Source organism: Larimichthys crocea, chromosome XX (assembly GCF_000972845.2).
Source record: "Larimichthys crocea isolate SSNF chromosome XX, L_crocea_2.0, whole genome shotgun sequence".
Taxonomy (NCBI): domain Eukaryota; kingdom Metazoa; phylum Chordata; class Actinopteri; family Sciaenidae; genus Larimichthys; species Larimichthys crocea.
The window spans coordinates 96,578-157,956 of NC_040030.1; the positions used below are offsets into that span (position 1 = coordinate 96,578).

Genomic DNA, 61,379 nt, shown 5'->3' on the forward strand with positions numbered 1-61,379 from the left:
TGTTTTGTTCCAGAGGGAAACTACAAATGAAGTATTTTGTCTTTAAATTTGAAGACTTCTCCCAGATCTCAGCAATTGCTTTGGTGAGTCCAATGTTATCATAAGCTATAAGAATGATGGTCAAAACAACAGAAACAACTAAGTCTATGTAAAGGAAATTTCTTAAAATACATTAAATATGTTGGTAAATAGTTGCTGAAAACATATGAAAAGACTTTGATGATATATTACTAAAATGTGGACTTACAGGTTAAAAACAGTTTTCAGTCCAGGATTTTGTGGGCGGTTCTTAAAGGGTGGCTCGATGACACGCTGAAGCCACCCGGAGCATACCGCTGCACCCCTAGCAGAGAGATAGATATTCATTCATCTCGTTTAGAGTGTTTCAAAGTTAGTCATGTCATTTTCTGACTCATCTGACACATTTTAGTCGCTTCAAAATTGCTGTCTGACGGCTCCCACAAGTGGGCGTGGCTTCAGCTCATTCAGCGGACACGCCCCCACAGTCTTGGAGCTGAGAACACTGCTCAATTTTACCTGATTTTGACACCTAATTTCATAAACTTGTAAATACTTGCAGCAATACTTGATTATTCAAATTTGGCTGGGTAACAGTTTCTTCTTTGGTCTGACAAACATATTTATTCTTACTTTACACTTCAAAGTTTGACTCAATATGACAATAAACTATTTTCTACAAAGTGGTGGGTGGTTTCCTTGCAGAGAGAAAAATAGAAAAAAGAAACATCAGCATACTAGTTATATTAGGGTCTAAATATAGTGCTTGAAAGAGACCACAGTTTTTACCAGCTTGTGTATGTGCTGTGCATGTAACATTCAGCATGTTTGCATAGGAGATTTGTGGTCTGGAAACTCTGTTTCCTAGTGTCCACGGCACTGGGTGATGTCCGCTAATGAACAATTTGCTCGGTGAGGTGTGACCACAGGCATTGTGATTGGAGCCACACAGTGGACTACTGATGCAGTGAGCGAGAGAGATAGAGACAAATAGAGAGAGAGAGGGAGAGAGAGAGAGAGAGAGAGAGAGAGAGAGAGAGTGGGAGGGGAGGGAGACTGGAAACTCAATTCCACACAGACGAACCTACACCAGCTCAGAAAGACGGTCTCTCCTGCAGCACGCACACACACTCACACACACATGCACACACAGACACAGACACATACACACCGCTGGCTGTGGATTCTCCATCTTATTTCATAGATTTGTAGGTAAGCAGCTGTTTTCATCTGCCCGTACCTCCCTCTCTCTCTCTCTCCCTCTGTGTGTCTGCATGTGTATGTGAATCAGCTGCTTTGCATCCAGGAATAGAGATGTGTGGGTCTGACTATGCTGTTACACGCTGAGACACACAAACATACACATGTAAGAGGGTTTAGGGTTTAAAAAGATTGAATCATTTAGTGGTAAATCTATAGGAAAACAAGAAATGTGTACGTTGGTAGGTGTATTTATAAGAGTGTGTGTGTCATCTGAGTAAACCTGACATGTAAAGATGTTAACATCTGTCATTTTCATGAATATCTGGCTTGGATTATGTAATCATATCCATGTTTACTCATTCATTTTTAAGTATAAGGATATACAGGAATACATGCATGCATGTGTGTGTGTGTGTGGTGTGGTGTTACAGCAAACCAGCAAATGCTCTTGCAAGCATGGATCGTTTCTGTGTGTGTGTGTGTGTGTGACTGCACATTTGCATGTGGACACTTCTACAAGCGGAACAGCGGACCCCAAAAAGGTGCTGAAATCCTGGGGATTAGCGAGACGTCTTTGCCTTCAGCTGTCACCATGGCAAAGGCAGCCGGTGGAACGCCTGTGTTTGAGAGAGCCCTTTATAGTCGGCAGGTTCATTGCATTCATCAGCTCTAGGGCTAACATAAGCATTAGAGCGGCACAATTAATGTCACTCTCAAGTATGGGGAATATGTTTCATGAGAGGTCAAAGTACAAAGAGTATAAGAGGCGTGGAAGATGTTTGGACGGTTAAACATTTGAGCGGAATCAACAAGTTCTCCCAGGGAAAATTAAAGTCCGCAAGATGTTATTACTGCTAATTTTCTGTGAGGAATTCTGCATGTGGAAATTGGATTTGTAAGATGGCCCGAAGAAACGTCAGAGATTAAAATAGCAACGCATTCATCTTTGTAAATAGCGTGACTCAGGATGTTGTTTGGCTGTAACCTGTTGGAGTCCTGTCTGTGGTGCTGCTCATTTAGACTCATGACCAGCGGTTTGGCTATTCTCTCATTATGCTCAATAACATCCAGGGACTATTGACTGTAGTTGCACCATTTCTATATGTGGAACTATCCCACACAACCCACAAGTTACTACTACTAAGACAAAATTAGTAAATGCACAGGGGGAAAAATCACTGTATTTGATATTTTGGGATACTTATTTGGTTTTTAGCTTTAAGTTGGATGAGAAGATCGATACCACTCTCATATTCTTCCAGTAAACTACAAAAATAAAAAATAAAAAAGCTTGTAACCAATCAGCTTAGCTTAGCATAAAGACTGAGAATCCTGGAACATGGAAGATAAATAAAGTCTTAAACAGTAGACAGTTATTTTTTCAGGACATTAATCATTTAAAATGTAGATTTTATCTTGGTTCTCTTTCCCAAACTATCACAAGGATTTTCCATGATAATAATAACTACATAGATTGAGAGATGGATAAACAGACCCCTTTGTTTTACTATGTTAAGCTCTCTAGCACTTTATAAAGCCTTTAAAATGTAAATCCCTGCTGGCTCAGATTGAATCTGTACAGTATTGACGTCCCCCAGTGTAGCATCAAAGTCAGGGGAGAGGCCACAAGTTGACTCTTCAGATGGGAGATGGAGGCTGTGATGTTAAAGAGCTGCAATCGAAAACACAGCACCCACGTGGGAGGAAGCACACGTAAATATACGCTGCAATGTAAGCCTTCATATGACGACCGAAATAATACTAGAGTGAGAAGAAGTGCTTGTAAATATGTACACCCACGGGGCAGAGAAAAAAAACAACTGCCACCACGACGGTATCCATTTGCAGGGAGGTAAATTACTCCATTATCCTGGACTGTGTCATTGATCCTCAAGCCTCGCCGTGCTTATAGCAGGTTTGTTAAATAGTAATGACATCGGCTGCAGTCGATTCGTCTCCATCTGTGGCTGAGCCTGGGTGTCGAGCCTCTCCATTTCAATCACTCAGGAGCTACGCACACCTTTAATTCAGTCACCTCTCCTTTTATAGCTTTCTTTATTCTTCCTCTCTTACTTCGCCGCGCTCCTCGCTTCATCTTCCTCTCTCTCGCGCTCTAGTTAGACCACAGCGGCCTTGTCATGGATGCAGTGATCACAGAGGGGCTTGTAATGCCGTAATACTGCCGTCAGATTCATTTAAAAGGGAGACATTTCCATAAAGAAATATGGCACAGCAGGTTGGAGGCTGATTGAGTGTGAGATGGCTGATGGTAGAGTAGAGTGAGAGACTAAACTGAAAGACAGGAGTCTGTTTACAGAGTTAATAAAAGAAGCTCTGGTAACAAACTAAAATGAGCATTAGATTGCCGGAGAGTTTACTCTCCTGGACTGTGAATGCCCCAGCTGAAAGTCAATATGGTGTCTTTGTCTCTCTGTCTCTCTCTCTTCTATTGCCCTTGTCTTTTGCTCTCTGCCCTTCTTTTCTGCATCTCTTTCTCCGTCTCTGCTTCATTAAGCACGCTACAGTGGCAAGCCCAATCTTTGTCAGGAGCAGCGAGACAAAACGCCAGCGAAATAATAGAGGGGGACTTGTAAATTCCCCACAGACACTTTTTATAGTTCCTTTCCACTTGCTCTGCTGCCTGTCAAACCAGACAATGCCTTCACTAACAGGCATGTATTTGATGTGGTGACAAGAAAGTTAAAGGCCCGATCTGGAGTTGTGGTGAAGCACGAGCTGTGGTGCGCTTTTCGATTCATTAGTGGTTTGTACATTAGGTAATCCATTTGTTAGCTTGAATTTCTAATTTGTTTAAAATGTTTTTAATATTGGAACTGATTGATGCAGTTAAAGTTGACAGCTAAACAGTCAATTATGTTATTTTATAAACATATATTACATGTTAAAGTTGCTATTCTTAATATTTTTAGAGTCCCATGACTATGTGTAGGGGAAAGTTGTTGCTTATCGCAGCAAACCCTCAGAGAATTATCTCCCAACTTTGTAATTCCTCTCGGCTTTATGAGTGTTTTAGTGTCTTTCAGCTTTTTGTTTTGTTTTTTTTGGTCTGCAAATTTTGATTTAATTTTATTTTTCAAGTTTAATTCGTATTTCAGCCACAGCAGACAGCTGTTTTTAGCAAATAAAGTCTGATGAACCAAGTGTACAGCGCTATCCAAGTGTTAACCAGTGTTCAGATGACAAGAAACATGACTCCAAATACCAATAATGCTAAGTATCTGCCGGATGTTTATCTGTGATACTGTTTCTTGACTTGAAGTTCAACTTATGGTTGTACAGGTTCATTACAAAGAGGTCAAAAGGTCAATGATTGCAGGTTTAACACTACCGTGTATTGTGAGATATCTTAAAGCATGTACATGTATATCTCAACTAAAGAAAAACCCTTCTACCAACCCTTCCACTACTTTCCTGGAGATGGAAGACCAAAGAATAAAAAACATCTTTGGGAAAAGTCCTCTGCATGTGTGCCATGACAAGATGACAAGATCAACAGAATACCATCTGCTATGTTACTTGAGTCAAATAAAAAAAACCTAAGAACGGAAAAGTCTCCTACTTGACTGAGTGATTGGAAAGAACAGGATAGTCCTCGGCCACTTCTGCCCAGGACTGCTCTTGCGGTGATGGTTTAGAATATAAAGAGATGTGATAACTATAAAAATCGTTCTACAGTTATAAACTTAAAAAACATGCAGGAAGTGTTTTACACTGTACACGAGTTTCCTTTTACCACCCTAGGTGATACTGAATGAAAGTGATACCGACATGAAACGTGAGAATGTCAGGCAAAATACATTATACATAGCCTAAATAATTGATCAGTCATACATTGAATCAACAAAAAGCCAATTAAGGAATGGAAGATAAATTACCTCAACAAGACATTTTTCTCTTCATATATAGGATTTAATAGTTTATTGGTTTATAAATAATGTCTCATAGAAGCCAACAAAGTGAGCACGTGTGGGTGTGTGTACCTACTATAGAACCGTACATGTGGGCGAACAAGCACGTAATAACACGCCGAGTCAAATCCAAATTCATCTACAATCACATCTCTGCACGCACGAAATGTGACCATGTGTGGGCTGGTAGAGCTAGAGCACACAGGCATCTAAAAACAACATCACTTTATTGGAGACTGATTTTCATGCTATGCGGTCAAAATGATAAAACTAGGGAGTGTGTGGGAAGCTCTACGTTTCATCCCTCCAGGCGGGGAGCGGAGGGGAAAACGGCAGGTCAAGTCCCTGCTCTCCTGATCAGTGAGAACGAGTCTCTTATGGTAGCAGCTGATTGATCTTGTGTGTGTACGTCTGCGTGTCGTGCATACGAAAGGAAATGGCGAGAACTCGAGAGAACACAGAGAACTGGCATGGATTAGACGGGGAAAAAAGTGAGTCGTCAAAGAAAACAAAAGAAGCCGACAATGAAGTGTGAAATAACACTCATAAAGAAAATGATAGAGAAGCCGGAGAGAACTTGTGATTTACTTCCACACAATCAGATCTCTTTCCTTTTGCTTTAAAGAAAGAAAGAGGACAAGGCCAAACAGGGGTTGTGTATTTGTGTGCATATGTGTGTGGGGTTAGTAGGGAGTTAAGTACAGCTAAAGCATACAGGTTGTTGTTCACGCAGGGGAAATTCCTTTGGTGCTCCAGTCTTTTCACTGAGGCAACAGGCTAGTGACTTTGAACCACTCGGCACTCCACAAAAGAAAAAAGAGGTCCCTCTTTTCTTATGTTGGCAACCCGGACCCTAATTCTTTACAAACCTCTCCCCCCACCCTACTCTCACACACATTATTTCTTGACCATTCCTCATTGAATAGTTTACATATGGATGGAAGTTCTTCCTCTAATTGGTCAGTCCGTGTAGCCGCCCAACACAGCATGCATGTGAGCAACAGCATGACATAAATACTGACCACCACATCTAACGGGATACCACTAATTGTGGGGTGTCCATAATACATAAGTTCTTGTTGTGATTTGTGGTGGGTGTCATCTTTTTTTTTTTTTTTTTTTTTTTTTTAGCCTGCTAACCTTTCAGTAGGCGCTTGTAATGGGTGGCATAGTTCTGAGAAACGGAAACTTCGAAAAATGTTCGCTGAAAAGGAAAAAAAGGAACAGATGCAAATTCTATTAAGTGTGGTCGACTTAACCTAACTATCCAGAGAATGGATGAAAAGTGTGTCACTCTGTGTCCTGTATGTTCTTGTCTTTTAGGCCAGTTTGCCGGAGAGCCAGCTAAAACCACCTCAGGGAGCGGGAGAATGGAGAACAACATGTGACCGATCCGTGCACCACTGTCGACAGCATGCTTCTCCTCCTCCGGACGTTGGTTTTCTGCTTCTGGTGTTTTCTGCTACTTCACGGGCAGGTTGTGGCTGATGAAGAGGCCCTTTGGGGAACAACGCCATCAAGGGAAAACCCACCTGAAAATAAACAAAGCTCTTCTTGGTGGCCAAAGTTCCCTCCCATTCCCTCGCTACCGTTTCGTTTCCCCTTTTACAGTAGCTCGGACAGTAATGACAAAGCTGCTACGCTGACCACAACCACCCAAGGGCCGACAGAGCCAATTGATCATTTGCAAGACCACTCAGGTTCAGGGGAAGAGAGCATTTCTGAAGCCTCTGAACCACCCACCACCTTGACTCAGGGGCTCCTAACCAGCGTGACAAAGATAGGGACAGAATCACTTCCCACAGGGACATCGGATTCTCCACACAGTAGCATAACGCAGAGCCACAATGATACTCTTGTTTCAGACTCCTACTCTCCCACAAGCAGTTCTATCAGAAACACTCTGTTCACTAACAGTCCCACCAGCACAAGCACTCCTGAACGAAATGCAACACATACCCACCCACCATGGGGCACCGCACGAGCAGCCGGTCCCAGCATGGGCGCTATTCCACAACACCTCCCAGAGGAAGTCACTGATAAAGAGGAGGCTAATGATTTTACAGAAAAGATCTCTTCGACGATAGCACCAGAAACAGTTCCCACCGCTTTGACATGGGCAGCAGCACGAACCACAACAACAATCGCAGGACTGGTGGAGACCACGTTTACCATTACTCCCCCTACATCCTCAGAAACCATGTTTGTGCGAAAAGACTCCACTGTTAGCATTACCCTCCATGCTGAAGAGGCCACAATGATGGAAACACACCCAACTCATAGTGGGGCTGACCTAGGCTTCTCCGAGGCCAGGTCAGGGTCCGTGGATGAACAGCTGGGGGTATTCACCACTGCCATGGGAATCGATCACAAACTAGTGCCGGAATCCATAACAACCACAACTCAGAGCCAAAGGGTTAACACCCCAATAGCAGGAGGTAAGCAAAGTTAAACAAATCAATAGTGTCTGGATTGACTCAATAGATGTGATCAATCATGTTCATGCAGGTCTGAAGTGTTCAATAGATGGCTGTCAAAAGGCTGCAGTCAGTCTGGCTTGATCAATGACGTTTCTGACATGGTAAGTAGTCAGAGGCCGGCATTAGCATAAATCCAGATCTCGTTGAAACCCTGTCAACAATCATTAAGTACGTGTCTAGAATCGATATTTACATGATTGCAATGTTGGTAAAGGAATAGTTAAGATGTTTTTATATAATGTGGTGTTACTCTGTGGTGGTTTTCATGGGTAGATATTAGCTTAGGCTACTGATGCTGTGGACGAATACATTTCAGCAACATTACAGACCATCTTAGAAATGATTGCTCCAGAATACAGCAATCAAAAACCATTTACGAATTATGAAACATCTAAATTGTGTTTCCAATTCTTGCATCCCACAGACTTTGAACTATTTAATAAAATACTTACATTGCACGGAGATCAAAACATTGCAATCTGTTGTGCAATCTGTTGTGGATAGTTAAAAAGCTTTATTGTGTCTGTGATGTGTTGTTGTAGACTGGTGGCATCCATATCCACATCCATAAGTTAATTTAGCATTTGCCATCAGCGAGTGATTTGCACCATCCAATTTCGAAAAAACTTAACTTATGCCTTTAGCGGTCTACAATGAGAAGTAGAAATTCCACACCACCATTGCACAAGCCATTACCTCTGCGAAAGATTTGATTGAATGCTGCCCGATGTGGGTTTTGTTCTTCACAGAGCATGAGAGAAAAGAGAAAGAGAGTGAGCTAAAACAGCCACTGGAAGCCAGTAGGTTTCAGGAGACTTTGACACGACATTGAGGGGCGCAATATCGAAGCCCATCCCCCAATATACTGGTGGCGGTCTGCTGTCTGTATGTTTAATGAGTCTTCAGAGGAACATCCTCCTCCAGGTACAGACACATTCATCATGTAGGGTCAAAGGTGGAGGCAGAAAATGATGAGTCGATTATACTCAGCCGGGGTGGTTCAGTGTCCAACTGATAAAGCCATGATTGTTTGGTGGATGTATACACACAGTGGCGTTATATTCACTCAGCATGTGTAGGACATAATGATTTTCTGCATGTGCATAGCTCTTAGCTTCTTAAGTGATATCAACAGCACCAATACTTTAATTTTTTTGGGGGGGGTATTTAAATATATATTTAAATTTTAGCTCCTCATTACACCTGTTACATAAATTCACCCTTTAAAATATATATTTTCGGTGTTAGTACTCTCCGTTTGTTACATAAAAATGCAAATTTTTCTCAGATAATCTCAACTTTTTATTGTTCGAGGTCACTTTTAGCTTATTGCTCCACAAAATCTCACGTTAAGTTTGATTTTGTAGCTCTTCTGGAGCTTTCAATCACATGACACAATTTTTAACGACATTTTAAGGACCCCATTTTCATGTGCCATCTAATCAATAGCTACTAAATGGACCTTGAGATGAGATTGTTTGCAATGTAGTGTACACAATCAAAATGTACATTAACACTTCTTTAGTGTTGCAGTGTTGGAATACACCTAACACATGGACCTCCCACACTGATTAACACCGCTTGTATTGAAAGTTGTTTTGTTATGTTGTGTCTGCAGCGACCCCAGTGTTGTGTCTGCACTTGTTTTCGGTTGTGCGACGGCATACAGAAAAGAGAGAAGGGGGGGCTAATGTGACCGTGTATCAGTATTCCAAGCGCACACTCAGCAAAACCACCGCCTCTCCTGTGGGACCATCCGCTCGCCAGTCGCTGTTCATGGATGCTGAACATGCCTTCTTGCCATTTAGTCTCCCCCCTCCCTGGCTCCCGTCCCCCTTTTGCTTTTGTACAAACACAAATCCCTGTCACTTTTTTGTCATGACATGTCTGCTATGGCTTCTTTGAAGGTCAAACAATGTCTTGACGGGGGATGAGAGGTAGCTTCTTCTTCCCCGGTAGACCGCTTGGTGTAAGTATTGCACCGGAGTCTTGCGGTGTTCAAACAATTACACCTTGCCAAAGGACACAGGAGGAGACTAATATGAAAATGAAAGCACGGCACCCCTGCATTATCATACATTATCCCAATATGAATATTCTCGCTGTGTCCTGGGATTTATTTTAAAGCTGCAGAATGTCCCTACTGGAGGTGTGGAACATCTTCACTACAAAAATGGATGGATTTCTATTGATCGAGAAAGCATTTCCTGCATGGTGTTGCCCCAAAGAGGCTGTCAGACATATATATATAGATATACTGTATATATAAAAAGGAAAAAACAGCAATGCCGTGCATCTGTGTCAAATCCTCTGCTAAGGGACACTCCAACATCCGACAGCAAGGGCAATTATGAGAGCAGAGCGGAGAAAAAGGGGGATGGAAAAAGCTTCCCTTCATCCTGCTCTTTCTTTCCCCTCTTCCCGCCTTCTCCATTACTGTATGCTGTACTATCTGGCAGAGGCGGCGAGACAAGACCCTTAACACAGTCCATTAATACCTGCAAGGATATATTGTCTCTGTGATCTGAACGCTGTACCAAACAGCTAAAGCACGGCCATTGACAGATTAATTGATTATGGAAATGGATTTTTACACACAGAGCGTGTGACGTGAATATCTGATGCCCTGGTATAGAGTTTACATGGGAAAATGGGCTTAAATGCAAATAGAGAAGACTGCGGTGACTTTAATATTATGTTAATCTTCTCATAATGGCTTCTTTAACCAGACTTCATGAGTTTTACAAAACTAGATGGATTAGTCCTGTTTGTCTTCAGGATTTGACTTGCAGCTCTCAAGCTGGATTAGCCTGACTAATGCAAATATGCAATCACAGAACAACATTTAAAGCCACATTGGAGAGTGCAATGGAGTTAGGACATCTTAAAAATGAGCCAAATTAGCAAAAAACATGATGCAATTCCATGCAAGCACATTCAAAAGAAATCCAGCATGAGGTATCTCACTGATAAAATCCCATTTATCTGCGCTGCCATCCAGCGCGTTCATTTTCTTTCTTATCACGGTAGGCTCAGGCTGTTTGTTGCAAACCCACGCATGTATTATTATTATTCTTTTTTTCACAAACTCTCTCAGGGCTTACGTTGATAAAGCAGAGTGTAATGGAGTGCAGCATCATCTTTTGTTTATTATTTCCGGAAGCTGAAGATAATGAGCGGCTTCTGAATAGCTACCACAGGAAAAATGGACATCATTGCCTCGAAACGTTTGCCTGCTGTGAGTGCTACTTTAGATTCAATTTATGCTACATCTCTCTGGAACCCCTAATATTAATTCTGCAAGCATACAAAGCGATATCCATCCACGGCCTGAGCTGAAGAAGCCACACAGAAAGACTTTTCTTCAGCTGAGAAACAACAGATAGAACATCGTACCTTAAGGACATGAAGGTCAAAAGAATAATAATTAGGGATGGTTCAATAAATGCACTCCTCTTGTCCCTTTTTGCTTTTATTTTGCCTTGTAGGCAGCTTGCTTTGTCTCTGTAAATCAGTCATTTTGCTTGTGATGCGCTTAAGAGATGAGTCTTTATATCTCATTTGTAGCAGATCTTGTTAGATGTAGTAATTTGATCTGCAGCCACATCACAGTGCCTGTGCTGCAGGGACCCTGCTGTGGTGTTCAGTGTCTCCGTCCACTTTACTTTTTCATTTAAAGGAAACATAAACAAAACATGTTTTAATGAAGTTGGGAACCGTCGGAACAAAAAGCAAATTTACTTTTGTTATTTCGGAAAAATTGTAAATTTGAGTTTTATACTTAAAAGGTTTAAAAACTCAAAATTTCAAACTAGCTATATGTTTTTAATCTCAAGTTTTAAGCATGACTATAAATACTTACTTATTACTAATTTAATATTTGCTTAAATATTTGCAAAATCTAAAATATCATCTTATAAACAATAATGTATAGTAATAATAAACGAGTGAGTTTTTAATCAAATGTATATTCCCTGTGGATTTAAACAAACATTTTCTCACTAAAACACACTCTGTGTATCCTCATCACATCCAATCTGTTTCCTCATTTTCTACACTTGCAAAGCTGTTTCAATATTTTAAAGTCCTGCATTGTTTAAATCAATGTTTATTGGCTCGAATTCTTCCTGCTTTTTTGCTGCATTGCATCACTGTCCTGTAAATATCGATGTAGAAAACAGAATCGTTGGACCAACTTAAAACAATGCTTCATCTGGTATAACACACATTAATTTAGTTTTTTTTCAAATCAATTGTGCTCATCTAACTCCTTAATTTGATTTAAAGGGAATAATAATACTTGTGTGGTATCAATTAAACATTTTTTTTAAAGTTAGTCCAACAATTCTCTTCTTCTGGCACTCACAACGTTTTCTTGCAGTGATCAAAAAGTCCACAGAGTGCCTTAAAAATGTCAAGATTCGAATGAAACTACACAGACCAACAATCCTTTGCTAACTTTTCTTCTTCAGATACTAAATAAAATCCATATTTCCAGTATTTAGTGAATTTCTTAGCTCGAAATACTGATTAAAAGTGGATCAAAAACTCTACAGGGCACTTTAATGTCACAAAAATGAGACTGTAGCCGCCTTGGAATTTCCTGAGGAAGACTTGTTGCTGGTCTTGGACTTGCTTTAAAGGACTTAGCCTTAAATCAAGACTTGCTGTGATAGATATTATTTTTTTAAGTATCCGCCTCTGTTACCCATCATTCTCCCTCTTCTTTGCCTGAGACAGATCTCCAGCTGTGTAGAGTACCACAGCGCAATAAAGCAGATTTTGCTTCGGAGAGTTTTAAAACTTACAATTAACTCAAGGCGCTGTGAGCATGACCTAGATTATGTACGATAGTAGCTTGGATTGCCTCGTAGCTGTTGTTTTTCTAGCTCATTATTCCTCCCTCTAGCCTTATGCCTTGGTATTCTTTATTAATATTCATTCAGAAGCTATAAACTAACACTGTACCTGGGATCTCTGGCTTCATCATCAGTTTTTCCCAATAGATTAACTCACTGAATATTGCCCCAAATCTCATCTGCTCCATCATTCATTTATAACTGTTGTAAAACACACAAATCCAGTGCAGGGAGTGGACTGTGACAACATATTTTGTGAGTGTACCAAAAGGGAAAAGAGAACGACTCGTCTCCGTCATGTCGTCATTGCTTTCTCGTTCTGTTTTCTCTCTCTCTCTGCTCCTCATGAAATGCTTTCCCCTTGTTTGACTCCGCTTTATCGCACAAAGACAGATGATTGAACAAGGGGGTCTGGATTTGTGATGGACCAGGATGCGCACAGCCCATGCACGCACACACATCAGGATGTCAATGTAATTAGACTACAGAGGGCCAGACTACTGAGCTATGGATGACTGGCTACAACTAAGTGGATGAGAGGGCCGATCCATTTGACAGAACTGGGTTAAGAAATACAGCCCCTCCATTTTTCTGCAGTGTGAAGTCTCAGACATGCTGTGATCACAGAATAAAAAGGGTTAAACTTCCTCTTGGCAGACTCCAGATTTACCAATCTGTTTTTCTACTACCGTGTTGCTGTTCTGTTCTTGAAATTCAAGTTGCGCAGAGGTTAAACTGCATGTGTCTTCTCAGGGAAAGGCGATAAGGCGGATGAGGAGACTGAGGAAGATGTGGCTCATTCAGCAGACGGGGATGGTTACATTTTGGCAGACATTTCCACACCATCCACTAAGCTGCTAACACCATCCCTACCGCCGAGCACAGGTGAGCAAACCAATCACTTTACCAACTCACTTCAAACCCCCAAAACATGTGTTTGCATTGCCATAATGTTAGGAAGGCAACTAAAAGGACTGCATGATGTTTCTTTCATGAGCCGTCCTGTAGCTTTTTCAATATCAGTAAATCTGTCAGAGGACTGGGGGAGAAAAAAAAACAGTTATCCTGCATCATTTGCCTGAAGCCACTAATTACTTCCAATGGGAGGAGAAAAGTGCTTATTCAAGCGGTGACTTTGGAAAACTTCTGAGAGACGTGGAACAATGGGCATCAGAAAAAAAAACTCATCCCTCTCTCTCTCGGAGTAAAACAAATATTGATCTAATGATAATAGGTCCCTTTAAATAACTGAAAAAAATATTGATTGAGTGCGTGCCAGTGACAGCAGAGTACTTCAAAATGAGTTGGTGGGACCATAAAAACAAAATGTGACAATGGAAACATGCTTTTAGAAATGATGTGGGACTACAAATACAAATTCTATATTTCCATCAAGCTTTCTCCATTGTCTTCCACTGTTTTCTTGGACTGAATAGTTTAATGGCACCTAACTGGAGGATTAGTACCACTGCATTTGTTGGGGACTATTTGAAACGGTGGATTAATTTGTGGTTGCAAAAGACTGACTCAGAATAAACTCCAGTGTTCATCCTTTGGACAACAATGGAGCTCTATGGCACAGAAGAATAATCTACATCAGGCTTTGATACAGACGATAAATGCTCAGTAGGATCAATTTACTGTTGTCTTTCAGTCTTTTCATGGGATTTATTGACAATAAGAAAAATACAGAATGTCGCTTTTCATAATCCCACTGTAAAATCTGGTATAATGTCAATGTAAAGTCTATACAGTGTTAGTCCTTCATCGTGAACTTGATTTCTGATGAAGTGTGTTAATTAATAGATTCACTTCTAGCCTAGTTCACAGGAGCAGATGTAACCCACATTAACTCTCTCAGAATAGCAGATGTTGCCAAGTGATTTTCAAAAATAGACCTGTCAAATGTGCCATTCGCTGATGATGGGATGCTAAGGGGCTCCCTACTTTGGTGTGTCACGAGTGACTGATTAAAACAATGATGTTGTTAGTCTGTCTGTCTGACGTTTGAGTGTCATCCCTAAAGCAAAAAAAAAAAATCTGTTGTTGGAAATATCAGCCGCACATAAACAAATTCAGTTATCATACAAGTTCTTCCACAGCAGGTGTTTTCACATTAAGCGCAATTGTTTTAGAAGCACATAACCTCTGAGCCTCTGGCTGCTCCTCAGTATTCATGATCCGACTTCTCTCTGTGAGCTTTTTCTGAGGTGAGCCAAATTGAAATTGAAAGCAATCAAGGCCAAATGAAAAGCTACGCAGAGCACGACGCAGAATCAACATGTTAAAGACGTGCATGTGCGGTTGTCGCCCACATAACATCAGATGAATCTTTCACCTTTATTAGCTGGTCTCCAGATTAAGCCTTAGGCGAAAACCAAGATTTACTAAACCTAAATAAATTAAGACATAAATATAAACCCCTGAGCACCTTTAGTGTTTCAACTGAGACCTAAATGAAGCTACCGAGCTCACGGGAAATGATCTGTGAAGCAAGTCGTGTAATATGGGTTTGCCGATTTTCAGAAGATTGATGTTCATTTGTCGTTCAGACTGTGTGCTTTCACTTTGTATTAATGATTAACTGAATCAAGAGCTCATTTTGATTTATACAGAACTTTACAGTAAACATTCAGAGTCACCTAAAAGCTGCAGGCGTTTAGAAAGAAGGTCTAAACAAACAGAATATTGCCTTGTTAATCAAATGAAACCTTGACGTATGATTTTTTTTTTACTCTGCTAAGGATGGCAATGTCTGTCGTCTTTGGGTCGGTTGGTTCACCAGTTTGGTCTAAACTGAAACATCTCCACAACTATTACAAGGATTGACACCGATTTCCGTACAGGTGCTCATGATTCCCAGAGGATACACCCTACTGACTCATTGCAAATGCAAGCATGCTAAAACGCTAAAGTGAAATGGTGAAAGTGGTATATATACATCAGCCTGTTGACCCTGCAGTAGTGAATATCTCAGCATGCTTGCATGGCTGTAGAACTAGGACACTCGATGTGCTTTGCCCAGGGGCCACTTGTACAAAAAAAACACACAGAAGTAAATTAACAAAGATGAATAATGTTTATCAGATAAAATAAAGAAAGATTAGTAGTCTTGATGTGGCAGAAGATGTCTTGTGGTGCAACCAGGTGGGAACGCAGCACCGTCAGCATGTTTCCACACTGATATTAGCAACCTTACAAGCAGCAATTCATCTTTAGGAAATGAAACACAGTTGTTTAGGACTGGTATGAGGTAGAACCCTTTTACTGGCCTTTTAAACCAATAACTGTTTTGTTTTAGCCTCTTGTGGGCTGTGAAAAAACCAAGCTGAGTTCCTGCAAGTCCTCTTTTAGCTCGCCTTTTGGTCTCTACCAACCACTGTCTGTCTGTTGTTTGTTGCTGAGCAGGTAGGGTGTAGTAGTCAGTAAAACTAAAATTAAATAAGTTTTTATTAGGTAAAATTACCCCTTAGTTTTTTTTGTCCACAGGCTGTGTCTGTCTACTCTTGATGTGTCTACAGTCCCTAGCATGAGAGACTTGTTCCCACAGGAATGTGTCAGATGACCGAGCACCATGCAGTGGAACGTTAATGCTCTGATCCGTCCTTGTACTGTAGCCACCACATACCAAACCCTGTCCAGGCTGCTCAGCAAGCCCGGACAGATGTGACATTTATTGGCATGAGCGAGGCGACAAAACACGGCAGTAATTCAGTACGCGTCACGTTTTCCACTCGGCCTGACTCAGTGGCATCCAAATCATCACTGTCGCCCCCAGGAAAGCAAAGAAACGGACAGACAAGTCACTGGCACAACACAGTACTGAACCCCACCTACTTTTATCAGTGGCCCACACATTCAAAAATGCCTGCAGCTGTTTGTTTTACGCTCCAGCCACACTTCCCACAGAGATACTGTCTGTTTTGACAGGATGACGCTGTCTGTGCAAGTTTATCAGAGCGCGGACAGATTTAATGCCGACACTTGACGCTGCTAATGTCATAATTTCATCAGGATTAAACACGGCTCCTCTTTCAAGATGACACCTGAGTATCAGTGCATTCGATGCCAAACTACTGCAGTGTAGAGCGACAAGTAATGAGTATTGTTTCTATTGATTAATCCATTGATTAGCCATGCAAGGTTAAGTAAGATCCTAAATACTGCCTGTTAAACATCTATAGATTATAAAACATATAGTATAAACATATATTAGCACTGACACTGTCTGCTACCATGCTGGTGCTGCAGAGCTGTGCAGCTGTAGACTTTAATATAATTCATTCAGATAGTCAATGTTTTAGTCCATAACAAGAGTGAAAAAATGTTGCAGGTTAGTTGATGTCTTCAACTTGCCTGGTCTGACCCAGCAGACTAATATTTGTTTGTTTTTTTTTACTTCACAAATTACTCAAGCAATATATTTTCTGTCATTCATCTAATTTGAAATTATTCATTTTATTTTTATTGTTTTCTATCTTTCTATTATCTACTTGATAATCTTATTGTGCAGCACTTTGGAAACCCTGTGTTTGCTAAAATCGTGCTATATAAATAAAGTGGATTGGATTGGATTGAAATTTATAAAAAAAAAAAAGTTCTGCAGACATCCCAGGTGGCCATGTACTGAGGTGTCTGTGTTTCTAAATCAATCTCTCTGTTTATAATTCAGTCACTGCCTCCTGGCAAATTAAGCATCAGCATGGAACGGGATGTTTAAACTGGCTGTACTTTCCTGGCGAGGCAGCACCGGTGTGTGTGTGTGTGTGTGTGTGTGTGTGTGTGTTTGATTGTGTGGTAGTTTTCTGCCATATATGGTCCAGTGCTACACTGAAAGGCTCATTATGAGAATGATGTGACACATACGGATGTCATCTCGAAACAGCTTTTCACTTTTTGTTGTTAAAAATGCATCAGAGTAAAGACAACACCTCCCCTAAAAAAAAAAAAAAACCTCATCCATTCTTGTCCCTGTTGTACACGTGACGAAGCTTCAAAACAGTAAAAGATGCAGCAGCTGGCAGCGAGGTCATATTTCCTCGAGTATGACGTTTTCATCACAACCTTGGCCAATGATTCAGCTCTGGGGCTCTGGGGAGATGAATGAAGAAAGAATATAAAGACGTCGTCAACAAGAGGCAGACAGCAGTGCTAAAGTGAATGCTGAAGCACTTGCGACAATCCTCTACCACTTTTGAGGCTCTGAGGCAGGAAAAGAGGAAGGCTTTGCTCACACACAACAGTATGAACACCGATAGACACTCCACCATGAATCATAAGGAAACATTAATCCGAGTGAAAGGGCTTCAGGCTGTTGGAATCTCAGCCTCATCACAGAAATGTTAAGAGTGCTAAAAGCAGATTCCAGCATAGAGCAAGAACTGCAGACCTACACATGTTAAACATAATGGAAGAACCAGCTGCCATGTACTGAATCTATGCAATTGGAGGGGGGGGGGAAAGCAGAGAGCAGCAGAAGCAGAAAACATAAAGCATGGGAAGAGACTTGTAAAAAAAATCAGGCCAGTCAAAGAGAACAAAAAAAAAAAAAAAATGTCCCAGTTTAAAAATAACAAACCCACCTATGGGAGTTTCCCCTATTTAAAAGCGGGTGTCGAAGGGAAATCATAAACAAAAGGAGCGAATTAGGGGAGCAGGACAGGGTGGGATGGGAAACACAAGAATACAACCTATAAAAGTACATTTAAAAAAGACAGATGAGAAAGACTCGAAACAAAAAAAATGTTAAACCACATGAATTCCGCTTTTAGTTTTACGTAGGAAACGAATGAGATATCCTCAATCTGTACGCAAGATTTAGGAGTTTTGCGGTGCTGATGTCTGCGCGTTTAAGTTCTTTAAAGTAGCACATAACGTTACCACGCGTTGTGATGTATCCCCCAGACGTCACTGGATGTTTTTCAAGAGCTATGGCGACGCTTCTTGGCTGTGTTTGGCGATATTTTCACAGTCTCTAATCTAACACAGAAATTACAGCAAAACTTATTTATGGGCACACACTTCGCTAAACCTGCCTGCTGTGTGATTCACTGTGGTGCCAGTTCATTCTGTTCATTTATCCACGTCTCCGTGGTGCTTTATAGCACCTGGCGCTTTATGGAGGGCTGATTGTCTCTGATAGGCTCGGAGCGAAATGACTGATGAGTTTGTGGGCGCAAATGACAGAGATGCAATTAGAAGCTGCTTCTCCACTGCTGCGTTTGATTGCCGTTTTTCTTAATAAAGCAGGATTTTTTTAAGTGGCCATTATTAAGCTGAAGGTCTCAATGTGGTCTTTTCTATGGTAGAAAGATAGCATGTGCATGGTGATGGTTATGTTTTGGGGGGAAAAGAACAAGGTCCATGATGTGAGACTAGGAGGCTGAAAAAATGTTAGTCTCTTTGCCCATCTGTGAGGCATTATGCTGTGTGAAGCAACTTGTGCTGCCTCCCATTCAAAACCATCCTCCAGTAATTGAGCGTACGTAAACATGCACGGCACAGATGAGCTTTGCAGGCGTCTCCGTAACGTTCACACACAAACACATTTAGACATGGTTACTTATTAATTTCCAAACGAAACCATTTCCTTTGCTGAAACATGCCTAACACCATCATAATTAACTGTACTCGTATGGAAACTCCAGATGGCTTATGTAATGCAAGAGAAACTAGCTCTGTGGTTCTGAGTGGGCTGATCTACAACACACACGCGCACACACACACACACCACTGCCTCTTCTTTTAGACCGAGCTCAGTTTGAAGTTTCCTTCGTACGAGCTTTTAAACTGGATTAGTACATTAGGAGGAAGGCATGCTGTCACCATCCTGGATCTGAGCCAATTTGTTTTCTGGCTGAGATGGTTTGAATGTTGATTAAATGTTTCTGCGTTTTGTCATGACCTGACAGTTGGTATGCTTTTAAGTGATATAAAAGTAGAGATTTACAGCTGTTGTCATTTCAAAGTTTGGGGATTGTATTATTCTTTAACGTTTATCCTACCAGCTATATGAAAGTCAATCAATTTCTGTTTCCTTTCCCAGGCATTCCCCCAGAAACACCTCATATTCCCCTGTACACTGAAGACTGGATGTCCAGCCTGACGGACAGCGACGTCACCTTCCTTCCAGACTGCAATAAAGAGCGCTCCGGGATCTGCAACGTATCCGACACCTGGGCCTCCACGACCTCCTCGGACGTCAAGCCCACACAAAACATCACTGCCACAAACCAAACAATCAACCCCTTCCTGGTCCCGGCTCCACTCATGTTGGTGCCACTGTACACCGACTGGAACAGTGCCATGGCGGCCTGGGGCCTGGCATGGGAGGCGCATGTTTACGGCGCCGGTTGCGCCTTTGCAATGCTGACACTAGCCTCGGCGCTCAATCTGCTCTGCTTGCCGCTACGTTGCCCATCCGGATGTGGCTATTTTGCCCTGGTCAGCCTGTTTCTACTAGCTGCTGGTTGTACCAGATCTTTCTCGCTCCTGTATGACGCCTACGGCCACCAGGACCGCTTACCCTCCACAGAGGCCTCGTTGATGCTCTACGAAGCACCGTTTCCCTGCTTGACTGCAGCTTTTGGTTTGGTTTTCCTTCTTCTCTCTATGCGCTCAAGGATGCAGCTTTCCTACTCAGCCTTCCAAAGACCTTGTTTCCTGGCCTGCCTAGTTTTCCTTCATTTCGCTGCAGCATTCGGACCGGTGACCCTACTCAAGTTTTACCAGCAAAAGCCTCCCCTTTGCCTGTTTCTTTCTCTCATCTCCCGTGGAGCCTTTGTAGCACTGGCCACATTTCTATCTGCTGCCTATTTTGTGTTCTACATCTACGTGCGTGCAGATTCGAAGCACATCTACCACCTAAACAACACGTCCCCAACGCCCGCCGAGCGCTACAACCGTTGCCCCTTTGCGGAGAGCCGAGACTGGGACCGTGCAGCTGTAACCGTTTGTCTTTCAGCATTGTTTTCTTTAGCATGTGCAGGACTGCAGTTATTTGCAATTCTCAATGCTATGGGTGTTGTAGGTGGAGAGGAGGTCTTCCACCCATGGCCTTGGTGGGCTTTCCAGTTTAGTTGCAGACTGTGTGAGCTTGGGGTTTGTCTCACCCTAGCCTTAGTGGTTGCCCAACCAGTCTACTGTTCTGACCATCTCCCAGCTGCAGGGAGCTGCTGGACTGAATTGTTGTCGTCCAAGTCACCTATCCTGCCTGGAAGCTACCAGTGGTCCCTGAGCCAGCAGGAGAAGCTCGCCATTGTCGATACCGTTGGACTTGGAGAGACAGAAAGCCTTCCTCTTTACACTCTAATGGATGAGAGGCTTGGTAGCAGTCTGAACGGTCTGGACCTTCTCTACCACAGCAACCGTGCCCTGGCATACAGAGACCTTGACTTGGATTTGGACTTAGGGGGTTCAGAAAAACCAAGGGATGGAGGAGGTGAAGAACCCTCGGGTGGATCCTCATTTACCAGTGACTCCACCACAGATCTGCGACCACCTTCGCCCATCAACCTGCGTCGTAGCATCGATGAGGCACTCTTCAGTGAGGCCCTCTTTCCCATGAGCCTCTTTAGCCCTACAAGGCCTATCCGCTGCAGTGATCTATCCTTAAACAACCACTGTCCGCTTCCTAGCAACGGCCTCTGCGATCCACTCTCAGCTGACCCTGGCCTTTATCGGACCAGTTCCTGCACGGAGATGGCTTCTCAACCGCAGCCACCCAGCGCCCAAAATCGAGGAGACACTGTTGTAAGTGCTCCCCCGTCTCCTTCGCTGTCGTCCTCCTCCAGCTGTTCATCTCCTGAACGTTGGAGGGACAGCTCTTCCTCCTGTTCCCTCTACCGAGCCTCTCTCGGAGGCTCCTCGCTGGTCCTCTGCCCGAGCCCGGAGAGACAAGCTCGTCAGTTTCTCCAGCAAGATGGCATGGGTCGTGTGCCGTCAGCTGGCCACGCTGACCCACAGAGGCAATATCATACACTGGGCGCAGCCTCACAGGAGAGCCTGGACATGTCATCTGAGGCAGACCGATCCGTGCAGGAGGAGTTCATCAGTGTTTGCAGACAAATTGATGCTTTAAGCATCTGCAGCGAGACCATTGATTTATAAAAGGACAGTCTGGTCAGATAAGGGTTGCACAGAGGACTTGTTGAGGACGATATCTGCTTTGTGTGGCAAGTCAACCGTCAAGGTTTGTTACAGCCTATTCGGTAGTGCATGGTAGCTTTTGCGTACACCATAAAATACCTATAGCTGCCAAAATAATGTTTTTGGAGGTTTGATGAGCTTTCTTATGCGGCCGTTAGTGAATGTCTACGAGGGTCTAAGTGCCAAGAATGTCAAAAGCCAAAAGGTAATTTGTAACTTTTACATGTTTGATAAAGGCTGGTGAAGTTTGATATAGTCAAAAGAATAGTAACATTTTACTGAGTGGAGTTAACAGGAATTTATTTGTACAAATGTTTTTATTGCATTCCAACATTCCAATAGATAGTACTGTGACTGAATTAAGCACTTATTAAAATACTACTGAAGTCCTACCCTGTCAAACTCAGAATATCGTCATTAAATCTCATGCTGAATAAATGGGATTAGAGTTAAATTTAAAATATAAACTCATATCAATATTCCACACATCTTACTTTGTGCAGTTATAGTGCAGCAGTGCCCTCTACTGGTAAAACGCACACTATATTACCTTTATCCTCCTCCAGTTATCAGCAATGGATTGTGCTCCTACATACACTGACAGCATCTTCTCTGACCGGCTTACTAATTTATTTATGTTCAAACATAACTGTGCTTTTAATAAAAGTTTGTTTTATAACATCTGGCTTCTTTTCCTTGTGGTTAAACGTGTCGACTCATGTTCAATAAGACAGTAGTCCATACACAGTTCGATTTATTTATTTTTTCTTTACCATATTGAACAGCAAGAGCGACTTTCCTGTTGATTGTTTTTCTGTAAACATATTCGTTAGTGATATTCCTCAAAAACCCCTAATTGGATTTATTGTATACAGAGTCTTTTTCGTCCATCTAAAAAGCCCTTTGTTTATTGATTTGGTTGCTGGCTGCAGAAGCTACCATGTGTTCTGGCAACGTATTGCAATATACTGAAGCAGAAATCATAAAAAAAAAAGAAAAAGTGTAACAATAAAAAGAAACATTTATGTAAACCTAGTTACTCACTTAACACTATATTTTGCTTTTTAGATGGACCAACAGGACTCGGTACTTCACAAATAAGACATGTTATAAACCTGAATTTTCTTTTTAGATGGGAAACTGAAAACAAGCAGCTGTCACTTCCAACTGAATATAGGTATATATTTCTCCATATATTTTCATGTACATTTTCTTGCAATTTAGTCCAATTGCAAGGCTTCTGTTAGTCAAGTGAACCCTCTGAAGGGTAAAGTACATCAGCACGTTAGAGAAAGAAACTCTTACAATCTGGGACATTTTATTAAAAAAAAAAAAAAAACAAGAAAGAAATTACATCTGGGCAAACGGACATCCAGTATGAAAAATGTTAGAAAAGCCTAGTCCTACATAAGCTGAATGATAACAAACATGGCGATACTGGAAGTAAGAATAAGGAGGCGAGAGGGTGTGTTCGCATTATGCATTTTCACTTAGCTGTGCAGCCTTCATCCATCCTGATTTCAAGGCATATCGCTGGTAAAAAACCAACAAATAAATCAGAAATAAAAATAAACCTACTGAAGAGAATCGATGCCACATTGTGAGGAACGCAGGAATGAACAAGTAACAAGGTAACAAGCGTCTTGTTGCGCCGAATTTTGTTTGTTTTGTTTTTTTACAAAAAATAAAAGTGTGTCAGAAGTGTAAATACACTTGGCAGTATGTATGCAATTACAATAAAGCAGAATATAAATATAGCCATGTTTGGCTTTGTGAAAAAACTAACATGCATATCAAAAACATCTCATGCTCAATTCATCGCTCTCAAGACTATACAGGTTTAATATAAAGTTTATGTAAAAGTATTCAAATTATGGGCAGAGAAATTCTCCTCATTAGGATGTATTTTTTGATTGATTTGATACATTTTAGGGTCTTTTTTTTGTTTTTCCATCTTTTAAATATACCTGATCATCAGCATTTGGTCCCTTCCTCAACATATGAACACTATGCACTGAGATGGGACTAAATATTTGGCTCAAGAGGTCTTTGAAGGGGGAGATTAATGTCCACAGTGGCGGGGTTTGGGATCCGTTTACCGACTTTAGGTGACGCTGGAGGACAAAAAAGTCGACAGCATAATTGCCATGGCCAATATCTCGTACCTCGGAAAGTAAACAATACAAGCAGCTACTGTTTATTTAGCAGCTTATACCTGTGAGGACTTCAAAATGCAAACAAAGAGTAAAGATTGCGACGATATACCGACACACTGCACATAAAGAGACACGTGTTCTGTCTTGTTTTCTGCACGTATGTACTAGTGTGTTTAAGAACTGGGGTGTGAGAGGCTTCCGACGGGGAGTGTGCTGGTTAAGCGAGGATCCCCCTCCCCCCAAAAAGAAAATAAGATGCTGATGGGATCCGCACCATGGCCGTTTTAGACTCACTAATATTAAACAGGACACATAAACACAGTGCACCTTCACTTAGTTTGTCCTAACACACACTTTAAACTATTTCCACACACTCGTAATTCATCAATCACGCACGCATGTTCATTCTCTCACTACTATCAACACACACAAAAAAAAAACGGGATTGGCTGCATACTCAAGATACAGGTGTGTGTATGTCATTCTGAAAACCCTGATGCGCCGCTTCTTGAGTGCAAAATCCCAGGTGTTCGAGAGTTTGGGGTGTCAGTTTGAAGGTTATCACTCACTCACTCACTCCGCTGTGTTGCCTCTTTCCTTCCCCAAAAGCAGCTGGCTTGGATCGGAGAGAGAGTGAGGAACGTGGTGGATACGATGCAGAGGGGAGGGCAGAGAGGGTGTAGTTGTTGGTGGTGCGTTTTTTTTGTTTGTTTTTTTAGCAGAAGTGGCGGTTTTAACATTTGGTCACTGTTAGATTGGGTATGTCAACGTGCACTGCTGATCCGCACCCTGTGCCCACCGCTCAGTAAAGCCGCTTCTCATAACTGTGGAGGGAGAGAAAAATCAGAGTAATCAGTGTCTAAAATTAAACGCAAAGTGCTCAGCACATTTCATCAACTGATACATACAGGTTTTTTTTATGGTTTTTGGCTGATTGCCAAATTGCATCTGCACAAGAGTAAAAACTTCTAATCTTCCTGCTCGTCGAGCCAATAATAATAACGGGAAGTATAAATCTCTTTGCTGCATTGTCTCTTTTTTGTTGCAGCTGCAAGTTCTTGCAGTGTTTTCTAACAGGAAGTACAATAATTGGAGCCAAGCTGTTTCTTGGCAACATAATGATCATCTATGAGTCAAAAAAAAAAAAAAAAAAAAAAAAAAAAAAAAAGCACAATTTTAGAGTTCCTATTCCTGCTTCAGGAAGTGGCAGATTAAATATCCTGCTCTCACTTTTGTTACAAGTCTGTCCTAATTTCTTTTAACACCGACTGTGATTTAGAACTCAACTTTTTGGAGTTGACAGTAAGTTTGTGCACGATCTTTCAGAAGACTGATATTTATGGAAGTACAACTAACAGATTACATTTTGTTCCAGAATAAAGTGTTCTCTATTAAGTGTTACGGCAAGTATCCAAAGATGATTTCATGTAGCAAAGTCGTGTGTTTGTGTTTGTTTTTACACTTACGAATGGAGACCATGAACTCCTCCCTCCACCTGTGCAGACATGGTCCTCTTCTCGAATTTCAGCTCTCCAGAATACATCATGGAACTGAGAGAGGACAGACACGTTGTGAAATATAATATAACGTCTGTGTTATGACTAGTAACTCACACACAAACTACTCACCGGAGAACAGACAGACTCTTGGCCCCGATGTCCTGGCAGCCATGTTGGATACCAGCTATCAGGTAAGGTACAAACTTGTGGATGGAGCCCTTGTCCTGGACCGAGCCTGACACGCCTTGGGCTACCTTCACCTTGTCGCCCTCACTGTGGAGACACATTAATCAATATTCCTCGGATGGACTCATTCGCATTATAAAAAGCTGCTCATGGAATTTGGCTTTTAGCTTCCCTCGTACCTGAAATAGCGTTTCTGGCTGCTGGTGCTCTTCTCCATAGCGTCCAGGGAGCCCATACCGCGGTACTTTTTCAGCCGCACGCCATCTGAGAAGAAGTACTCCCCTGGAGCCTCGGTGGTTGCCGCTAGCAACGAGCCCATCATAACTGGAGTGGGAGAGAGAGAGAGAAATATTTTTTTATTACCCAATCCAACATCCTCACTGCTGTGATAAACTGCTTTGTTGTTACGAAGACTGGATTCAAGCTGTATCAACAAGCTGCATGAAATACGACCATTACACGGATCCAGTCCACATTCCTGCGTGTTCGAATCTTTCAAATCTCACCGGTCGACGCTCCAAGAGACAGAGCCTTCACCACATGGCCCACGGTCTGAATGCCGCCGTCAGCAATGACTGGCACCCCGAAGCGCCTGGCGTACTCTGCAACCTTGTACACCGATGTCCCCTGGGGCCGCCCGCACGCCATGACTAGAGGGCGTGAAAACATATCAAACCATGATTGCCATGGAAACACGCCAAATAAAATAATCATCTTGTAAAAAATAAATATATTTGCACTTGTGACCCTTGTGAGATATTATCAGGCCTAACACGTCTGGTATGTTCTTGGATTGTTGAACGTGACCCAGTCTGAGCATGAGAGGCCGGTCCCCATGGCAACCCAGAATGGGGCCTTGGCAGATCTCCATGACAACTAGGAGTGGTCTCAGGGTATTTGTTACTGTTGGCAACTGATAGCCTTTTGTCTCAGTGTAGCAGCCAGATTACGAAGGAGTACAGCTGGCAGTTATGTGTTAACGTGTAGCACGTCGGCTTAAGAGACACATACCTTCCTGTGTGATGCAGATGGAGCCGCAGCCCATGCCGACTCTCAGAGCATCGACACCGGCATCGATCAGATTCTTGGCCTGGGCTGCTGTAACAACTGTAGGTGAGGGAGAATACAATAAAAATGTTCAGGCCAAGCCAGTATAAAGAAAGCGGTGTACAAAAATCACAGAGGCAGCAGACTCACCATTTCCTCCTGCCACTTGCAAGTCCGGATATTTCTGTTTAATATAATTTATCATGTTGATTTGATACACCGAGTTGCCCTGTGAAGAGTCCTGGAGACGCAAAAACAGTCATGATTTTAGTACAACACTGTTGGTCTACAACATTACCACATTTCCTGTTTATCAGGGGAACTGATTACAAACACATTTATGTACTTTTAAGCAACATGTGCTCGAACAAATCCCCCCAACTTTGGTTTCCAAGCGTTCTCAGACATTTATCGACCAGAATCCAAGCATTCGTCCTCCCTGGTGCCGATGGCGGCGCCACACAGCAGCTGTTTGCGCGAGTCTTTGGAGGCCAGCGGGTAGTCCCTGTTCTTCTTCAGATCTGTCCTGGCAATGATGGCCACCAGCTCGTCGTTGTTATTTACGATGGGAAGCTTGCCTGGGCACAGGAGGAAGTGGAAGTTGAGGTTATTCAAACCACACAAGAGACCCAAACCCGACTAGAAACTGCTGATGTCACGCGTGAACTTTCACCTTTTTTACTGCGCTGCAGAATATCGTTGGCTTCTTTCAGTGTAACACCGGCTGGGGCCACTACCAGCTCCTCTCTCTTCGTCATAGCCTTGGAGATAATGAGAATAATTTTAATGTGAGAATGATCAAAACGTAAAAACTGACTGACATACTGTCCATTCAGAAGAAATACACACCTCCTCCAGAGGTTTGTTGTGGTCTTTCTCAGAAAGGAAGTCGATATCTCTGGAGGTGACGATGCCCACCAGTTTGCTGCCCATTTTGCCTGTCTCTGTGACAGGAATACCAGAGAAGCCATGTCTTACTTTGGCCTCGAACACATCCCCGACTGTGTGGCGCGGACTCATCACCACCGGGTCTGTGATAAAACCCTGCTCAAACCTCTGGAAAGCAAAAGAAACCAAACATAATAATTATTACTATAGAATTTTCTCTCTTTTTATGTGTGCGAAGCAGCAGAAAACCAAACGCCACACGCAGGACATGAATAAACATGAATATACAAAAACACACTCAAAACCAAAAACACACAAACATAACATTAATATGTAAAAACACACACACACACACACAAAAACCCAAAACACACAGAAAACACCTCACACAGATGGAAGACATTTACCGAAACCTATATAGAGACAAGATGACAAGAGAGGTCAAGGCTGTGGTTCATGCGAGAGCTGGGTCAGGTGTTGGGACATGCAAGTGTGCAACGATGAGGACATCAACAAAACAGTTAACACAACAATATCTACTACTACTACTACTACTACTACTACTACTACTACTACAACAACATCAAACACAAAGAAGATTTTGACGATAGGTCTTTGTACACATGAAGGATGATCATACCTTAACCTTGCGGACCTCATTGGCTTGAAATTCTGGTGTGCAGTTATGGTGAATGATGCCAATGCCTCCCATAAGCTAAAAAAACAAAAACAAGATTATGTTAGAATTGGGCAATATATATATTTTTTTAAAGTCAATATTTCAGCACTTTTTTGGTGAAGCAGTGTCTTACCGCCATTGCAATCGCCATGGCTGACTCTGTGACCGTGTCCATGGGGGAGGAGATGAGAGGGGTCTTCAATGTGATCTTCCTGGTCAGTGCTGATGTCAGGTCCTGACAGATGACAAAAAAAAAGAAAGAAAGAAAGAAGGGGGAATGCACATTTTTAATGAGGACTTTGTTTCTGTTATTTTGCACATCAGCCACCAGGGGGCAGACTAAACCTGGCAGATGCAAGATGCTGCTGCACTACCAAGAGGTTAATACTGGCCTTCAACCTCAAACGACAGGAAGCCCACAAGGCCAATTTAAGCAGACTTGGTGTACATTTTTAAGAGCCGTTTCTTAATTTAAAATGTGCATAATTTTAGGTGTTTTTCTGTGATATGAAATGAAAAGCGCGGTTCATCAAAAGAACTCCTTTTCAGGAACAGAAAATGGAAAAAAGATCCATATTCTCTGTATCTCAAAAACAGCCACATTTCACTTCATGATTCCCACGACAGCCTAGCACCAGATTTTGTGTTATCTTCAGCCGTGTGAAAATAACAGCATTCCTCGCACTTGGGAACCGTCTTATCTGGGACAGACGTAAACCGCGGAGGCTTTTCTCAGGGGGGTTCATGGTGAAGGTAACACCACTTCTCCATTTAGAGAGCACAACTGCACCGACGTGCTAAATTCAACTGAGAGTTAAGAGAGAACATCGCGGGCCCTGAAGAATTTCCCACAACAGCTCCGCACACATGTGGCCTCCCTCTTCGTGTTTCTCACACCTTACACGTGCGCAAAAAGCTGAAAGTATCTCATGGATTTCAGTCCGATCTACTGAGCTGCTGTGTGAACATAGACGACTCCATTTTAAAGTTGCGACTCAGGCCAAACGTGGAAGCATTTGTGTTATTCAAGCCTGAATAGACCCACTATGCTGGTAAAAAAAACTAGGGCAAGGACCAAGACTCTGTGGAGACAGCTAACCCATGACAACATGGCGAGGCAGACAAGCATCTCGCACAGGAACGAGAGCTCTCTTTTTTAACTCTGGAGGCAATGGGGAGAGATTAGAGATATCAATTAAAATTAAAGCCCCCCTCAGATGGACAAAGCAGAAAGAAAGGGATTTCATCTAAAGCCTTGAGATTAACTCTCTCCGTCATCTGCCGAGAGAGGTGGATGAGCAACCGAGCAGACACAAATGTAAACACATGGGGTGAGGGAGCAGCCAGTGGGTGACCACATCGGGTAAAAATAGCAGCGTGGCGAGGAGAGAAGAAATTATGCAGACGGTTTTAAACAAGACTTGTTTTGTAAGTGCTGCGATTCTTAAAAAAATGAGGCCGAGTCTGGAGTTGAGAGGGTTTTTACTGTAATAGGGGTGATGGTCTGTGCCAAAGAATGCGCTGTCTGCTGACACTGCCACATTGTTCAACTGTCACGATGTGGAAGAAACTGAAGAAATCAATGGCTCGTTCTTTAGTATACCTGGAAATGTCTCCGCTCAGATGTGACAACAAACCCTCCACGCTTCATTCTTGAACTCTCAAATATCTTCCTCACGCGTGTGCGTACTCACCACTTCGTCTGAGGTGAAATCGATGAAGCCGGGTAAGATCAGGAAGTCACTGGAAGACAGAAACAAAATGCAAAGTAAGAGGATAATCCAACTCGGCGCGGCTGTGAGGTTTAAAAGCTTCCACACAAACATTGTGTTTAAACTTGTCATCCATTTTAAAAAAAAATATGCAAAATATCTCCACACAAGAGTAGAAATATTCAACGGATTGAAAAACAATTAAAACAGGATTACTTTTAAATAAGAACATGTAAAAACAGATGAAATCATATCAAAGAGTTTCAATCAACCTTTGAATTAAATAGTTAATTGTTAGACTTTTAATTAGTCTGCCACAGTTTACAGCCTGCGGTGTATTGTTGGGACACACTTTTAGGTCTCGTCACGTCTCCCAGAACATTGTCAAGTGGTGTGGTGGCTGAGTACAGACACTGAGTGAAGTGTGTGTCCTGTACTTGGTGAAGAAAAGCTACAGTTGACCTCTTTCAGCTCTCGGCCTGCGTAAACACAATGAGAGGCAGAAGGAGATGAAGTGGTGGAGCAAGAGCTAGACACGGGAATTGGTGTGTTTGTTTTCCAAACCCGGACAACCTGCGTTTCGTGGTTTGTGCAGATGGGTGTGAAAACAAGCAGTGGACAGACGGGGAAGGAATAAGAGGAGGATTTTGTGTGCCGTGTGTAAGAGTATGTGAGCAATACGGGTGGATGTGTGGAAGAATCTACATGGGAGAGTTGAGAGTGAAGGTTGATGGGCTGACAGATTTCTGCTGCCTCATTGTGAGTGGGTGGGGGGTGGGAGACAGGAAGGTCTGAAATAGTTGCACCAGATGCGACACGTCCAGGGAGGAGTCCTGCTTGTTTTCCCCTCGACTTTTAGAGTCCAAACACACCCGCAGACATCAGTGTCGGGACGGTAACGAAGCCCAGCACACATCTGCTAGCATTTAACAGCAGCCACAAACCTCAGCTACAGCACACAGGCTGCACCTACTTGACTCGGGGTCAGCTCCACTCCAGAGCTCATTGTGTGTCTGGCTTTGAATTGTAAAGAAAACACTGGCATGGTGATGCCTTATTATGGTTTAGATTTGAATGTTAAATGTAGACAAATGCACGACGCTAAGCGGGAGTTGTTTTTCGAAGTACAACCGAAAGGCCACAACTGCTTGTGCACGAGCGCCTCTTTTTCCCCTCGTCTGGCCTTTAAATGCAGGAAAATCTACGTCATAGTATGCCCACACCCAAAGAAAACATCAAAACATCTGAGTGCATGCTGCCCAGTGTTTTGGAAATGGAGCAGGGTGAATCTCAATGAGTAACATCTGTATGTCTGGCTTGTATGAAAAAGACACTGACAGAAGACTATTATTACACTACAGTTATCATAAGGAATTAATTAGCTACAGTAGCTCTGTCATAACTAATGTGTGCCAGCTGTGGTTAACATTAAAATCAGGATTCAAAACAGGTTGGTCTGAGTTTCCATATAATGTGCCCCGAAGGCTCAAAAAGGTAAGACAGACTAAACGGTGCCGCCTAGGACTTGTGAGAATGCGGCCCACTTTAAACCTCGATTACAGGGATCTTTTGTTGGAGCACGTTTACAATATCTCGGTGTATAAAACACAGTTCATCACTTTGCCTCAGACGGTGTAATTAAAAGGGCAAGGAATCCAATTTACCCATCTCTGTCTATTCAGTCAGAAACACTGGTGTATCTTCACTTCCTAGGCTGTTTCAGTGAGTGTTGACAGAAATATATAAGGTTCTTAAGCAGATCTGATTCAGAGTGTTCACGATCACACCCAAGACGATGATTTCGGCATGTGGTTGAAGGTCACAATCAAGGAGGAAGCTGTTACTCTCACCAAGCTGTTTCTGTCTTCCTGTGTTTGTATCTCACTCACTCTGGGTGTGTTTAATTACATCTACTTCCTGAGGATAATAAAGAAAAAGTAAAAAAGATGCTAAACTTATTCTATTTTTAGATCCAGTACCTGTTAAGTGCATTAGTAGTGGAACGCACAAGCGTTGATTGGGGATGATTCGATTTAAATCAAAAAGACATGCAGAGAAAAGAAATCTTCAAAGAAATCTAGCAGTAGAGGTCGAAACGTTTCAGTTATCATCTATATTTGTAACACTTGAGTTATGAATGAGCGTTCAACAAATGGCTCGACAAGCTCCACAAGAATGATGCCGACTTTCATTGTAAAACAACCCCACCCACCCCGATTCCTCCTGCAATGCACATGATGTCAATTCAAGCCGTCATGTGCGCAGACCTCCCTTTGGTCGTGATGTAGCTCATTACAGTGCCGAGGGGTCATTCAATCACACGCGGACACCATTACGTTTCCTATTCAGTTAGCATCTGTAAAGGAAACTCGTGGATACATCCTTCAAACTATGGTTTTGTTGTGCGGACGGAGATGCAGTATGGACTACCATATATCATGCAGACTAATACATTAACTAATGGTCTTTCGGGGAATGCTGAGAGGGCTTCTTAAGCATTGATTGTAGTGGTTGTCAGAGCCTGAGGGAAACATATTCAAAAAGGTGAAGCAGTGTGATGGAAGAGAGAACGGCATGCGTCTCAGTGTACCACTACAATTCAGGCACAATGCTTTGCTTATGCCATTTATGACTAAGAAAATAAAAAAGGGTCACTACATGGATTAGGGAAGACAATCATGAAGTTCATGAATGGATTCCCGTTTGTCACGAGAATGCTTACCAGAGCCAATTGAGGAGTTGACGTGACTTGATCGCTACTAGTTTTGGGTGAGAAAGTGGCGAGCTGTTCTGTCACGCGTGTTGCATTGACAGGACAGGTCGTGCACTTCGATGGTTAGTTCAAGTTAATAATGCAGTTATGTCCACAGGAAGCAAATTGGATCCCCATGACTAAGATCAGGTTGAGCGTTGCCAACAAGCCCTTCGTTTACACTCAGCATACATGCACTTTCATCGACAACCGGATTGATATTTTGGCATGGTTTGATTCAGTCAAAGTAAAGCTGCATGAGAAGGACAGTCATTTGCTTCTCCCTTTTATGATTTCACTATTCGTATAGACAGAGGATTCGTAACAGCACAATTTCAAAACAGTTTTGAAGAGGACTGTTTTACTCACTTGTAAGTCAACCCATCTCCTTTAGAGCATAGCTCTTCAGCCGTATGACCATCGGAGACAACGCACTGTTGGTCAGATCTGCTGGTTCAAAATGTGTTGGCCATTACAAAGAACTGCTGCGTTTACACTTCACCCACCATTGCGCGGAAGGTGAGGTTTTAAAAAAATAAAAAATTAGGAGACCTTACTTTGAATGAATTTCATTACTTAACTAAAGATTTTCAGAAGAAGAGAAAAAAGCAAAGTCTGGGGATTCAACTCACTTGTATGTAAGGCCATCTCCAATCGAGAAGAGCTGCTGAGCCGAGAGTCCGTCTTCAGGGACATAGCCTGTGCCACCGCTGATTAGGTAATCCGCCATGCTGCAAAATGAGAAACAGGAGGGGAAACTTCAATCAACTGTGCAGGACTCTGATTTAAAAAAAAGGCAGAAGGATGCTCTACGAGAACACAAGACATCCACTCTGCAGGCAGAGCTTTGGTGACCTTCTCACAGGAAGACATAACCATAGCAACATCAACATTTCCCCCGGCTGGTTGCAGGGAGGTTAGTGCGCCTGTGCTGCAGGTGCAAGATGCAAAAACAAAAACATGGAAACAAACATCTAAATTTTATGTAATTAAACATACATAAACTGGAAGAAACACCAACACATGACTGTATGAATCATGTGGTTTTATGCACTAGGAGAGATTTTGTTGTCTATGCATTACAAAAATATTAAAAAGCATAATTTAAGATGCATAAAAAAAAAAGAAAAACAGTGCATAAGCCATAACAGTGCAGCAGTCCCACACACAACCGCGTGTGAAGCAAACCATGGCCGGGTGACCCACTAACATATTAACTGTGCCACTACAGCTGCACGCTGTTAAAACGAGGGATGCCTGTAATGCAGACGCATATTAAAAATATTCTCCATAAAAATGTCTTGGCTGTTTAAGTGTATTTACCAGCCTGGTGACCAGCAGTACGTAGCAAACACTAGCTGCGCACACCACCACGTAAACAAAATATGCTACATTCAGACATCTTTGTTTATACAGCGAGGCTGCAACGCAGTCATGCTGGTGTTACATCACTTTAGCCACGTTAGCATCCACGCAGCCATCACCATACCTTGTTAACCACGAGTGAAAACATTGGTTCACATTTCCAGACAAACCAGACGCATTTTAGGGGGAATATACTGCGTAAAAAGCTCAAATTTAAACATAATAACTCACGTTTTGAGGGTTTAATATAAGCCGAATTTAGGAGAAGCTCTTTATATACACCATGAGGTGAAAATATGCTGTAGTTTATACAAAACCTTTCTAATAACAGAGATAACCTTATTTTAGTTGAGTTTTAAAGGGGAGTCTGGTGCTGCGTTCAGGCGTAACTCGGACTTTCGCCAACAAGCCTGTTCGTGCATGATATGACAATATCTAATTACATCACTGTAGCCACGTTAACATCCGCGCACCCATCACCATACCTTGTTAACCACGAGTGGAAAAATTGGTTCACATTTCTAGCCAAACCAGACGCATTTTAGGGGGAATATAGTGCGTAAAAAGCTAAAAATGTTCATATATTGATCATGTTTTGAGGGTTTAATATAAGCCGAATTCAGGAGTAGCTCTTTATATACACTATGAGCTTAAAACCAGTGCTATAGTTTATACAAAACCTTTCTAATAACAGAAATAAAATTATTTTAGTTGAGTTTTAAAGGGGAGTCTGGTGCTGCGTTCAGGCGTAACTCGGAGTCGCCAGCCAACAAGCCTGTTCGTGCATGATATGACAATATCTAAATATTATCAGCAGCATATTTAGGGAGTGTGTACCATATGGGTACATTTAAAGTTTTTACAGTTTAACAAGTTTAAAGGGGAATACATTTTTAAATTTAACCACAACACACACACACATAATATATTTTTACGCAGTCGCCATGACAACTAATTCAGTTAACTGCCAACCGTTAAATTAGCAAACCGTTAGCTGTTAATCGTTATAAAAACAGCCAGCTGTTGATTATTAAATAAATAAAAAACAGTTATTCACATATTTAACACATGGGAATTTGTTTTTTTTCCTAATTTAATGCGTCTGATACAAGTTACACATGATGTCGCGGACGTTAGCTCATTAGAAACACCCTTAAATAAGGATAGGTATTAATAAAATAGACATTAATGCTACAATAACATTAAACGACGACCAGACTGAAGTGCAGATGCGTTAATAATCCACTAATGTGTCCGCATAGGGTGAACTTTAAGCGGACATGAGCTGTGTCCAGTCTGCGTTAGACTACCAGACATGTGGGGAAAGCAGAGACCGCTAGCATTTAGCATTAGCGTGCATGCACCTAGAGGGGGTAAAAATAAACGCACCTGAGGCTTCAAAGCAAAAGCTTAACCATTAAACATGTAGCCAGCTTTTTTTAAATATATCAATGAAGTCCCAACACCTTTTTCCTTCCCTAGACCGAGTAACGTTAGCTAGCTACCTTAAAAAAACAGGGGGGAGCAGATGCCCACGTTGACCGGAAGGGATGCAACTTTCCAGCTGTGAAGCTACAACAAATCAGAAATAAATAAAGAAACAAGAACAAATTCCTTCTACCTTGAAGAGCAAACTCGAAAAAGAAGCGGTGGCTCCGAGATGTAAAAAATAAAAAAATAAAATAAGGTCTTAGCAAACTGAATCAGAAGTGATTGCCTGTCGCAGCAGCAGACAGACAAGTGCGTGTTGCTGTTATGTACTATAGCGGCGGCAGCAGCGTCACATCCCCTCTCTCCTCACAGAGGCGTGTTTAACCCCCATGGATCCAGATCCAGATCCTGATCCTGCTGCATGTGGTGTCACCGGGGAGAGGGGGGGATAAGAGGACCAGAAGTGTGGTGCCAAAGGGGTTAAAAAAAAAGAAAGTGTGTGGCTGGAGTCATTGATGAGGAAGTTTCACTAGAGAAATGCTGGCAAACTGGTTTGTCACAAGCAAAGCCACCTCCACTGCAGACTCCACTGCACTCCTTAAAAAAATGCACATATATTATATTATAACATTTTTGCATTGTCATATATTCAACCAACAGTATGTGCAACCATACTGAAATAAGGGTAGATATTTGGGTGTGGACGTATAAAAGGCAACTTTTGTTGACTCATTCTCTGATTAAGGATGCACATTTAGGTATTTTATTTTTTATTATTGTATATCAGAATCAGAAAGTGTACTTTATTGTTTTTTGTTACCGCAGCTCCCAAACGGTTAGTGATAGCAGGAAAACAAAACCTTAACAATATACCCTATACAATATCCTATATTAAACAATATATACACACTATATACACATGTATAAATAACAGTTAAATAGAACCAGTAACAGTAAAAAATCAAAAACAAGTAGCAGTCAGGTAACAGTGAGATATGAGATAATTTAGTTTTGAAATAAATAACAGTTAAATAGGACCAGTAGTAACAGTGAACTGTGCAATATTTCGCACAGATATAGCTACATATCCTTCCTTCTCTTACACTTTTAAGTCTATTTATACTTTTTTTTTGTATTGTTCATAAAATTTGGGGTTTGTTGGTGTACTGAAAGATTCGGAGCAAAAATATTATTGCAATACATCCTCATGTGTTGTTTGCTGAGCACACCTAACAGTGCAGTGTTTAGGCAGAGTACATGGTTTGAATGGCATGTCCTTTAACCTTTAAAGCAACTATATTCCACTAAACATCTTTATCCTCGATTACTGGGATTAAAAATCTACATATATTATTATGAAATACTAGCACTGTCATCCCATTTGCATATGAGCCCTTTGTGTGTGTGTGTGTGTGTGTGTGTGTGTGTGTGTGTGTGTGTGTGTGTGTGTGTGGTTGTATTTCAGGTAAAATCCATGTAAAAAGGGCTTTTACACTCTTTTATTTGCTAGATATGCCAAAGTAAAAGGATCTAAACTGTTGTGCTTTAGTCTTTTAGCCTTTTATTTTTTGTAGTGTTGATCAAATCTAGGGGTGGTTAGTGTACCGACAAAGTCAGAGCAAAATATTATTGGAATACATCCTCACATATTGTTTGTTGAACATGTGTAACAGTGCGGATACAGTGTTTAGCAGAGTTAGATGCACATGGTTGAATGGCATTCCTTGACAGTGCACATGCATTACCTTTACCCCTTTTCAGTAGGGAGTCATGTGGCTGAACAGCTCACTCAAACCTATTGTCAAATACATGTTGGTGAATTTATTACCTTCCTAAAATACAAACTTTCATGCCTTAATGTTCCTCAACTCAGAGACACGTCACGTTGCATTTAGGCAGCTTTGTCTGAATTTCGGTCACATGTTAATCAACTGAAACTGAATTAAGTGTACTGAAAAGGAGGCAGCGACCACATTTTATTCACATGATCAGTTGCAAAGGAGCGCGGAGAGGAAGCCGCATGTAACGGACCGTAGCTTAGGTTGACTTCAGGAAATGTCTCCTGTGGCAGCTTCTCACATATCAGTCCCTATTGTTATGTAAAGGAGCACAAAATCTTGATGTGGCTCAAATTCACTGTCTCTGTAGTGCAGAAGTGGCTATACTGGCATGTGCTTGTATGACGCTGCTGAGAGAATCTAGCCCCAAAGTGTCAGTGTTACATAACACACACTCTAAATCCAGGAATATTTCAACATAATGGCCTGCGAGCATGATGCATTCAAAGGAAGGACATAACTTAAGAGTTTCTCTACATTTAAGGCCTTGCTTCAAGCACAATAGTCAAATAATCCTGCATAATATCTTGGATTTGTAATGGGGCTATTAAAGATGGCATAATGAAACAACTGCATATCCCTCCGTCAGAAGTTAGGGATTATGATTCAGAGTGGAAATTTGCCACCGGCAAGTGAACCTAGAGATGCAGAACTTTTGTGTGATATTGTATTGTGTTGCATATTGATTATGTCTTGCAGAGATTACATTACAGTTAAGATATTGAGTACAATAGAGAACCATGTGGTCTTCCCTGTAACCCAATGTGCTTCACTATCCTCTCTTGTTCTATATTAATCTTAGGTTCCTGGATATGTCTGCTGAAGTGACTCGGGGGGGCGGGGGGGTCTGTTTTCCCACTCTGTGTTTGTGTCAAATTAAATATGGGTCATTGCAGATATGGGTCAGTGGTTCTTTTATGCACTGCAGCTATTCTGAGCACTTGATCCAAGCCTTGTTTATCCTCCCCGCAGCATGCTGCTCATTCCTGCCTTGATGTTGCACTGAAGGTTTGTCGGTGCGCGCACGAGGGGGGCACAAGGGCCTCGTTAAAAATAGCACCTGACAACGACTCAAAACAAACCTCGTTTTGTGGTTTTAGCATCTGTTCATGAGTTCAAAAGTTTGATCCACGGAGCCTTCAAACAACTCCAAAATGGAGTGTATCTTTCAAAGCATGGGATTCAACCTCATGGGCATTTGCAAACTGATCTAAATGTAAGTGTGTGTGTGGATGTGTAAACTGACCCGTGGTCATGAAGTTGATTTACATGTGCAGCCTTATGAAGGTGAAGCCAGTGTAAGCTGGCAAGCGTTCTTGCTTTTGTACTTGAGGGAAAACTGAATCTCAGTCTTCAATTTCTCAAGAACTCTGACACTTGCTGGTCAGAAGTTAATCCTGAAGCAGACAAATGGCTACAAAACCAATTCCTGATACAATCTGTGACGATAGTAGAACAAACAGATGTCTTTTGATTTAAATACTATGCTTGAGTTATACCTAAAGGTGGCTCGTTGTCCATATACTTCCCCAGCAACTCACCTCTCTGGGCCTAGACCAGCTTGGATGCGTGTGGCGCTGTATCTTTGGGCTGCAGTTTCATGTCCATGTGAGGTTTGCCGGACATAATGTTCACCTTCCCGAAATGAAACACTTGTACGTGGAGGCTGAGTGTCTCCCACAATTCTCCGATAATCCACCTGCTGGCTCTCCTTCGCACCATCTGCACCAAAGTGCTCATAACCATACCCCTCCATGGTCCGTCCAAGGTCAGTCTCTAAAAAAAATCCAGTGGCCCTTTTGCACTGCTGTGCAGCTTCTCAACAGTTGCTTGCTTTTAAGTCAGTGAAAATATCCAAACAGGTGCTGGTTACATCAGGGTCCAAAGAGGAGGTTTCTGGAAACCCTGATTTTGGATGAACTTCATAACCCAAGTTTGGTTAAAAGTTACAAATTTCAAAACAAATGCAAACTCTTCATTTGTCTCTAAATATTCTTATCTGAATTCCTGTGTCTGCTCTTTTAACTCCAACGGTGCCCTCCAGGTGTTCCCAAACAGAAAAAAAAACCTGCCAGTGTCAGGCTACTCCGTCTGCCCCTGCTCAGGATGCACCTGCCTACAAAAAGGCACCAGCCACCTCTAGGCGTGTCAATAGAGGGCGTCACCTAGGAGATTCTCCCACTGAGAGGGTGTCGCCGTGGAAATGATGCCAGCAGAAGAGCGTTGTTGTGGAGAGGCCGTTGTGCTGATGTCTTTGAAATGTTCCTGGAGATATTCCTGTCATGAAGGCACAGGGTAGACAGAGCACAGCACAGTCCCGTACTGTACTTATACGTGGGATAAAGCAGTCATTGCCCCTGAGCGTTTTTTCTCTGCGAGTTGAATGGAGCGAGTGGCACTGTCCTGCTGAGTGCTCTCTATGTCTTAATCCCGCTTTCTATCAGTGGCACCACAGCGCTTTCACACAAAGAGGATTTCAGAATTAGAATGAACAGGACAGGAGACGAGCTTTGCGAAGGGAACAGCACATTTGTACAGTAACATCATCGCTGCGGTGTGTTTATCTGTCTCAGCGTGCTTCTAACTAAAAACCAAACACATACAGCACACAAAGCATTTATGGAAATGTGTTATAAGTCTGGACTTGAATGATAAATTTAGCTCCCCTCACACCAGGATGCAGGGGTTACGATTTGTTTGGCCTCCTATGCTTTGTGCAAGCCTTGCAGAAAATGTTGGGTTTCTGTCGCATAGCTGAGTAAAACCGGAGCCAAACAACATCCAATGAAATGAAAATAAACTCTGGTGCAAGCACTCCATTTCCTAAAAAAAAAAAAAAGAAGAAGAAAGTCAGAGGCCAAGGTTGAAGCCGCAATCTAACACAGCACGTATTTGTACGTTGAAGCTGCTGAGAGAAGCTTGCACCAAAGTGCCAGGCTGTTACATAATCAGAACATTTTAAAATGAGAGTCTGCAATCTTGTTTTTGACATCGGGATGTTAACTCGTTTCTTTAGTGTATGCAATGTGCTGAATTTTCTTATTTTGTGTGAAACTTTTGCAACGAGTGGAAAGGATTTCCCTCCACACATCATGTGGGCTGTCACTCTTCTCAAAGGGATCACCTCCAGGTGACTGACTGTTTGTGACAGTTGGTGAGACGTTAAGATGGAAAATCCTCTTAGCCTGCCATCCGAGGCTCTAGTAAGTTCCCCACTTACAGCTCATCATTAACACATGGTAACGGAAACCCCACACCCACACACTGAAGATAACAGATCAGGATTTTTTTTAATTTTTTTTTTTATTTTAGTATCAAGAACACACACATTTATAATCTGAATGGATTGGTGAGATGCGTGTAGACAGTTGCTGCTGTAGCACCTTAAAATCATGTCATCTATGGCATTGATTTCACGTGCGTGTCCTCAGGTTATGCACGCTTCCTCCTCTCATTCGATTACATTTACCGTAATGAACGTCATGTGCACAGTGTGGATACTCATTGAGTGGCTGAGACAAATCAGAGTCATAAGATGTAACACAAGGGTAACCATTTCTAATGTAAGAGGACTCCTTGTGTGTATGTGTGTGTGTGTTAATGACTGGCCACTAAAGACATCATCCATCAGATGATGCAAATTTACAGTAGAGTTAATTTCACGTAACACTACTTTAATACATCACAGGCCTCTTTTTAAGCATTACACTACACTATAAATTAGGACTCACGGGAAGCTTTGCAACATTCTGGACTTCTGGTCTTATACTTTTAACCTTTTTTTTTTAACATATGATCCAAAAACACAATTTTTTCTCAGAGGACTTGACAATTACAGCAACATTTGACACCCTACTTCCACAAAGCCAGAACAAAGGTAGTAGTAGTAGAACCAGTAAAACACATCAAGATCAATTAAAGTATGCAGACTGTGAAACTAGTTCTATAGCAAGAGTCTATAGGAGTAATAAAAACAGCCCTGAAACAAGAATTTAAGTTTGGTCATCACCACCTACCACCCTCCGGTTTGCATACCCTGTCAAATACACATTCACCATTAAGGTACAAAGCATGCCACTAAAGGCTGGACAAAACAGGACACCAGTGCCTGTGGTAATTAATTAAACCGAATAAATGCAAATGAAATGAATGTCTTCAAACTGGATTCTGGCACAAGGCATAATTAGCAATGCAGGAGTTCTCTTAGCTGTGCAATTAATCAAATTACTCAAACCTATTGACATGCAGTGAACCCAGGCCCCGCAGAGTGTATGGATCTGGAGCAGTTACACACTTTGCCAAGTTGGTATTCCAGCCAGAATGAGGAGTTAGAAAGTTTAACCGGGGGAGAGAAGGGTCTAATGAGGTAATGCCGTCCAGTTCTGTTAATGTTTTCGGACTAAAAGTCAGTTTGACCCGACCTCCTACTACTTCAACCACATTATCAAATCTATGTTCACTTCAACAATGAATGAAAACATGGCTAGAATATTTGCAAATAATGCCAGAGCTGATTCGAACGCATGTAAATGGATGTATCAGGAATGCCAAGCAGCAAGACAATAATGCAGGTTTCAGATTTCATAAAGGTAGATTTTTGTTTCCCCCCAAAATGAGCAACAACAAAAGCAAAAGGGATTATTGACTAAATTGGGCTCAGAAAAGGTGAACAAAACAGAACTAGACTCAGAATAGTGAAGTGCAGAGGAGGAGAGTGACTGAAACTGAGCTTAAAGACTAAATTAGCCAAACTGAATGACAAACAGGGGGATCATACACCATCATTCACCGGCTTCTTCTTTAGGTACACTTGTACAATCTAATGTGATTCAACACAACAACTCTGCAATGTCTAACTATCCATCTTTCCATCAGTGTATAATCACCTAAGACTGTTGTGTTTCTGTGATCTTACATTAAGCCTTTTTATATCCACAGACACTGCAAGCTCTCTTCTACGGAGTCTGATAGTTAAACCGCCACGTTTCTACAGTAGCACACATCTAAAACGCTGGCTCTTGATAGTGCCTTTCCTGTTTTTACAACCACTGTAGTTTCTCTTTCATAAATTGGCACTATCCAGACAGTTAGTAAGCCCGGCTTGCTGTGGTAGTCTTTTGGTTTAGTCTAGGGCTCTAATTGTTTTGGAGGCTAGACGTCACAGCACAGACCAGTAATTGTAATTTAAATTTAAAAAAATAATAAAAATCTATGAATTCTGTTTGTCAACATGCCTATTAAAAGTACAATGATATGGTACCATAGTATAAGTTCATTTCACAGTGTGTGACGTGTTACAGCAGGAAATGCACAGGTGTAGATGATAATAATTAAAGGTGGCTGAATTCCATTTGGCTGCTTTCGTTTGTAAATGTTGTCATGGCTTACTGGGACACAAGAATACAACAAAGCCATAGATAATGTTATTGGTAATATCTGTGCTTTTCCTGTCTTCTCAGAGTATCCCTATACTGATACTGTCTAATATAATATAAGAGTAAATGCGTCAGTAAAAAAAAAGGGTATTCTGTTGTTTTGTGTGTTGAATTTTACCTCCTAGTAAAAATTTGTATTTACAAGCTTGAAGCCATGTGAGCTAGTGTTCTGTCAGTGCTGTCATACACTGACATCTAGTGGATTCAATGATTTATTGCCACAAACGCCTTTATCATTTCCTGACTAAGAATGTTTTTTTAGTTGCGGTTTCCTTACTGGAGAAGGAAAATCAGAATCTGTTTCCAATTCTTTTGACAGCAACTGTGAAACACACACACACACAAAAAGTGACTACCACGTACAAGTTTAGTTCCTTTACTTATATACAAAGGTACTTGTACCACACTGCAAAAATACTATTACAAGTCGAGGTCCTGCATAGAAAATGTTACTCAAACTATTACCAGAAGAATGTACTTCAAGCACAAGATTCAAGTCCCTTAGACTGTTGTACTATTATATATTATATCATTAGATTGATCTGACTCATGCATTAATGTAAAAGCGGTACATTTTAGCGTTGTAGTTAGTTGTAGGTAAAGCTAATTTCTGACTATTTTGTCCAGAACTGCAACTTTGTATGAGCTCTTTTTACATTTTGTTCTCAAATATCTACATTTGTAACAAGTAACTAAAGCTGCAACAGTAAAGTACAGGGAGTACAGTAGTAAATGTTCATACATGACATTTCACCATCTGCTTATTCTGAGTCAGTCTTGTGCTTTCTCTCATTATTTGTCTGCTTCAGTGTTTATACAGTAGTACAATTAAAAGTGTCTCTGATGAAACCGGGAGAGTCTGAGAGTGGATGAGTAATCCGACCTTTTGTCTGCCTGTCATAGAAGAAATTAGTTTCAGGTTCAAGTCCCAGCTGTACGGCTGATTTCGCAACACTAACAGGAAGTCATGACTTAATTTTCTCTTGTAAGATCCAGCCAACGCTGAGAAAGAAATGACAGTTTTGACTCATATCTTACAATCATGTTGCCTTAAAAGTTCAGACAATTTCAAATGTGTACTTACATATCAAATGTTTCTTTTAAGAGTTAGCCCTACATCTGTGCTACAATCCTCTCAGTGAACTGTACTCGTGCCTCAGCGGGATGTTCCTTTAAAATGGCCTCAGGGGGAGTGAAATCATGATGACTGATATATGACAGACAACAGCGCTGGTATTTTGTTCTACTCATTCCTCTAAGTGGGGGGATTTTTCACGGGGAAAGTGTGGAATCTCCAGCTTGGCTCCTGATTAAACCGGAAATCCCTAAAATCTGTTTACAGAAGGGCCTCGAACAAGTTTATACAAGTTCATACAATCTTCATTACCCCAACCAGGAAAACAAAGACCCTACTGTCTTGTGGCCAAATCCCAAATATGGAAATGAAAACATGTCTGAGCTATCAATCCTCTTGGCTGTAGGCAACATGATTTTCAATTGGGGCTAACTGACAAGAACATTGCTTTACATTATCACATCCAGCAGTCGTGCCAGGAACTCCCAGAGCCAGATGTAAACCATGCCTTTAGCTACACTAGCAGTGGGTTATTAGGGAAAGCAATGTTGGTTTTGCAAGTCAGAAATATCTCAACAATTATTGGATGGATTGCTATAAATAAAGATAAATAAAGTGACTTTTGCGGTTTTAGGTGAAATATCTCAACAACTATTGGACATATTGTCGTTAAATATTGTTCAGACATTCATGTTTGCCTCAGGACGAAATGAATTTCTATGAATTCATCTTTTCTTGATCAAGATGTGGTGCCTATGTTACCAACAATGCAACTAGACTGCCAATGTCAGAGTTTCGGTGTGTTGTGCTTGTGGCTTTCAATGTAACCTCAAGCTTCTGGCAACAAACAGAAATGAGAAGCAGGATCCAGATATCTGGCTCACTCAAATCACTTCTTTTTAACTCCACACCCAGATATTTGTCATTTTTGAGACTAGTCTTAATACGCACCAGACTCTTACTCAGAGCAAAGGCGACATTTAAGCACCAGACTCTTACTCAGAGCAAAGGCGACATTTTAGCAGTAGGATTAATAACAATATGTCATCAGGTCAAAATGTCAACTGGTCACCAGAGTATGTTTGCATTTCAACTAATAGCCTACATGCCGGGTATTTGATATATTTTTAGATATATATTTAGGGCAGAAATATGCATAAATATGTTTTCATCGGTGTATAATCACCCAAGAATAGAGTCACGTCATGTTGTACTCAAGCTGCAACATCCGTGGATGTGAACAGAGGCCAATGCAGAAACGGCCACTCGAAGCTGGCTACAGAACGAGTCAGTCTCCATAAGTCCCCATGTTCAAATGTCCAACTGCACAGCAGAAATAAACATGTTTATCGCATATTTTTAAGCTTCAAAACAGAAGCTGAAAGTTTATGCCATTGTTGATTTGGGTAGTTGACATCTGTTCTCTATACTGTCCTTGAACGCCTCTTAATCCTCAACACTGCACCTTTAAAAAGTGACTTTTTATGGACCCAACCTATAAGTAAATGTTTAATATGGCTGGCTGTGCATTAAACAGGAAAATCCACAGGAAATATAAATGAATAAATATAATGCACACAAAAAAATATGAACAAATATTAAAAATATGTCAGGCTTATGTAACTATTTGAGTATGCAATTAGCCTATGGAAACCCTCGGTGTGTGCACAGATTCAGGAAATAGCTGCTTATAAGGTGATGTCACGTTTACGCATTATAATTCAGCTCACTGTTGCGCACACACACAGACACAGACACACAGAGGCAGGCAGGCAGCAGCTGTGTGGTTTACGGCTTCAGTGGGATGAAGACTTTCTAAACCAGTACGAGGAGGAAACTAATTACTTACAGAGAAACATCAGCGAGGCTCGGAGGTGGTTTGTCGCTGGAAACGAGACTTCAACCTCCGCGGATACTAAAGAGAAATACATCGGATTTAAGTGGAATCGGTGAGTTAAACACCGTGCATTTGTTTTTATCGCTTGTTATATAATAACCAGCCAATTATTTTAGTTTTTTAAAGCTTATTCTCGCCGTGTGGTCTCTTGTTTGGTCGTTTTTAAAGCCATGTGCTCTGACGCTGTTTGAGCTGATTCCCTGCAGGATCGTTTCTTCAAACGCATGTGTGCCATGTTTTAAGTTTTAAGTCTTTAACAACACAGAAAAAAAATGCAAAACATATAATAGGCTACAGAAAATAGAAACGACCATTGTGATCGGTGACTTTCATTGTGGAAGAGGAAGAGTGTCTTCAAATGGAGATAGTCGTGTAGGCTTCATCTTTGCTGAAGATTTGAAGGAGTCTTGCATCAAAATTCAAACGTCAAATAAGCTCTTGTTTGATTGTTTTTTTGCGATAATCGATAATCGATTAGACAATGCACCAACAGCTCCGTCCTTCCTGTTCATGCGCTGTGTAACCGTGTAGCTTCCTTGTACACACTCTGTATTAATTAACACTGAATCCAACAACCACATTCATGCGGTGAAATAATTAATCCAACATGAAGATGTGGGACAGATGTTTAAAACTGTCACCTGGAGGTAAATCTGACTATGTGAGGTTAAATCTAACTCTACAACTTGATGGATTTTAGTTTAGTTAAACTATAGTTAAGCCCCACAGTCTATTTAGGGTTTGAAACACACAGATCTTTAAAAAATCACCATAAAACACCAACATCACAAACCCTAACTACAAATAATCTTTAAAACCGATCACTCTTTTGCAGCCAATTGTTGCTTTTGAAGCGGGAATCTGACTAAATGAGTTTAAAGTTTAACTATTCATCTAACTAGAGTTAAATCTGACTGTCTACAGTTCATTTTAAGCATCTTTTATCCGAGCTTAAACCAAACTTTTGTATCTATCTGTAGTTAAATGTAACTATTCATCAAACTAGAGGTATACTAAAACTGAAACTTAAGTAAATCACCTTAAAACTATCCTGACGAGTCCTAAATAACCTTTAAAACGGATCACTTTCTTTTGCAGACAGTTGTCCTTTAACCTCAAGAGTTAAATCTGACTATATGACCAGAGTTATATTGAACTATTTATCAAAGTAGAGTTAAATCTGACTGTCTATCTAAACATGTCATCTCTAAAAATAACCTTTTTAAAACTGATCCATGTTCGTCATCTCTAAAAATAACCTTTTTAAAACTGATCCATGTTCTTCTTCTTTTGCAGCCTGTTGTCCTTTGACCTCGGGAACCATGGTGGCAGCAGTCCTTAAACTGTATTTTATTGGAACGGCGTTGAGCGTCCTTGCAGTCCTCTTTGAAATAGTGGACTCCTTTGGTGGTCTGATGTTTGTACAGGTGGACCGTAACTACATTCGGGAACTGGAACAACAGGAAAAGACACGGACATCGGTTTGCCCGTGCGAACACCAGAGAGGATCGTCTGTGACTAAAAACGTCGGCTCATGAGGGGAGACATGCTGGGTCACGATTTATGGAAGAGGAGAAAAAAAAAGAAAGAAAGATGGCAGCTGGGCAGACATGCCGAATACTGTGGCAATGGATCAACAGACTGTGAGATTAATTGTACTGTTTCCATTCCTAAATGGACCCGACTAGTTTGCCGCACTGTGTACCATCTGCTGTCAAACACTGTAGCTGCTAGTCTGTGTTAGAGCATCTATAGATCTGAACAGAAATGTTACAGGACTGCACTACTGATCAATAATTTGCACTAAAACTGAGCATTCAATGTGTGTAATTTTGATTTTGCTTTTTTTAAAATAAAAGGATTCATGTTCCAATGAATAAATCTACTTCAGCCTCTTCCCATTAAGCGAAGCTGCCTGTTGCGGGGAAGTTTACAGCCGGGCTGACTCATTAAATGTTACATGAAATCACAATCATTCCAGCAATGATTCAGGAACTTGAAGGTCGATTCATTGGAGCTTCACATTGTTGCACAAGTGCTCTTCGGAATATTTTAACCTTTTTATGTCTTCAAATACTGACCTGAAAGGAACTTCACTTTAAAACATACAGTAAAAACAAGGTTAAGACATGATCCTTTCACAACAAACTTGTCAAGTCGTGTCAGGTTTATTTTGTATTTGCCAGATTTCACATTTGATACGTCAAAAAGATTAAGAAATACCCGAGACGGGTTCCAACACAGCCCAATGTCTCCGGGAGACAGACACCCATCTCTCTCTTCAGATGAGTGGCTGTTAGCGACCTCAGGCTCTGTGGAGCAATCTAACTTCATTTTAGATAATTGTTTTGGTTTGGTTAGCGTGGTTCTGTCTCATTTTTCTCATCAGACGCACATATTTTTCTTTCTCGTAAGCTGGTGAAATGGCAAAAGGGTAAGCAAACTGCACGCCAGGTAGAGGTGTGCAAACGAAACCTGAACAAAATCTTCCTTGCGGGCCTATGAATCATTATTTACTCAAGAGGGTTGGAGCTGCTTTGACTGCTGACTGAAAGCACCAACATGTACTCTTGTTGTTTCAGTACAGTTTAAACCAACAATGTGATTCGTAATTTCCCCTTTTATTATCACATGCAACGTGGCACAGATGATTGCCTAAAGTTGCTTCATATCTGCTCGTCGTAGAAAAAGCAACATGTTCTTTCCGAAACTGACAAAATCACGCCATTGTTGGCGTCTTTCGCAACAGTCCTCGTGCTTGCTTTTGCTGTTTTCTTTATGTTGGTTAATTTGTTGTTAATAAATGACTTTATTATTTAGTAAGTGTCCTGTTTTGGTCCCCAGTCTAAAAGCTGGGTTGTTTAAGGACATGCAAAAGGGTTTTCTGATCCAAAGCCTCTATTGGCAGGATTACCTATTACCTATGAGATCCATGGAAAATATTTCATAAGAAACCAGAAACCTGTTACAAACTGAGGGTATTATGGGTAAGTGTAGGATTATTTGAGTTTGACCCACATCTCTTTAAGGGCTTTGGGTTTTAGAGCCTGTTTTGGAGTTCTGCCTCCCAAACAAACAAGCTCTTTATGCCGTCCCCAGTAGACTTTCTAAAAAGTCTTTGTGCTTTGTTCCGTCGTCTCTCTTTCCCCTATGAGTTAAATGCTTACTATGAATCTTTTTCATAATCAAAGGTCACAGTTGTAAGATTTGCACGTACCCACAGACCAACACAGTCAGAGATGAGTCATAATCAGACCATAATGTTAATGCTTTTACCTAAGTCCTTAAAAAAAGTAGCACTTTTCTACTCTGCTCTCTTCTTATTTTATGTGTGGTTCCTTTGATTCTAACCAACACGAAACCAACATAACAAAGAGGCTGCTTAAATGCTCTTGTCTTTAAGATTTGGATGGATTATTTCACAAATGAAACACTTAAGATTAAAATGAGCTGAAAGACAAAAACATAAATGTGGTGTGAGGCTCTTCCTCTTCCTCCTAGACATTTATAAAACGAGTTAACATCTCTTATACAACTTATTACTGTATTATGGCACACGTTTCTGAACTAATAAAGACATGGAATCGTCATGCGGTTTCATGTAGTAAGCATAAATGCATAAAACTGTCACAGTTGATCAGCCTGTGGCAAAACATCATCCGTGACTCAGCTCATGTCTCCTGCGTCCTCTTGTGACTAAGTGGGAAGTGGCTATACAATCATGTAGCATATTTGTTTTTCTTCTTCCATGGACAGAGGTGAAAGATATCCCAACTGCACTGCAGGAAAAATAACCATATTTTTTATCCGTGCGTAAAAGCGCAAACACTTGGCGCTTGGGTACCTGACTTACAGCAAGACTGTCACTCAGGTGGAAGCATTATTGGTGAATACGTGACGTCCTCTTGCGTTCAGCTTTGCCTACTACAAATCAAACAAGAAAAAAGCATGCTGGTATGCTGCATTCACGCCTCCTTCTATTACCAAATCTTTCTCAATTTCGGCTATTACGCTTTTTTCCCCCCTGTCTTTCGAAATTCCAATACTTTTAACAACTTCAAACGCATCACTAATTAAGCTTCCTCTTAAGCTTTCTCTTTCTTGCATTGGTTGCAAATGACTCCATCAAACACACTTGAAATGTAGATCCTCCCAGCAGCTCAGGTCACCTGGATGCGGGCAGAAACACCTGCTGGCGCAGGACGCACCACCTCACACAGCACTTTTTATGTTAATGACCCGTCCATGCACGTCCCACCCACGACTTGCCTTTACAGCGCAAAACTATTAACAGTCAGTATAGGCAGGCATTTCGGTCACTGGTACTTTTTTTGTGAGGTTCCCTTATTTTTACGCATCGGATATGATCTGGAGACTCGTGGTTTTGGTCGGGGTGTACCTTCTCCTGGGTGCTGAAGGTAGAACCCGCGATGGGAGAACGCTGACTTTCCACCGGACTCAGCAGGATGAGAGCCAGGGCCAAGGGCGCGCACGCCCCAGGAGGGATATCAGCGGCTCCTCCGGCACCCTCAGGCCTTCTCACGGTCCTCCTTTCACCTCCTGTCGGATCCCCCTCACTCCAACCGAGCACAAGGTTCTGGATGACAATACACATGAGGTGAGGTGTGTTACATGAGTAATGGCCATCAAATGAGTCATGCAATCTTTGGAATCTTTTATTAAACATAAAAAGAATGAAAAGAATTTTAGATGAGCATAAAAAAAACTTTGCAAAGGAAAAGAAGTGATGTTCTTTTCTGCTTTATCTGACTTTTTGCATTATTTTAGAATATGCAAGAAGATAATTCATAAAACAAAATAAAATTTCATGATTTATGACACGAAAAAACATAATTTTAAGCATGATTATGACACTACATGACATTTGCAAAGTGATGACCATCATATTTATCATTTAAACTCATTTTTAGAGCAGGAAGCGGTAAAGTGCTGTCATAAGCGAGTCTCTCTTCTCTCTTTCATATAGACAGGGTTTAACGGCGATGACGGCTCTTATGTGATTCTCACGTGGGTGGGCGATGGTACAGGAGTGAGTATCTTCATATTACTGCAGCATCACACCTGTTGAAGCCCCCCTGTCACGCTCACAAACTGAAATGATAACTCACATGGACCTTCATAATTGGGTTTCATAATAGTGCCATGTTAACATTCCAACCATAACAGGTCGTCCTGGTGCTGTCAACATTCAGTGCCCCAATAGATACTTTCCTCGAAGGAGGCTCGTCACGACTTTATCGGAGGTGAGTTGGTTACAGGGAAATACAGCAGTACAGCCAACCCTCCCAACATATGGTTAAAAAAAAAAAATTCTTTCCTTGTCTCATCAGCACGGATTATGGAAAATCCTTCCATGACATTTCCCAACGGATCAACAACACCTTCATAAAGGAGGAGTTTGGAGTAAGCGTTGGACCAGGGAGCTCTGTAAGTGAGAGTTTCAGTTGGGGAACTGTGTTGTGTGTTCCCACAACGCGGTGGAGTGTGTGATGTTACTTCACAAAAGTGTGAAAACGACTGACAATTTTTTTGCTGCTGTGATCATAAAAGTTGTAGCTGACATTCTTTTTTTTCCTCCGTCTTCTTTTTTTCAGCTCTTTGCTTCATCATTTCTACTCAGTCATGAATTTAGGGATATTTGTGAGGTTTGATTTAGGTTGAGAGCAGTGTTAGAAAATCTAAAAAGATATTTTTTCTGACCTTTTACTCTTTAAGTAATAATAATTTCCTTCTTGTAAACTTCATCATCCCCACCAACTTTACATCTCAGGTCTGCTTTCAATGGATTTCAATTGACAGGTGATATTGACAGCAGATGTACCCGTGCTGGACAACCGAGGCGGCATCATCTTCACCTCCACGGATGCCGGCGCGACCTTTAAGTTCATCCAGCTGCCCTTCCACCTGGCTCAGCCAATCACGTACCACTTCCTCAACCCCGATTACCTCGTGGCTCTCAGCATCGATGTGAGTCACACGGCGGCGGCGGCCAACCACTTTCTTTTCTCTTTCTTCTTCGTTTCTTTGATTCTCGGGGTCAAGGTGGTCTCCCTTGCTGTGTGTTAATATCCTGGTTTAAAACAAGTGTTAGCAGTACACACACACACACACACAGATCAAGCACACACCTTAAAGTAAAGGTAAACATTCCTCTGTTTCTTCCTCACTTGCAGGGCGGCCTTTGGCTCTCACTGGACTTTGGCGCTAAGTGGACAAAAGTTCATGATGGAGTGCATTCTTTCTCGTGGTGAGAATGAACAGGATACAAAACCATGCACAAAAATCCCAGTGTGCCGAAATGAAAGCGTGAAACACATTTTTTGTAAAGCTGTAGGCCAAATCTGCGTCATGAAGCATCATTACAGCTTTGCTTAAATTTTTCGTTTCACAGTAATTCATATAAATGCAAGTTATCTGTAAAAATATGGAAGTTGTTGTGACATTTGTGTTTTTTGTAACATGTTGTTTTACTTCCTCTTTCCATCAGGGGGGCTGGTATCAATTTGTTCTTCAGCTGCAGTCGAGTAGACACATGTAAGAAGCTGTAAGAAACCCACTTTCATGACACCAAAGAGCTTTAAAAAATATGATCGGAAGGACTTATTTAAACACAAACCTCAAATCCCAGACAGACTGTAACAGTCTATGATATAGTTTTGTTGTCTGGTTCAATGTTTTTCTTTTATAAAGCATGTTAAATTAAATTAAATTTATCACTTCAGGTCTTTATTACCCCATAAGGGGAAACACTTTCTGCTGTAAAGCGTCATACTCTTGCCAGTTTATGCTATAACTGTAACTGACGCATGGAGTAAATGAAGATTTGAGCTTTTGTCCCAGAGGAAATGATGTCAGACTTTTTAAGATAACAGATTTATCTTTTAGTCAGCTAAAAAAAATGCGTCTGACAATCAATAAAAAAAGGTCAGGACAGATTCAAGGATAGAGTCGGCAACTTCCTGGCCTCACATCAAAGCTCACTTTCTCAAAATAAGATGTTATATCCAAAGCCTGAAATCCCATTTTGTTCAGGATATGACTCTGTCTATTGTTTATCCAGATGAGGAAAAACTTCCCCCTCAAAAATGTACCACGGTACTCTCCAAAGCTTCCTGTGTCACAGCATTTGAATATGGGAAAGTGAAAGCAGCCAGATCTTTGTGTTTTTTAAATCATTAACTTGTGTTATGGCTCCCTCTCGTCGCTGTAGTTGAGGCGGATGAGAGGGGGGATTTGGTGCTGAAGAGGACGAAGGACCTGGGGATGACTTTCACCATAATCCACGAGGACATCTTCAGCTTTGGCTACATCGGAGCCTTCCTCTTCTTTTCTGTGATGGAGGACTCGGTGAGATTAACACCAGACATATTAGTATCTAGAGAACATACTCATAAGTAAAGTCACGTAAACGTGATGCATTATTTGGCTTCCAGAGATCCCCTCGTGTCATGTATTTCTCATCAGACCAAGGAGACACCTTCAGTCAAGCGCTGCTCCCGTCTGCCTCCACTGAGCAGGTGAGAAGGAGATTCAAATACTAATGAAAAAGAGAATTTCTTGTTTTTGATTTCTGATTTTGGTCATTTTGTCCATCATTTTTATTAGTTATGATCACAAAAATAGGACCAAAGTTGTAATCTTTTGACTTTTTTTAAATGGCCACTATCGTTACCTCATTTAACTCGAAGTTGAAATCAGGCACACATCTGTTAACAGCTCATAAGAGAGCTTGGCATCAATCCACAATGTGCTTTAGATGTCGATGACGTACATTATTATTATTATTAGTATGAAGAACTGTCAAATACTAACAGTCAGACTCTTTTTATTGTTCACACTCTCCTTTTTAATTAGATCATTCTTGATTTTAGTAAAATAATTTCTCAATTTTAGATGTTAAGTTCGATAATTCAAACGATACCCAGATGTTCATAATTATCACGCGTCTGTAACAGTTTAAGTTGGGAAAGTTTTCAACTCTTCCATCAAGTACTTGACTTTAACACGTTTTCTGTTGTTCGGACGTTAGAGAGGTCGGTTTCTTAAGAAAAAAAAACATGGCAACATTTCCTTTTTCGACACAAACTGAGCACACACATCTGTTCTGTTGAAACACACACACACACACACACACACACACTTACACACCCACTGTCTTGTTGACAGCACAAACACACACACTCTCTCTCACGGCGATTAGACATGGTTTACGATAGCGACTAAATTAGTCATCACAAAGCTGTTTTTTATATTTATAGCGATTCTAGAGTTTCTCACCCACATGTGTTCACTATGATATTTGTGTGTGTGTGTGTGTGTGTGGGTGTTTGCAGTTCTACTCCATCCTGGATGGGGATGAAGACATGCTCTTCATGCATGTGGATAACCCCGGAGGTAACGGACAAAGCAACATGCCATGTACAAACCTACTACATGACACATATTTGCATATTATACGCTCATGTCGTGAGGACGACGTAGCAGAATTTATACCTCTCTCAGCCTCTTTTGTTGTAATGGAAAAGCTTAACGGTGAAGGTCGGACTGGTTTCACAAGTTCTTGGCATTGCTGACAAATCATTCCATCATACTGACTGTGTGTATGTGCATGCAAGACCAACTGCCTGGCCTTTGTTCGTTTCTTTCTCTTTCTCCCTCTCTCTCTTTCACCTTTAATGTGTCCCTTCTCATTCAGCCTCTCTTTCTCCTTCACATGTATTTCTGTTTCACATTCTTATTATTTCTCCTTTTTTTTTTTTTCCCGGCATGTGCTCCAGTTAATGCTTGTGTGGGTTAGCTGATGGGACTTTTGTACTGCAGCGATAAATAGGGGAGATATGGGGGTAGAGGGGCTTTATCTTTTGTTGGCTGCAGGGAGGGAGATTTAGTTTACACTGCAAAAGCTGACAAACATATCTTGGGATCAGGGTGTAACACAAACGCACACACACACACACACACACACACACATATACACACTGGAAACGTAAACCACATCCATCACGTCTCTCTCACCTGAGCTTGTCCTTCATGGCTTTAGCTGACACGTGTTTGAGCTTCACACAGTTTGAAATATGATTGATGATGACTTGTTGGTATCGCGCTGATGTTGAAAGGTTTGCGTCAGCTGTTCCCAGGTGCTGATTCTCACAACATTAACATCAACATCCTTATTCAAATCAGAGATAATCATCATCGAGAGCTTCTACTTGTGCCGGTGGGGTCGGGTTTGTTCTGATTAGAAATCTTCTTGATGACGAAGATTGCAGAACTTTCACTTCCGCTTTCAGTAGTTTTGCTTTCTCGAATAAAAGTAAGAAAAACATAAGTAACAACGTCCTCTTTACAGCAGGAAGTTATGTGGTTTAGATGTCGGTGTGGTTTCGTCTTTTTGAACTTTGGTAGCATCGCAGCTCTTTAATAACGTGGTAACAGTGTATTAATAAAGAGGTAATAACAATGTAATAACTTGTAAATTACTAAAATAGTAACCAGGTATTAGTTTTCTCATGATAGCTTCAAAAGCACATGAAAATTCTTGGTAGTCAAAGTTGCTTATTACTATATTATAATGCTGATATCTTCCCTTTTACTCCAAAGTCTATGTTTAATGCTGTGACTTGGAAACATTTGTGGTGGTTTCTGTGTAATAACCATGAATCAGGGCTGCAACATGCTAAACTACCTGCTGTAATATTACGTACGGTGAGCAAAAAGAGAATGAAAAATAGAAAAGCAAACAATTTGAGTAATATAAATAGGTCATGTGACGATCAGTGGAATTTAAATGTGTCATTGGTTACATAAACCCACTGTCTTTATGGAGTAGTCATGGGGAGTAGGTCATCTGTTTTTTTTTTTTTTTGTAATGGCATTTTATTTGCTGCAAGATCTTTAGGGAGGCAAAATGTCCAAGATAGAGAGTAAAACTTTCTAACTTGCTACTTCCCTGCAGACCAGAACAGACACATCCCCCCCAAGCAGCATAGCCGAGTGTCAGTTTGTTTAAACTTTGAGTGGAAAAAGAGCAAATCCAGTTCTTCTCCAAGTCTCTCCAGGTCCGGGAACTGGCTGAGGACGATTGTGTTTTCTCAGACATTCAGCCACATGTGTTTTCAATTATTTCAGCTTTTAAACTCTTTTTTTCCCAGCGTTGTTTCACATGGTTTGTATTGCCCCTGTCTTGGATTACAACCTTTAAACAGAAGAAAAACACAGAGATGAAAATACAGAAGAAAAAATACAGAGGACATTCTTCCAACCATCTTGGAAGTGATGCCAGAATATAGATCCATTGTCTGGCTCACATGCCAGCCAGTTTGCCCTCTCTTTGGAGATATGCCTAACTTTGGCACAGCAACCTTGTGTCTCACTGTAGCAAGACTAAAATACTTCTTTGTTTCTTTCCATTGTAATCCACCACAGACACCTTCTTCGGGACCATGTACACGTCAGATGACCGCGGCATCTTGTTCTCCAAATCACTGGAGCGCCACCTGTTTGATGGGCAGAGGAAGAGCGATTTCACCAACATAACCTCACTGAGAGGAGTCTACCTCACTAACAAACTAGACGAAGGTAGGGTGGGGTCTGCAAACCTGCGTGTCTCGCCGTCTAACTCCTGTACAACAGCAGAATACTGAACAACGTTTTATGTCGCAGATGGCCGTATAAGATCCGTCATCTCCTTCAACAGAGGAGGCACTTGGAGACAACTTAACAAACCCGAGAATGTGGAGTGTGGAGACCAAGTCCAGAAAGTATATTATATGTAAAATAAAAACCTTATATTAACATTATTTTAAACATGTAAGTCACTAAAACATTTTGTATGTGTGTTTTCCATCAGTGCAACCTTCATATCCACGGAGAGCACAGTCGCAACAACCGCATCGTTCCCATGTTGGCTCTGTCTGAGCCGACAGCTATCGGTCTGGTTATTGCCCATGGTAATTAAACACGCAGCTGTATTTATTTTGAATTTTTTAAATTTTCATTACCTTTTTATACATATATAGTGTAATCCTTTGTCTCCTCCAGGTACTGTGGGTGACTCCCTGTCATCGTCACAGCACCCAGATGTGTTTGTCTCCTCAGACGGGGGTTATAACTGGAGGGGGACACTGAGGGGTCCTCACCACTACAGCATATTGGACTCTGGGGGTCTTATTGTAGCCGTGGAGGCCCAGCATGAAAAACAAGTCAAGACTATCAAGTACTGAGCAGAGATTTTGTAATGATTTGGTGAAGGAGGGTATTATGTTTGTGCTCTAAATTATACCATTTCCCGTCATCAGGTTTTCCACAGATGAGGGCAGGTGCTGGAAGTCCTACAACTTCACAGAGCAGCCCTTCTTCTTCGCAGGCCTGGCATCTGAGCCGGGGACCAAGGCCATGAACGTCAGTGTGTGGGGCTTCAGACCTGAGGACGACAGCCAGCCCATGTGGGTGGCTGTAACCATTGATTTTCAGAGCCTCATTACAAAAGAGTGTGAGTCAAGATGCCGTCTAACACTATTAACTACTCTTTTCTTTGCCTTTATATGACGTAACACCTGATGCATCAAGTTCCCCCAGGAGAGGTGGAGCCTTATGGTAGTTTCCTCCTATCGAAACTAAACAACCTACGACATGGGACTTTCCGTAACTTCAAAGACGCTATGCTATGACTTTGTTCCTCTTTTATTTATATCTTACAAACTGGCGCACACAAAGATAAGGCAGTCAGCCAAAAAGACATATAGTGCTTCAAAGCAGCTCATGTTTTGCTGTGACTTTTCCACCTGTGTCGTGGTCTTTCAGTTTTCTGTAATCATTCCCATTTAAAGGCCTTGACAACAACACAAAATGTCAAAGTTAGAACAGTTCTCATGCATAAGATTTCTGAACAGTTTTGAGTTTGTGTGGGTGGCCGTGATCAGAACAGTGTTGATTTTGAAGGGGGTGTTAGAGTTTCTGTGGAATTGAGAACAACATTCAGTGTGATACTAAAGGTGATTTGTGGTGCATTCAAGCACAATAAATTACACTTGTTTCACAAACAAGTTTTAGAAACAGCTGTAAGTGATTTTCTCCCTATAAAAACTGATTTTTAGAACCCCAGCGGGTAATCTTTACTCCCGGAACAATGTTTTTGTGCATCATTATACCTCTGTTTCCTCTTACTTTTATCATTTTAACATTTTAGTCTTCACAACCAAAACAAAACCTACGTTTTGTCTTCATTATCTAGAATCTATTTTTAGCTTGTCGTCTCATCTTCGTCATGAAAAAAAGGTTGCTGATGACCTTTCTGCAGCATAGTTACTTTTGAAAAGCTTGTGATGCCTTCAGTGCACCAGTCAGGATTTAACATTTGAATCCAAATTTAATAATAGCTGGTGGCGTTTGACTGTTCAAAGGTCCAGTGTGTAGGATTTAGTGGCACCTAGTGGTAGGGATGGGAATCGAGAACCGGTTCTTGTTGAGAACCGGTTTTAAGACAACAAAAACACAATGATTCTCTGATAATCATGTGATTATACACTTATGAAAACATACTGAATATATTGATAATATTATATTCCATTGCCGGGGAAGACCAGGACACGCTGGAGGGACTATGTCTCTCGGCTGGCCTGGGAACGTCTTGGGGTTTCCCAGGAAAAGCTGGACGAAGTGGCCAGGGAGAGGGAAGTTTGGGCTTCCCTGCTGAAGCTGCTGCCCCCACGACCCAACCTCGGATAAGCGGGAGAAGACGGACGGATATTCCATTCCTGCCAATAAATACTCCTGAATCTTACACACTGGACCTTTAAACTAAGGTTATAGAGTAATACTATAGTAGGAGTAGGAGTAGTAGGATTTGAAGCCAGGGCCTTTAATATAATTTTCTCCTCAGTTTTGCTGTGTAACAGCAGATCGCTGTCTTTGCAGGTTTTAAAGCGAAATGGTTATTGTTGCTGTTTTGTGTTTGCTGTACTTATCTGGATTTGTTATCGTCACTTGAGCAGGGCTGAAATGTATCTCCAGGAAGAGTTCAGTCACATTGACTTCGATACATTCTTTTTAAATTATCAGGTACGGCCAAAGACTATGAGGAGTGGTTGGCACATTCCACAGACGAAGCGGACTCGGAGAGGAACGGCTGCGTCTTGGGTGTCAAGGAGACTTACAGGAGGCTGAAGAGACAGTCTGTGTGCAGAAATGGGCGAAGCTTTGTGGTGAGCAAGAAGCAGCGCCCCTGCCTGTGCATCAGAGAAGATTACATATGGTACGTAAAATCAAGCCTCTCAAATCAGAACCTGTTTTGGTTGGCACGGAGAATGTTTCATTGTGTAGCTCTTCTCAACAGTGACTACGGTTACTACCGTCACGTGAACACCTCAGAGTGTGTGAGACAATCCAACACAAACAAAACCTTGGAGCTCTGCCTGAATGGAGAGGAGGATGAGCTTCTGACAGCAGGGTAACATATTAGTCATTCCTTGATTTAAAATGAAGACACACACCTGCTGTACATACTCACACACTTCTAAATATGTTTGCAGGTACCGTAAGGTCCCGAGTGACAGGTGTGAGGGGGGATTCACTCCTCAGCTCATAGACCAGACGGTCATCAGGCCCTGTGGGGTAAAAACCAGCCCTGCTCCACCTGCCAAGTCCTCATCTCCAGTTACACACTTTGACACACCGGTTAGTAGATTTGTAATATGTGTTCACCTTCACTCGTTCATGTGATATAACAGCCGTTGCATGTATTTTTCCAGCGAGAGAGGCTGGTGTTGATCCTGGTGTGTGCAGTGGCAGCAGTGGTCGTCCTGATAGCTGTCATTTCTGCCATCTTTGCTGTCAGGAGGGTGGTTTACCCAAACAGGTGAGATAGATACACATTTGTGCAGCATGTACTTCTTCATCCAGACAATATTAACTCACCACTGTTGGTTTATTGTTGCCCTCTACAGGACACCAGTGTACCGTTTCTCCAACCTCCGGATTCAGGATGAAAATGGCATCACAGCTGATCTCGAAAGCGCCACCAGCAGCAACGGCACGGCCTGCCAGCAGGACTCTGACGACGTAAAGATTTTTGTATTGATATGAGCTTGAATCTTTCAGATGGTGCAATTTTTTTTTTACATGCACACTTACACGTATTTGTCTTCTTCTTTTGACAGGATCTTATTGAATGACACATGGCACATTTTAATCAGATGGATGTAATAAATATTAAAGCAGCTGGGCTGGATAAAGACTGCCAACGGCATTTCAATGGACTTATCCCTGATGATTTGACGGGAGCACCCTGAACGAGAAGCATGAACTTGTCTTAATTTATTGAGCTTACTTTATTTCATAGCTTTACTTTGCTTACTCTTTTGATTTGTACAGTATTTTTTAATGTGTATTTTTATTTCAGTCTGTGTTGCACCACCTTTTTAAATTCTTTTCAATGTGAAAACAAACAAAAAAAGACAATCCTGAAAATGTGCATTTGTATAAAAAGACAAAAAACAAAACAAAAAAACATATCATTATGTTCTCTTTATACTGTGTATGTTAGAGTTTAAAATGTGTCATAATAAGGTTTAATGCGCAATAAACTTTTCAAATCTTCTGTCCACCGGAGGACGATGGTGGCGCTGTGACGTCTCACAGCTGTTTCGACGTGAACAGGCGGAAGTTGGTGGCTCGAAACAAAGATAGATTATTAACACGATGTCTCACTCACTCACGGAAAAAAAAACTACCAATACTCTTCAGTATAGAAGTAAGGTGTAGTGTAGTTTTAAATTTAAAACCCATGTTTGTGTTGGAGAACTTCAAAATTATTACATTTTTGGGACCACCAGTTTTGAACTACAATTCCCTATATTTAAATTAAATGCAAATTGTTGTGGAGAAATTGCTGAAGTCAAAGGTCAATGGTGAAGTCAGGAGGGAAGAAAGTGTTCAGGAGCCTCTGATGTCTTATGCTGTATTATTTATTGACGCTTGGCCAAGGAGAACTAGAGACACTCTCAAAGTACACCTGAAGTGCTTGGGTCGGTCTCGCATTCTGATGAACTCATGCTGGTGGTCACACTTTAAACCCTCATAGATGACGCCACAAATACTTTACGCCCCAAATAGTCAAAGGGAATGCATTTACCCATGTTCGTGTTCACCTTCAACACATTCTAGTCTGGAGAAACTGTTGTCTGTTCATGCTAATGGAATGTCAACAGTTATCTATCTATTATGTCTAGGAATGCAGCAAAAGGCCTCTTCGACCCTGGCCACCACAGTGTTGAGATATGGTGGCACCTAGTCAAAGACAAACAATTAATACTGCAGAGGACCACAAGTAACCTAAGGATAGAAAATTCCATAACACAAATAAATACAGTTTAATAAATATAAATCTAAGGTGTACATATATAAGCGATATCACACGGGAAGGGAGTGACGTTACACTGAATATCGGCACGGCTGTGATTTGGCCTCATTGATTTGACTCCGCCGATACAAATAGTTCCACAACTGGACTGGGACTGCGCTGTTGCCAAGCAACACGCCAACATTTACCTAAACAGTAGCGTGCTATTTTTTTTATTTTTATTCATACGTCTACGTTGTTTTGGCTTTCTTCAATTTATCTTCTGTTGTGGAGGTTTGTGCTGAAGTAGAAAGGCTTCTTTACTTCCCTTTATCCTCCTGTGACAATTCATAGTTGGAATCATTTTAGGAAAATGTTTCATCTTCGTGATAATTTAAGCTATCTTTATAAATTAATTAATGTTA

The 61,379-nt window shown here is 41.4% G+C and overlaps 3 protein-coding genes across 4 annotated transcripts; 2 read left to right on the forward strand and 1 right to left on the reverse strand.

The window, feature by feature from the left end:
• Positions 1-1,080: 1,080 nt before the first annotated feature.
• prrt4b (proline rich transmembrane protein 4b) lies at positions 1,081-22,620 on the forward strand. Of its 2 annotated transcripts, none has more exons than XM_010730652.3 (4): positions 1,081-1,230; positions 6,474-7,588; positions 13,243-13,374; positions 19,535-22,620. In XM_010730652.3, the coding sequence occupies exons 2-4, from the start codon at positions 6,565-6,567 to the stop codon at positions 21,595-21,597; spliced, it is 3,219 nt and encodes a 1,072-aa protein (XP_010728954.3). In that variant the 5' UTR covers positions 1,081-1,230; positions 6,474-6,564; the 3' UTR covers positions 21,598-22,620. The 2 variants fall into 2 exon arrangements, with proteins under 2 accessions (XP_010728954.3, XP_019128698.2); XM_019273153.2 differs by having other exon boundaries at positions 1,081-1,226.
• A 1,874-nt stretch (positions 22,621-24,494) lies between these two features.
• On the reverse strand, positions 24,495-39,210 carry LOC104918784 (inosine-5'-monophosphate dehydrogenase 1b). The gene is given in 16 exon segments (XM_027272034.1): positions 24,495-24,616; positions 25,259-25,342; positions 25,421-25,564; positions 25,657-25,801; positions 25,984-26,127; positions 26,489-26,584; positions 26,675-26,802; positions 26,931-27,102; positions 27,198-27,285; positions 27,374-27,580; positions 28,053-28,127; positions 28,225-28,326; positions 29,786-29,834; positions 32,925-33,005; positions 33,188-33,286; positions 38,731-39,210. Coding segments are annotated over 16 exon segments (1,851 nt in total). The 5' UTR covers positions 38,946-39,210; the 3' UTR covers positions 24,495-24,594.
• Positions 39,211-49,699: 10,489 nt separating this feature from the next.
• Positions 49,700-60,217, forward strand: LOC104918792 (sortilin). The gene is made up of 21 exons (XM_019273134.2): positions 49,700-50,214; positions 50,584-50,646; positions 50,784-50,860; positions 50,948-51,044; positions 51,417-51,584; positions 51,791-51,864; positions 52,105-52,151; positions 52,828-52,964; positions 53,051-53,134; positions 53,951-54,011; positions 56,043-56,195; positions 56,280-56,377; positions 56,467-56,566; positions 56,658-56,832; positions 56,915-57,108; positions 58,677-58,869; positions 58,951-59,064; positions 59,147-59,291; positions 59,366-59,472; positions 59,561-59,675; positions 59,774-60,217. Exons 1-21 carry the CDS (start codon positions 49,960-49,962, stop codon positions 59,786-59,788), a joined length of 2,472 nt encoding a protein of 823 aa, XP_019128679.2. The 5' UTR covers positions 49,700-49,959; the 3' UTR covers positions 59,789-60,217.
• The last annotated feature ends 1,162 nt before the right edge of the window (positions 60,218-61,379 follow it).

Excerpts from the sequence above, each read along its gene's own strand:
- prrt4b (XM_010730652.3), top strand. The coding sequence starts at position 6,565 with ATGCTTCTCCTCCTCCGGACGTTGGTTTTCTGCTTCTGGTGTTTTCTG. Across the intron at positions 7,589-13,242 it reads TAACACCCCAATAGCAGGAG|GGAAAGGCGATAAGGCGGAT; the intron begins GTAAGCAAAGTT and ends GTGTCTTCTCAG. Across the intron at positions 13,375-19,534 it reads ATCCCTACCGCCGAGCACAG|GCATTCCCCCAGAAACACCT; the intron begins GTGAGCAAACCA and ends TTCCTTTCCCAG.
- LOC104918792 (XM_019273134.2), top strand. The coding sequence starts at position 49,960 with ATGATCTGGAGACTCGTGGTTTTGGTCGGGGTGTACCTTCTCCTGGGT. Across the intron at positions 52,965-53,050 it reads TTTCTGTGATGGAGGACTCG|AGATCCCCTCGTGTCATGTA; the intron begins GTGAGATTAACA and ends TTTGGCTTCCAG. Across the intron at positions 56,196-56,279 it reads CACTAACAAACTAGACGAAG|ATGGCCGTATAAGATCCGTC; the intron begins GTAGGGTGGGGT and ends TTTATGTCGCAG.